Source organism: Manacus vitellinus, unplaced genomic scaffold (genome assembly GCF_001715985.3).
Source record: "Manacus vitellinus isolate BGI_N305 unplaced genomic scaffold, ASM171598v3 scaffold_6_pilon, whole genome shotgun sequence".
In the NCBI taxonomy this organism is placed as follows: Eukaryota; Metazoa; Chordata; class Aves; order Passeriformes; family Pipridae; genus Manacus; species Manacus vitellinus.
Genome location: NW_021940750.1, coordinates 26,137,514 through 26,198,461, shown reverse-complemented (window position 1 = coordinate 26,198,461; position 60,948 = coordinate 26,137,514). Strand labels below are relative to the sequence as shown.

At 37.3% G+C, this 60,948-nt stretch overlaps 1 protein-coding gene across 4 annotated transcripts; it reads right to left on the bottom strand.

The window, feature by feature from the left end:
- Window positions 1–1,060: 1,060 nt before the first annotated feature.
- TDP1 (tyrosyl-DNA phosphodiesterase 1) lies at window positions 1,061–42,160 on the bottom strand. Of its 4 annotated transcripts, none has more exons than XM_008923677.3 (16): window positions 42,144–42,160; window positions 41,249–41,799; window positions 39,689–39,732; window positions 39,005–39,060; window positions 37,606–37,702; window positions 37,019–37,053; window positions 34,874–34,966; window positions 33,036–33,206; window positions 31,645–31,723; window positions 28,323–28,508; window positions 27,585–27,633; window positions 24,778–24,844; window positions 22,018–22,125; window positions 21,173–21,275; window positions 12,497–12,611; window positions 1,061–1,540 (listed from the first exon to the last, which is right to left on the bottom strand). In XM_008923677.3, the coding sequence occupies exons 2-16, from the start codon at window positions 41,793–41,795 to the stop codon at window positions 1,467–1,469; spliced, it is 1,824 nt and encodes a 607-aa protein (XP_008921925.2). In that variant the 5' UTR covers window positions 41,796–41,799; window positions 42,144–42,160; the 3' UTR covers window positions 1,061–1,466. The 4 variants fall into 4 exon arrangements, with proteins under 4 accessions (XP_008921925.2, XP_017938438.1, XP_029820143.1 ...); XM_018082949.2 differs by lacking the exon at window positions 42,144–42,160 and adding an exon at window positions 41,972–42,092; XM_029964283.1 differs by lacking the exon at window positions 42,144–42,160 and having other exon boundaries at window positions 41,249–41,898.
- Window positions 42,161–60,948: the final 18,788 nt, after the last annotated feature.

Genomic DNA, 60,948 nt, shown 5'->3' with positions numbered 1-60,948 from the left:
CAAGTTGCCTTCCCTGATCTCTGTCTTTTCAGGTTTATCAGGGACAGAATCAAACAGTTTCTGCACGTAGCATGAACAGTAAAGAGTCTGCATACAGAAATGAAAGGTGAAAGCAAAAGCAATTTTCCTATTTGTTCCATGGACATCCCAGCAGCACTCTGATCTTAACTCACACTATTTGCAAAGTTCTCAAAACCAGATAAAGCAATAAGAATGATTACTGAGCCTCTATATTGCCAACATGAGCTAAGAAATGAGCAACCTAAATACCCACATTTCTGGTATTTGCTGTGAACAATGTGTAAAATTCCTCTCTGATATGGGCAAGCCTATTTCCCTATTTAGATCCATTTGTCCCTTGAATATGAGACTGTACAATAATTTCCCCAACAATGAGTCAAAGCCATAACCTTTCTGAGAGAACTTGAGTGTAACTAGAGAAGGTAGAAAAACAGGGAAAGGAGTTGAAAGATGGAAAAGAAGCAGTACTTGAAAGAGTTTCTCTATGGATTGGTCTGGGATGGTATAGGAACACAAAAGACAACTTTGCCTTGCTAGGCAGACGCCACGACAGTTTCCTAAACATGCACCTTTTCTGTGGTAATTTTTGAATAAATCAGGAACAGATATTAGACAAATATTAGAAAGTAGTGCTCTCCCAGTGTACTTCAAACCATCTTGGGGATGACACTGCAAAATGAATGCAGTAGCAATGGAGCAGCTACCCAGTTAGATTATTTGGGACCCAGAGTAAAACACTCTGAATTAAGTACCACACTATACTACAGGATTGCCAGGTTGCAGGATCAGTTGTTCATACATCCCACAACACTGTTTAAGACTGCTCTGCAGCTCTCAAGCCCATCCAGTGTAATTTAGTGTTTGGACAGTGTCTGAGTGACTGTAAGGCAGAAAAAAGATTAGGAAATAACTGAGAAGCCACCAAATAATGCAAGAAACCAAACCAGTGAATATTAGTGCTTGCATTACAAGTGATCACTGCAAAGCAAAATTCCAATCCAATTTAAAATGCATACACTTAGAAGATGGAACAAGGATATGTAAACAAGATTGACTTTATTTTTATTTAAATCTTACATACAATAACATTTATTCCAGGTAGTGGGGTCAACTGAACAGTCTCACAGAACAGTAATTTTTAAATTCCTTACAGCTAAAAATGCAGAGGGAATCTCTGAGAACAGTTCTAATCTTGAAAAGCATATTACGAACCACAGTAAGGAAAAAACATATAAAAAGGTATTAAAAAATGCAGGTCCCTTTACAATAATATGGTTACAGATCCTCCAAGAATCTCTCCATTATCAACATTTTAATTTTTATTTCAACTACAAATTAGCCATTATGACAAATGTTATAGCTTCCAGAACAGAAATAAACAATCTTGCAAGTAGCATGGCAGGCTCAGTGTCAGCAAGTGAAACATCACGAAGTACTAGAAACATTCATGATGGAACCCACATATTTCCATGTGTATCAGGGGCATCAGTGTAAGGAATATTCCAAATCCAGGGTTGATCTGTAAACCAAAACAAAAATATACTTATGACAAATTCATTTATTAAGTGCAAAATTTTGATCTTTGTCCCTTCCCTTTGGAGGAAGAGGAAGGTCAAAATTCCCACTGATTTTCAGATAACTTCATGTGCAATTTCAGTTTACTGGAAATTTTTGTTCAGCTATTTTTTAAAACGGTAAGATTTAAAGTTTTCAAAAGGTTTTGCTTTTCTCCCAAAATATAATTTTTAAGTATAGTTACCATAACCCAACATGCTCTTTACCAGCTGTATAAGAATTTTATTTCAGACAATATACAATTTATACAATAAACTTGGTTTGGTCCAGTGGCAGCAACTGTTGTACTGCATATCTCTTAACCCATGGGATTATAAGTAAGTGCTGTAATATATTAATATTTTTCACATGGACGGTAAGAATTCAGTACCTAAAGAATGACAGTGTCTGACCTTTGAAAAGTTCATGTTCACCCCTCACTTCTTCAAACGTTGCATCTTTAGATGAGCAACAGTTCTCAACATACAGTTCCCTCCCTCCCACTTCTCAGAATACTGAAGCTATTCCCACTCTTGGGAGGAGAAAAGGCAACACAGCAGGAGCCAACTGCTAGCTCTGCAACCTGCTCTAGGCTCTCCTTCCTACATGTTGCAGAAATGCAGCTGCTCTACAAAGCCAAGTTATTATTCTATTTCTCTCAGGCTACTCCTACTGAAATACAGAGAAAAATCCTTCAACCCTTTCAGTGAGTTTTCTCAATTAAGAAATTTTAAATCTAGCCTGCTTATTTTCTCCATCTACAAAATGAGCCCTGAAGGAAGACAGTGACATTAATCTGTACAATGCATAAATTAAACCAAATTGTACTAAAGATGATGGCAGTAGCTACTGATTATGATTATTGTTGTCCAGTTTTAAGTTGACAGGATCCAATGCCAGCTCTCAGAACACCAGAATTGAGAATTACTGTAGCAAGGAATGGAGAGTAAGGAAATGACAGAAACAGTAATGAAGGGCTGTATAAATTACACAACAGCACATTGTGACAAATATCACACCAATTAAACATGGGGCAGGGAGAACATTGCTACTAAGCACTCATTATTATTTGCTACTACAGTGTCCTTAATTCTAGTACTGTAGTTCCATATGTTGCAGCAAAACATATCCAAGCAATGCAAATGGTTTACCAAAGTGTCTGTTTACAGCAGGAAGAGGGTGATAGGGTAATTGTTTCCTTTTGGTTACAGTGGACAGGTGATTTCCAAGCATAAAAAAAAAATAAAAAAAGGCGTGAGAAACTGGAAGAAACAATAGCACTTAATTCACAGTGCATGGCCAAAAGAGCTCCCTAGGATTCTGGCTCAACTACAGGATATCTAGACTTCAAGTGATCTCTTAAAAAGATTAAAAGAAAGTAGTACCACTATTTCCCTAAGCTTCTTTTATCAGTCTCCTGCTGGAGAGCCATGTGTACCATCTGTATTTCAGGTGAATACCCTACCACATAGTAAACATTAACAGTTATAAAAAAAGGTATGCAAATGTTGGGAAAAGCACTGAGCATTTCAAATGTACATTCAGATTTGAACACTGACATCTGTCTATGACATCAGAATAAATCCAGTCCCACTCAAGCACTGGAATTTATCACTCAGAGAATATTATGTAACTTGGAACTATCGGTTTTCGCTACTGCCTGCAGTTACTCTGTTAATTCAGCAAAACATGCAGGTAAAGGAAGGCTTAGATGCACAGAAATAACTTCAGCCATCCCCTTAAAGCACTCTGAGAGGCCTCAGTACCTAATTTAGTTCTTTCTAATTGTGGCTATCTAAAAGTTTTCTCAAGGTACTTGGAACTTTGTTCCATTAGTGGAATGTTGTTGCTTTTATAAGCCACCTGATAATATTTTAATAAGTCATGTGTAGAACTATTGTTCAAATAAATTATAATTCAGTTATTTTTAAAATATCAAGTAAAATTTAAAATTATTTATCACTTTTAATAGGAACTATATCAGCAGGAGAAAGAGACAAAGATTGTGTAAAAATACTGTATGACTCTAGCAGCTTACTGTTGCACACTAAAATGATTGCCAAACTTCTCAAAGTTAATTCCTTTGATCTTCTGGGGGCAAAAAAAGAAAAAGCTCCATTAAATAAATTTTTTAAGTGTCTTCAACATATCTGCCTTCCACACATTTCAGTGTTTTTTTTGTCTCACCCACACCTCACAGCAGTGGGCCGGTACCACTTCTTCCCTCTGGCCTCAGGTATACACAGCAGAACTCCAGCACTAAAGTTAGCATCCAGTAAAATGAACCAGGCCATTCCAACCCCACTGCTACTTTCAGGTTATCTGAAAGCTCAGGTAAAGCACTATTTCAGTTGTACTCAGGCATACTTTTGAACATCCTCTCACAACTGAATAGACTATCATATTTTATTTAAAGATAGAGAGGCCCTGGAGTACAAGGCAAGTCTTTTTTTTTTGAGCAACACCTGATTAATCACTCAAAGAATCCATGCTGGCAGGCCATCTCAAAACTACATATTCTCATAAATGTGACAGATGGCAGTACAGTCGAAACCAGGAACACGCAGTTGCATAGTAAAGTACAGAACACAATTAAAGCATCTTTGTGATTCTCTTCCTACAGTGTAAAATACAGGTGTCTTTTGCACTGTGAGTGGAGACCTCAGTGAGAGAATTCTTGGTTGATTTCTAAACCCAGAGAATGGATTCTTAGATCAACTTAATTGAAAAATGTAGCTTCAAAGTCGCAAGTATTCACATATATAGAAAGGTTACTCACAAAAAACCAGAGTTCTTCAAGTCATTCTGCATATACATTCTAACACGGCAAACTCACTCCCTCCTGCATGAAGCTGGAAAGCTCCCCCTTTAGAATTTGCAGAAGGTACACACTACACTTCAGTCTCTCTTCTCCCCTCCCTTTGGACGAGCATGACATTTAAAACGGAACTAATCTTGTTCCTCTCAACGCAAAAATCATACCTGTAAGATCTCATGAAGAAGGAAAGGCAGATGGGGAATTGATGTGGAATCTATAATAATATTCACAAACAAGGCAATCATTCCTGAGGGTCAGGACAATGACCACTTGTGGGGGGAGTATAAAGCACAACCCAGTACTGAAGTTTAAACACATGATTTGTTTTGTATCTCAAAGTGTTGATGTGATGAGAAAAAAAGTCCTTTGCACTTTTCTGAGGCCTCTCCCAAGTTGTTATAAAAACACCTTGATATACTTATGTATTAAAGTTTCAAGTTGCCCCCATACCACAGATGATTTCCTCAGTCAGTAAACTGTGTAATATCTAAATAACAAATTAAATGATATTCCTTGACTACACCAAGCAGCTTGTACCTTTTTCCATGCAAAGTTACAAAGAAACCCTGGGCCTGTACTCCTTTGTGTAATGTAATCTGCTGTAAGGAACTTCTCAACAGGGTGAAACAAAAGTAAGAGGGGAATCAGCCCCCAAGCACTCTAAATGAAATGCTGTGCTTTCTTTCATGAGAGGAACAGGTCAACTTGTATTGGTAAGAAAGAACAGCAATATTACAACTGAGATAGGATGCTGGAGCTCAATGAGAAGATAATGTTATACAACAAAATTGCAGTACTCATCTGAAAGATTCTACAGGGAAATAAAGATCTGAGTACTATCAAAAGACACAAAGAAATTTTACTTATAAAGATATCTTGCCAAGTAAGATAGGTTGTTGTGTTTCCAAAAAACCAGACTGGATAATTTTCAGCTTTCCTTCCAAGGTACTCTACAATTATACTGCTAGTCTACAGGTTTCATTTATGTTAGTATCATTGACACTGCCTGAATCTGTTGGTTAACAACAGAGGCATTGAAGAGACTGTTGTATCTATACAGTTTATCTGTCGAGATAAAATTTAGTACTGTCAGCTACCAGATATTGTTAATTTTAAAAAATTCTTTAAATGTTTTGCCCTAAAGATGCATCTGCTGCCCACAAATGACCTTCTGCTGTTCAGCTGACTTTTGGAGGTGATCAATTGGGATTACTCAAAACAGCAATGTGCAAAGAGTTAATAACATACATGTTACACACAACAAATGTTATCTGCTAAAAATTAATGAGTCCTTTGTCACGTCAGAGTAAGAATGATCTTAATCTTTATTTTAAAACTGCCAGATGTAAAATAGCCATGTTATTCTCTGCAGCAATGAAAGACGCAAACTATGCATATCATGCCTAATATAATTGTTTTGTGTTGGTAATTTAAAGCAGCTGTGAAGAAATACTCAGAAGGAAAAATGCCCAAGTCCTCTGAGCAACCTTGACTCTGACCTGTCAGGATGTCATACTCTTACATCTCCTCAGACTTCACCTACAGATTTTGCACTCTACACAAGACGGCTCAAATCACATTTAAGTTCTATAACTAGACTGGGCATCATACATGCATCCTAAGAAAGAAAAACCAAACTAAGCTGCTTTTTAAAATTCTTGAATTGGCCAACTATTGAAGCAAAATATCAACCACCTGGTGAATCTGCCATCTTGTGACGGTGCTTGAAGAACGTTTTGGAACATCTCCATTAGTCAAACTCAAGCTTTGAGCTCAAAGAAATTGGTTAGTAACATATGCAAAACAGATCAGATGATCTAGTGGCTCCTTCTGGTCGTCAAGTCTGCAACCCTATCAAAATATTATATAGAAGTGGTCAAACTAAATGGTGACTAAATGGTAACTTAAGTTTCCTCTCATGCAAAGTGTTAATTTCTTCACAATCATTATAAACAGCTTCCAGGCAAACAGATATTCCCATCTACCCAAATTTTACACTTGGACTCTGGGAGGCTATCTGAGGAATTATCTGATGTCAAGCTGCCTTAAGAGAGCTTCAGTCTCAAACTGCAGATTTACCAGTCAATAATAATGCTTTTGGTTCTGCTGAGGAAGGAAATCGATGCCAACACAGACGAGACTGGTTCCAAACCCAACTCCCTGCCCCTTGTAATGAATTACAATAACAAAATGTACTTGCTGCTTGAAAAACTGAAAATTAAACTTGTAAACATACTCATATTTATGTTCACCATTGCTCTGAGTGTTAAATAAGTGAAATATTTTCTATTCAATGTATTACTATCACTAGAAACAGGACTAGCTCCTAGTTGTCATCTTCTCAGAACAAAGGGTATTCTCTTAGACTTTGTACTGTATTAAGCATACAGGATGCTACTAGTCTAGTTCTTTCAAACTCCAGGAAGTACACAGGTTTCATGTAGCTATGTGATATTAACTAGAAAAAGGAGGTTATTGAAAAATATGAATGACTTCCCCAGAAGTCTTCTTTCTTAATGTCTTAAAAAAATATTTGAATTACTAAACAGAGAAAGTGACGAATTCTAGAACTTTGGACAAGAAACAAAAGGTGGGAAAAAGGTAGAGACCACATACAGTGACGTTTTCCCAGAACTTATTTGACCTCCTGAGGATACACCAGGTCCTTGTGAGGGAGCTCAGAGTAATGAAGAATTCCTCTAACTTAGCTGGACAAAACACCCATCTCTTCTTTTAAGCACTGTGTTATTAGGACAAGGTAGGATAAATGAAAATCATACCAACTCTTAAATAACAGGATAAACATAAATACCTAAACCTACCAGAGCTGGAGGCAAATATGCCACTAATTTCTTTTCTTTTTACCCAGCACAACAGTTTCTATGTGACAAATGAGATGCAGTGTTACTAGTTCACTGAAATCACTATAAATATTTACCGACTGTAATTTGCCATACTCCCAGTTTCCACTCATTGAAAACTAGACAAAATTTCAAACACTGAATATCTCAAGTTACAAGGAAAAGGTCAATTTGCTCTTCCACGTAAGCGTGGCTATGGAACGTTGAACAGTGAGCAGGGCCCTTCATAAGGGAGAGAGCTGTTCCTGTGTGACATGTTACAGATCCTTTTGTGCATCCTTAAGAACATGAAATCATGGCTGTCAGAGGTTGAAAACTTCAGCTAGAGAACTAATTAATTGTTAAGTGGGCTGTTAATTTCTCCTCAATGCTTCAACTTGCATTAAAGCTAATTTCCATCTCATTTCCCCCCCATTCTTCCAGCCTCTCATAGCATGAGATTTTACTCATGTTTTAGTCCCTAGTTACCAAGGGTAAAATAGATTTTCCACTGGAAAATAATGAAATACATTTTAGTACATTTTTACAAGTTGTTAGAATCATTCAGGAAAAATCTTCACCACAGAGCAAAATAACCAAAGGCTAATGTAATTCATATAACTGGCATGTAGAGAGACTAATATGTAGCTTCACTCTAACTTCAGATTAATCTTGACTGAGTTGGAACATGTCTTATTTTATTGTATACACATGTTTTCTCTATACTATTAATCAACTAAACAATCTATTTCTTTCCTTGATTTAAATACATACACTTAAGAGAAAATTAAATGAGAAATAACTTATCAGAATGCACTTACCCCCCTCTTTTATAGGATTCTCCTCCAGAGGGTTTAAGAAGTTCCAGAGCATTTTGAACTAGGAGCTCAGAAAAAGCTTATATAAATTCCTACCTTGTAACCCAGTTAACTCAATAGTTTTTGCTGATAGATCTATTTTTAGTTCATCCCCTTTTCAGCAGTGGTGTAAAGAGAGTTCTGCAACAAGTACATGAGATAAATAAACCTAAAATCTGGCAGAATGACATCACAGAGAAATGTTTCAGAAATGTATCACCTGCTGAGGTTTCCCTTAAAGAGCAGAAAACAGTCAATTAAGCAGAAATCTAATCAAAGGTAACTAGAAAGCTAAGTGCAACTCAATAGGAAAAAAGCCCAGATGAAGTAGCCCAAAATACTGAAGGTTAATAAAACAACAATATGTTCAGTGACTCATTGAGCTAATTAATCACATAATCATTATTTTCTGACAGTTTTTTGATTCACAAATATTTTTTTCAAAGCACTTTAGTGTTTGCTAATAGCTTTGATGGGTCGGTTTGTTTGGTTTTTCGGGTTTTATTTAATCATCATATATAGTTACAATGAGCTACCTGACATGAAAATATTTCTGGTATGATTCCTCTCACAGAAAAAAATGTTAGCAACTCCTCATCTCAACTTGAAGTGACAATGCTGCTACCAGCTATGGTTTGAGACTCAGTTAAATTCTATTCTTTGTTCCCTTCAGGAAGGTCAAATGACTCGGGTTGGTAGCAGCAGGTAGAGTTTACCTGTCCACATATTGTCTAACATGTCTCTGTGCAAGTCTGAAATACAGCTGAAAACTTTAATGAAAGAAATGAGAAAATTTTAACTACGTTATGTGTCACAGAGATAATATATCATAATTTCTCTACCGGTGACATCTTAAAGCACATCAATACATCCTTCTCTGGTTACAGCTTAGCCTATGATTACATTTCAGTGATGGATAATCCATCTCTCTGGGAGAGAAAAACAGGCAAAACCAAGAAATTATGTCTCACAATGATCTCAATTTATATTCTAAAAATCTTTGGGAGAAGCAGAGGAAGAAAATCTTCAAGATTGTTTCTCCAAGAGATCCTATTTTCCTGTTTTGCCTAAAATTGATTTTTAGAATGAAACCTAAATGAGGCAAACCAGGTAAAGGTGGGCAAGACTTCTGTATCTTTTTCCTCCTACTATATGGGTGAGAGAAAAGTAGGACAAGGACCAAATTATTTCATTATTATTGAACTTAATGGACGTTAAAAGGTCATAGATCAACCTCATGAATTATTATGGCTGAATCTAGGCAGATTATTTACATAATTTACTGATAAGTTTATTAGTGTATGTACTGAGATCTATTTTATTGCTTCTCAAGATGCATTAACTTCACTGTAACAGTTTTCATGCTCAAGTCCTGTCCAATATGATAAACACCAATTAGTATGACAGAAAGCCTTTGTGACAGAATGACAAAATCTCTGCAATTAAATTAGTTCCACAAAATATGAAACTGCTTTTCTTTCCCTTTGTTACATTATATAATAGAATTCTCCAAGTATATTTGATCCATGACTAGAATCTGTACAGGAAAAAACAATGTACTTTGGAATACCTATATTCTACTTAGAACTTTACATAGCAAATACACAGCCTTCTTCCTGACCATCTCTTCATTATTTCACCCGCTTCTCCTCCCTCCTGCTCCTAATAAGAATTTTCTGATTATATGAAAGTGATGTGTATTTTGTTTTCCCATGGTTAGAGAATCTGAGTTAATGGAAAATCCCCCAGAGTCTTTTCTCCTTCAATTACAGGGATCAGTCAATATGGTTTCTTTAGGGAAAGGATAATTACTCGCATTTCTGCTTCTCAAGACTTTATTAAAATAAATCTATTTATATCACTCTCCAGAGAGTTTGAGAGTTGACAACTGTATTGTTAAGGGCAGATTATTTTATGAGTCCATCCCACAACATGGGAATTCTTTAAACATCTTTTCCACAATGAGGCCAAGGAACTGAAATAGAATATTCAGGAAAGAGATGTGAAAGGGCACAGGCAGCTGACTTTACTTCCACTGCCAAAGCCTAGACAACCTGAATTCTGACATCTGTTCATATCACCGGAGAAAGCTGGAACACAAAACCTGAACTAGTCAAATGAGTCCTCTACAGAAGTAAGTTTTCCATGCAGAATGTGAAAAAAGTTAATGTGAAATTTTTTTTTTGCAATGAAGTTGAAATACGCATAAAGCTCACTGACACAGTAGGTTAAATGCTAGAACTAAACCAAGAATAATATTAACTATACAAGTACGTTTTTGCACAAGGAAGACAGTACATGAAACACATTTAAGAATACACACAAATTCTAATTGTTAATCTTTGTTTTAAAATTTAAAAAAACCTAAGTATGACCTTTTAGAAAAACCTTCCAAAACCGTGAGTTTGAGCATCAGTTAACAAGCAGACAGTGCATACATATCCTAGGGCACAATTGCTAGTTGTAGTATGTTCTTGCTCTGTAGTTGGCTTGTAACCCAGGCACAACCCCTGCCACTGCTCCCCAACACATTAACAGTACTAAAATGGATAGAGTTGGTTTATACTAAATAAAACAGCATAAAAAGCTTTTATTATCATTTCTACATTGAGCCAGTATTTTTTCTCTGGGAAAACTGAAATACCACTTAGGACTTCTTCTAGGTAAGTAGTGAGCTCTTGAGAGCAGAACAATCATTTTTTCCAGGCTACAGAACATACATCATATTGAAGAGGTGAATGCCAGGCTGTGTAGCTGCTGCCATACTTAAGGTTTTGACTTCTATGATCATGGACCTACTGATGAGAAGTCAGGTTTGCTGGAAGCTGAAGGGATTCACCTGACCAAGTGGGGCAAGAGCCTCTTTGTCAACAAGCTGGCCAGAACTGTAAGCAGGGCTTTATTCTAGACTCAGTGGTAAAAGAGGATGGAGATTTGAACAACACAGAAGAGCCAGAGGCTGCTGCTGCATTAGGAAACAACAGGGAAACACCTGTGAAATACTGCAAAGGAATTGGGGCTTGTTCCTCTAAAAAGGTGACATGATCAGCAGCCCAGCTGAAGTGCCTGTACACCAACGCACACAGCCTGGATGATACACAGGAGTTGTAAGCCACTATGCAGCTAGAAAGCTGTGATCTAATTGATATCACTGAAACTTGGGGGCACAAATCACATACCTGGAGCACTGCAATCAATGGCTATCAGCTGTTCAGGAGGGACAGGCAAGGAAGAGAGACAGGGATTTCCTCTATATATAAAAAAGTGGATTGACTGCACAGAGCTGTGCTTGAAAAGCTGCAATGTGAGTGAGAGCTTGTGGGTCAAAAAACTGGAGGTCAAGCCAACAAAGGAAACTTCATGATTGGTGTTTACTACAGGTCACCTGATGAAGAGTATGCTGGTGAAACCTTCTTACTTCAACCACAGCAAGAAGCATCATGCTCACAGGCTCTGATCCTGCTGCAGGACTCCCATCACCCTGAAACCCTTTTATTTACTATATAAGACTCCACTGAAGTCTACTGACTTCTTAGCGTTTAAACATTGTTTCTCCCCACATCATTTATTAGTTCAAAAATGTACAGAAAGATGTGAGTTTCTATAAACACTTACTGTTATTTCAAGCTCTGCTATAGAGGATGTCTTTTTTAGATTAAGGTTTCTCAAAAGAGAAGTTACAATCTTTTGACATTATCTTTAAGAACAAAAATACAGAAATTGACTCTTACCAAGTATTTCAGGTTGTGCATCAACACTATTATCCTCAATATATTTTTAGATTTTTGTGCCGTCATCACCACATAGCTGCACTTCCTTATCACTTTCCCGATTTGTATATTCCAGAGATAGTCTCGGAAACTGAGAAAGTTGAGATTTTGTAAACCTCTTTAAGTGTTATGAAATATAGCCTATGAAGTATAGAATGGATCAAAAGCAACTCTTCTTCTGATTTGCAGCAATTCTTTCACATTTGCTCTATAGTATTTTCTTAGTACTCCACTTCCAGAGGATTGTTTTTAACTCATGCCTGCTCGCTTCCAAACATTCCCCTTTCAACACTCCTTCCTCCATTATTTCTGCAGAAAAACATTTTGATTACATAAAGCATATCTACTTTCCTAATGCACATAAGAACCCTAGAGGAGGAATGAAAAATAGTGTTGAAGTTGTTAATCTAAAACTTAAACAACAATAAAGAAAAAAATTAAAACTAAAGAACTTTATAGTTGCTTTCTTTGAAGTCACTAGCAGAACATGGACTGATGCCATATCAAATACAGTCATGCCACAAAAATGTTAAAATAAAGCTTTAGAACACAGCAGTATTCAGTTGACTCAGAATTACTCAAATTAGTTTGCTTCATGTATAATACACCCACTTTTCTTCTGAAGACACATCTTACCTTTGCTTCCATACTGCTCTGGTGGCAGGTCATAAGGTACAGGAAAATATGTTGCTGAATCTTTCTTTTCTGGAAGCTTTCTTCCTCCTACATGAAAGTATCCTTTGTCCAGTCCCTGTGAAAGTAGGGAAACATATAGAAGAAAGACTTATTAGTTTATGGGGAAAAGACAAACCTAATCGAGAATAGATGCTTTCTCAATAAATTATTTTAATAAACAAAATGTTTTGCCTCCATTACTGAGATTAGATACTTCCTGAAGCACCTTCCTGTCTTCAGGTTCCCTTACTTCTACTATTTCAGGCTCTTCTCTAGTACATTCACTGGCTTGGCCTCACACATGGATATACTCTGTCTTCTCCGACCATTACACATATATCGATTTCCATATTCACTAGGTGAGTACCTTTGGTGTTTAATATTTAACTAAAGTGAAAAGCTTTAAAAATTCTCTTTGCTGCTTAGTTTCACCATGAGCACAGTAGTTAGTTAATCAGTGTTTCATGAACTGCACTAGAATTCACTCTTTGTTATAGAAACAAGTCTTCAAATCTGTGCTTTTCAGATATCTTGGGTAACATCATCCCTGGACCCTAAAAAATTTAATGAAGGTTTGAAACCGCTTGCATAAAAGCTCCAAAGAATACACTCAGAATGACAGCATTACTGTCAAACAAGTTTAAGGACTATAAAAAGAAAAAAAAGCTATAATACAATACAAGGGAAAAGAGATTTAAAGTGATTCAAATAACTTGGGCAGACATTATTGCTTAGCCACTTCTGCAGAAAAGTTGGATCCCATTCATCAACTGTAGTGAGTTATACAAATGCAATTTTGAGATTTCAAATAGCCTATTGTTAATCAAGTACAAATTGATTAGAACAGAAGTTTAAAGGCTATCAAGTTTTTATTATTTATTTTTAAGATATAACTAACAGCTATATTTTTCTGTCTAAAATCATAGAATAGTTTGGAATGGGAAGTTCAAAGGTCATCTGAGTCCATCCCTCTGCACTGAGCAAGGCATCTTTCACTAGATCAGCTTGTTCAGAGCGCAATCCAACCTGACTTTGAACATTCCCTGGGATGGGGCATCTACCACCTCTCGGGGGAACCTATGCCAGTGTTTTATCATGCTCACAGTAAAAAATTTCTTCTTTGTATCTCATCTAAATCTACCCTCTTTTAGTTTAAAACCCTTGTCCTGTCCCTACAGGTCCTACTAAAAGTCTGTCTCCACCTTTCCTACAAGCCCTCTTCAGCTACTAAAGGCTGCAATAAGATTTCCTTTGAGCCTTCTCTTCTCCAGGTTGAACAATCTCAGCTCTCCCAGCCTTTTCTCAGAGGAGAGGTGCTCCACCTCTCTGACCACTTCTGTGGCCCTCCTCTGGATCCGCTCCAACAGGTCTTTCCTGTGCTGAGGGTCCCAGATCTGGTTGCAGTACTTCAGGTGGGATCCTCAAGAGCAGAGTAGAAGGGCAGAATCCTCTCCCTTGACCTGCTGTCCATGCTGCTTTTGATGCAGCCCAGGATAGAGTTGGCTTTCTGGGCTGCGAGTAGGTCATGTCCAAATATGAACTTACACTTCACCCAATCTCCATGGTCCATCAGTCCAAGTTTTACTGCATTACTGTTTTGTGATAGCACAAGGAAGCATCTTAATTACCACTAAAAAATCCCATTGTATTCAAACATAAATGCTGGCTGAATTTAGATTCCTGTCTACATACAATACCACAAGTTTTTCTTCACTGAAGTATTACATCATCAAATGTTATCATTTTAAGTTGGAGAAACCAACATTTACAAGATGACAAAAAGCATGGGAATCAATGCAGCTTTATAATTTTTTCTTTAATTTTCAAGAAGCATAGTAACAAAGAAAAAGGAGAGCTGCCAATGTCAAGCTGTATTACAGCAGTTCTAGCAAGTCAGTTCAAGAATCTGCTTTAGAATACAGATGTTTCTTTTGTCTCATGACACAAAGTAAGAGCAAACCACCAGTTATTATGTAAGAAACATTACGTATTATTTCAAAGACTAGGCAAAAGCCACTGACTTTTAAGCAAAAGAAACAAACACACGATCCATGCTAAAGGACTGTGCAAACGAAAATCCATTTTGAACTTCTCCTTCTTTTACCATTAGAGTCAGGTGAATTTTCATAAAAATTCATTAAAACCAGGACACAGCATTTTGTGGATCTTAGTCTATAAGTAACAAGCAATAGGTTCAAAACAAACCAATGTAAATATAAGAAGATTACTTTTAAAAGCTCACAAACATCTAAGGGTTTGAAATTGACTGCGAAAAATCATAATTATTTATAAAAAAATACAACAATCAAGTTGTGTAGCTTTACTTGCAATGAACTGGAATCATTCAGAGGTTGGCAGAAATTCCATGTAAAATGAAAATAACCATACTTCTGTCTGTAGTGGAAAGAACATGAAATACGGCAGCGATTCTATAGCTCACAAACTACAGGAACTGTGTAAGTGGTGGTGGTGCCAAGAGCTTTTTTCAGAACTCACAGTAGTCAGGTTTCAGTTGGTGGAGGGTCTGGGTAGTGTGCAGTCCTAGATACCCCTCACAAGATGACATTGAAATCGTCAGCTAAAATGGCATGTATGAGGTTTGACTGCCCCAAGAGCCTGTGAGCTTCTCTCTGTCTTCTACATGCAGCTATGGGATAAGTGTGGAATGGCAGAGAAGGTTTCTCTGCTATACTGTGAGATGGTTCTTATTCTACAATGAACTTCATACTCCTGCCTGATCAAGAGCACCAAAATTACAAAGCTGCTGCCTGGCACCATCCGAGTTTGAAACTTGCGTAACCTTGTGATCAAAGCACAGAGTGCAGGACAACACCTATTTCAGCCTCTACGTACAAAGTAACGGCAGTTTAATTCAAGTATCACAAACTATGTTGCATGTATTCACTCTAAAGTTCATAGAAGTGTTTTCACTCAACATGAACGGAAAAAAAGCACTAATTGTAGGACATTTTTCATTTTTTTTACCCCTGTTATACATCCTTTTTTTCAATCTAGTAATAATTTTTGTTTCTGCTTAGTTTCTTCTACACTCCATGCCTTGTTATTACTTCAGCATCTTTCTTTTCAAGCATTTTATTTCCTTCTCTTGTTCCACACTTTGCTTTCCTCTGCCTGTTCTTCCTCAGTAGTCAGCAGTTATATTTTCCTCTCCTCTGAAAGCCTTATTTCTTCTCTGATGTTATCCTCCAAAGCTGCTTCACTTCATCAGTTTATCTCTAAATTGTTTTATTCATGTCAGAATTTAAACTATAGAGACCTTCCATTAAGGAAATACTAATCTAAGAAAAGATATTTAGTTTTCCTCAAAACACCCTGGAGTAAGAGTCTAGTTTATGGAATACATTCTTTACCAAGGCTCTCTGAGGAGATTCACATGCTTTTAAAAATAACTCATGTGTCTATCTTCACACAGAAATTGAACTAATTCACACACTTTGTCTGTTTTGAGCATTTCCCGAATGTTGACAGCTCTCACTGCTGTTTCCAAAAAACAAGCAGCAGGATCTTGCCTAAAATAATTCTGCCTGCCTTGTAAGTTTTCCTCAGCCATATTCTATTCTTTCAGAATTTTTCCCTCCACAGTTTTATTTTGCTTTGCAACTGCTGCTCAAAGAATATATTTTGAAACGTTAATATTTCCCACCATTTCGTGGTTGGGAAACTAGAGAAATCCAAGAAAGGGGTACTACATTACCTTGGAAGCTAATGTTACAGTCAAAGAGCTTAACCTACTTAATTTTGGTTGAGCTATGATGGAAGGTGCCTGGTTCAGTTATGTGAACTCCGCAAAAATTTAAGCAGTTCAGTTCTGATGATCTCACTGACCATGCCTGGCTGCTCTCTAATCCAGACTCAGTTCATATGCCCAGCCCCACAGTCAATTATAATGATCACAGTCAACTCATTAACAGTGAGTACTTACCATCAAATACAGCATTTCAGAATCTGAAATACTGTTGTTAGTTGTCTGGGATTGATTATCTAAATGTAATTGTAGCATTTGATAGCCCTAGGTAGGCAATTATGGGTAAGTTTTCAGTTTAATAGCAACTGTTTTGTTTTTGTGAGCTTATATTTCCAAAAGCTGAGTGGTTAGTACCATATTCAACAAATCTTTAAAAAGATTTAAGTATTCCACCAACTTTTATATTCAAGCTCAGTTTACCTTACAATCTTATCAGACACAGAAGGTATGAGGAGGAACTATTTACTTAAAAAGCTTTCCATTAGTCACTTTCAAGATTTTTCAAACAAAGTAGTTACTGGAACATGCTTCCCAGAACTCTATGCTTTTAGATGATGGAATTCTCTCAACATGTTTTACCTGTCAAAGATGTACTTTATTTCAGCCTCTGGAAAGGAATCCCCCAGCAGCTGAAACAGCAAGTTGAAAAAGAGAGGGAGTGTAGATGTAGGAAGTACAAAATAGAAATTGAGACAGAAAGGAAAATGTAGTTCAAACACAGGACATGAATTCTATAAACAGTTTGGATCACAAGCTTCTATTGATCAAAATGTCAGCATCAGCTGATTTTTCCCTAAACACTAGAATTGTAAATGATAACAGCTGTTGCTATGTTAAGAACAACCATTTGGCATATTTCTGAGAGTCTGTATTAGCACACCAGGCCAAGACCCAACCTCAAAGCATAATTTTGGAAGCATCTTAAAAAAAAAAAAAAAAAGACAAAAACTGGCAATCAACTGATAGCAGGTGAGGAATGATCCACTTCCAAATTTGTATTCAGCAGAAAATAGAAGGCACAAGCCACAATGCTAGAGGAGTTCTTAAGATGAGTAACATTAAGTGTGTGCTACACAAGTACACCAGGGTAGCCATGGCCAAACATGCCAAGGTGCAGGATTAAGGCTCCACTCTATTCTGGGACACAGGTTCAATTACCATCACTGCCAGGGATATTTTAATGGTTGGACTGTATGATCTTAAAGGACTTTTTCCAATCTAAGTGATTGTGTGATGCTATGATGCTAAGTCTGAACTTCTACCAGAATAAGTGTCATTAGCTTTAAGATAAAACAACTTGAAGAAACAGAACTACCAGAAATTGGCAGTGTTAAATCAGCATTCCAATAGCTAGAGCATGGTGAGTCTCTCAAGGCCTAGGAATGCTCACTTATTATTCAAAGCACTTCATCTAGTTTGTATTTTGTATAACTTTAGTTGCAAACAAACTTTTCTGTTTCTAAAAATTTTAGTCTATTCCTAGTTCTCTGTTATCTTCACCTAAGACTACTCTGCCACACAGCATGCTAAAACCACAGTGAACCAGTGTGACAACCAGACCAAGTCATCGAAGAAGCACTTTTTATGCAGAGCTAACTGCGGGACATATACAGAGGACAGATTTGCAAGCTAAGCAGTGCAACTTGAATATCAGATAGCTGCATGTACATCAGCCAAGCATTTGTATTTTTCTTTCTGACTACTTCCTTGCGTGTCTCTGCAGGTACTTCTCAACGAAGAAAGGAAATCAGCTGCAGTTTCCCTCCCTGCTTTGCTCCCAAATGCACCATACAATGTGACTACTGACAGGTGAATATGTAGGAAACTGGGATGAAAAGAATTAACTATTCTCTTCCAAAATATGTACTGTTATTCTGAGGTCTGAGATTCAAACATAAGACTATTTCACTACAGTTACCTGCATAGGAGTTTTCTATAATTCACAAAAACAAAAATTGTGAGGGCTGTACAGAGAAACCATTATACTTCCACAATGCATCTTTACATTGCATACATTTTAATTAATTTATTTGACAACAAATTAAACCTTTTCATGATGTGTGATATATCCGAATGATGTCACGCTTCTGTCAATTCTACATGAACAACTCTCTCGTTCACTTGCTGAAAAACCATCAGAAGCTAACTAATTCCACATCACTTTGCAAAAAATACAGCAGGCCAACAGACCCAGTGAAGAGAACCTTGAGAACAGATTTATACCTGCATCTGTTTCTCCATAATTATATTTCCATCTTAAGTGCAACCTTTGTCCCTCCACTCAGTACCCTTCCAACCCAAGTGATACAGAGGAAAAAAAATAGAGAAAAGCAGCAAAAATGATCAAATCATCTCCACCCTAAGAACAGGTGAGCAGGCTAACAACCTTTTAGTCTAGAAACAGATAAAGGTCTATGGAAAGAGAGGCATGGAAAAGGTGATTAGGGATCACAGAGTTATTTTCTCTTTCAATGCAGGAAAAGAAAACCATCAAATGAGTAATTTTCAGAACACTGTTTCGTGACATTGTCAAGTTGTGGAACTCAGCCAGAATAGACTGTCAATGCTAAAAGCTACAGACTTCTAAGAGAAGATGAAAGATGTTCACAGAACAGAAATCAAGAAATCTTCAGGGATAAACTACTACATACATGTCCGACCATTATACTTTTCCATAAGCAGTATCTGCTTTTGATCACAATGTTTTGAGATGTTCCTTTGATATAATAAAAAAAAAAAAAATCCTTCTTCTACCCCAACAATGGCTATTTTAAAGTAACCAGTGTGACAAAAAGGGAGAGATCTGGGGGCTTGGCTTCACCATTTATAGAGCACAATACATCCTCATCCAAATCCTAGCCATTTATGCATATTTTCCACCCAAAACTTCACTGATCAGCTTTCTCCCTAGGCATGGTTCCAAAACCAGGCCAAATGAAGGCTATCTCAATATGATCTCATGCTCACCTTCCTGCACTCTGCCCCCTTGAACTTGCCTTTCCTACTTCTTCCTTGCATTAGCACTCATCTGATCATGTTCAGCTGGTTCACGGAAACTTGTGCAATTTGGTTTTGGCCAGTCTGAGCTGGTTTAAAGCACAAGGTGTCCACTAAGCACTGATGCCAGTACAATTAAGAGAGTAGAGACAGCCATGGACAGGCTACTCTCGTGGTAGGGTCAAATGATGTAGTTTCACATGTTAAGGTAATCTATTGCTTTGACATGTTTGAGATGCCAGATTCCAACCTATCTTATCGGGCAGTTAATTATCTAATACACTTATCTGCTGAGTCAGAGAAGTAGAGCAACTTACTTGTCACCAAAACATGATCTTGAGTTGCAGCAAAGCTTCACCATATATTATTCTCTCCAGGCTGAGAGCCTAAGCCTGTAGCAGTTGTAGGTTTTAGGAAGAGAGGCCTTGAACAAACAAAAATGATTATCACAACCGCAAGAGTGTCAGCATCCTTTCTGCAAATCTGAACTCACCCTACAACTACTCGGTGAGATCAAGATCTTGGCCAGGTTTGTGTAAATAACTTTTATTGTTGTTCTGATCCACTGTATGTATAGAAATTGGATTAATTATATTAACTTAATAATAAGTAACTAACTGCTTCAATGTTTTATTTTTCTGTTATTACTAGTTGTTTATGCAAGTGATGTCTGCTTTTTTTAGAGCTCAGAGATATAAAACCCAATGCCTCCTACTATAAGAAGTTATAGGATTTTTCTTGTTTCACTCTGATAAACACATTTTCTCTAAAAGTTGTCTTCCACATAAACCATGCTGGAAAATAATGTCTCTAAGGTTCACAATATCAGAAACCTCAGTACTATGCAAACTCATCATAAATGTCAAGAGTGAGATAAAGGAGTTCTTTAGCTGCAGTCAGAAACTATCAATCTTAATATTGCAATCTTAGGAGATTACAATTATCCAGTTATGGTAAGCAAACATTTTTACAATGTCATAACATTAGTAAATATTCATTTGGGAGTACACTACTAATCAGCAGAAATGACAGAACATTACGTGATCATCCGCAAACATTATCTAGGAAAGATACATTCTTCATCAGAAAAATATTTCTAAGAACTTTCAGCAAACAAATGCTGTTTCAGAGAAACTTGCAATCTTTTCTCTGGGAAAGAAATTTCACACAGGAAGGAGTTTGAGTGGTTTCTGATCACAGACTATCTGTCGATGATAACATGTTGTTACTAACAGGTTCACCAGAGAGAAGGAGGAATCAGCCACAGGAAGCAAAATCTCACATCTCACTATCAGGTAGTGGATCTAAGCAAGACAAAACTCAACCTAAGCATAAAAGGGAAGCTTTTTATCTTAAATATAATGTACAACTAACTCACAAGACTCATTACCACAGGATTCTGTGGAGGGCTAAAAACCAGCAAGTATAGTTCAATAAGGAACCTGATGTTTTAAGAGACAGTCATATGACTTTGCAAATGTATTTCAGGAACAAGCAAGAACAGCAATCAGTGTAACATTAGGAATTGTTTTTCAAGTCACGACCTCACTTCAGTGTGAATATGCACGTACAGCCTATTTTAAAAAAGTATGAAAAAGGTTTGATCATCCTTTCCAGCAACATTTAGGGTATATGTTACAATTTATAAACATTATTGCTTTTCAGTATCATGACAGAAGTCACAGCAACACCAAATCCATATCTGCTGTGTAGAAAAACAGACTATAAGTGCCCCATATAAACTCCATTTCCTATTAGCTCTCTAACCTAGAAACACAGAACCCACTGATTAGATTACTCAGTCACGCTTGTATTCATAAATATTTGCAGATTTCTGTCATATTCCAGGATTTGTACTTGAACTATGAACTTACAAATGCTGAAGGCAAGAAAAGAACTCCAAGTTCATAAGAACGGATCATCAGTTGGCTGCCATTTTTCTCCAGAGCTCCCCAAGCTGCTTTAGATAGATTGGCACTATGAAGAGAAACAAAGCATATCAGTGAAGCAGAAAATGTTTAAATAATATCTGTAGCAACGCTCTTCTAGCAGAACTTAAATTCCATCAGAATAGTCTTTTCACAAAAAGTGACTTGGGTGTTATTCCTTATTGCTATTTTTACAGCACAGTGGGAGCAGCAGAGACAATATGCAAAAGAGCATTCATACAACACATGTGAATAATTATACAAGCCTATTTGTGTCATACAGATCTACAAGACAAATTCAGCTTTTTGAATCTTCTCTGCACATTTCAGAAAGGAATTTCGTATTTGTAAATAGCTTCAATTTGAACCTTTAATCGGGAAGATTAAAGGTTAGCTCAGTTATTACTAGTTACACTTAGTACAGTGTGGCTTTGCATTTTACATTCTAGTACAGAGTGTTAAACAGTATCTTTTGCTCCTGGCATTTTGTTCTTTGATATACTTATGAAAACAAGTATTTATCAAAGAAGTATTTTTGTTTCAATTTGTTATTCAGCACTATGCTGTAGTTAATCCTTCATTAGTATCTGCTATGAAGTAGATCAAGTTGAGAGCCAAAAAATACACGCAATTCTGTTGTCATTAAAAAACTCTATTAAATATGGACAAAAATTCATATCACTATTTGAAGTATTATGAGATTATGGCAGTTAACTCACCTGGGCTTGCAGTTGACAAAAAAAGTCATATATAAAGTTCTTAAGTGAGAGATGTATTGATTAGTTGTTTACCTTGTTACTAAGAACCATGCAATCTTCTGGAAGTCAGGAGAGAGTCTCATGTATGTCTTAATGTGAGGTATAGCACGAGTTCGACCTGAGACTTCTGCTGACCATTTGCTAGAAAAACAATAAGAATTCTTTTCATGTATGGTTTTATTTTAAGGTTTAAAAAATACCATACTACAGTGTCATGTTTCCAGTAACACTACCTATATTTCTCACATTCAATACTTATTCCCCCAGACAAAAAGTTGAAAATACCTTATTTAACAGAATTCTTAATCCTGAATTCCAATTTTACTAGTAGTCAGAAGGGTAGGATTTTTTTTTCCCTTACAACCAATTCAGACAGATATTCTCCTCAGTGTGCCAGATTCTCCTAACAAGTTTTTCCATTCCTCCATTCCAGCTCGCACTTAAGAAAGTAAGTCCAAACTTCTGGCCAATATTTCTTCTCTGAAGGCTATCAATGGTTATAACTTTGAGCACACAAGTTTGGCACCAAACTAAACCTCATAAAATTCTCCAAGTTTATTACAATTTATTATCCATGACATAGAGGCAGGGAGCAACTGATAGACAGATGACACTACTCTTCCTCTTCCCTCTTCTGTACCCCTAAGCTGCTGAGAAATTTGAAAGCTTAAGAAAGTAGAGATCATATCTACATGTATATATAAAAACTAGTTTAAAACAACAAGCTGGATTAATTCAGCATCAGTATTACAGAACTAAACTGTAAACAAGCAGTAAATAAATGTATATAACTGAAGGTATGTAATCACAGCATTTAGAAGCACTTTCCACTAACAGCTGTTAGTCCTCACTCAAATTCAGGAAGAAGGCTTCTAATACACCATCTTCCACCCAGAGACTTTTCTTTCCTCAGTTTAGAATATAATAGTCTCTAGTTTTGGTTAACACAATCCTCTTTGCCTAACTTATCATTCTCTTCTAAAATGGAAATCGAAAAGAATTAATCAGCTCTGAAAAACCTCTTAAGTGCACTGTGTTCATCTAAAAGCCTGAGAAGATTAACTTGGAAGGGCTGGAATTATTTACCTAAGTTGACTTTCAGGACTAACATTTACAGTTAGTGAAGTTAAACTCAAGAGGTTTTATAGTTCATGGGTCAAGACCATGGGTCAAGACCATGAACTTTAACAACCCCATCTCCCCTGATGAAAGAGAGAAAGCCCTTTCTAAGAACTGGTCCTGTATTCCTAAAGGGCAAGAACTGACACACTCCACACATTTGACACTAACTAGAAATCTTTATATTTTGATGCAACCTACACTGAAGTCTATTTCTGAAGAACAAACTAAGATATGACATATGATACAGAACCAGCTAACTAAACTTCTCTTCCCCTATGGAACTCCACACTTTTCCAACTCCATTAATCTCTCCCTCCTTGTAAAGCAGAGCTATTTCTTCCCCTAACCTGAGAATGAAAGTATTTTTTTCCTTTCTGCTCTGTTAGAATCCCTAGTTTCCTGTTGGTTTTGTACTATTTTCCAGTGAAGTAAAGAGAAATTTCTCTAATCCCTTTACTGCTCAAAGTTTTATACTATGGCAAGTCTTTAAAACATCTTATCTTCTATTTAATACTATTGAAAATAGTATTAAATAAGAGACTAATCAAAAAAAGGTTACATCTTTCTTCCAGTAAGATTCTCATGAGGTATATGACTACAGAAACTAAATTAAGACTGCACAAACACCTCCAGACTTATGATTTCCTCACCTTTTGAATCATGACTGAACAAGTTTGAAAATTTGAAGGTGATTGTAACTTTCTTCCTTTGCTGCTGTGAGCTTTGCTGGTTAATGTCCAAGGAATGGAACTCGGACAAAAAGCATGTGAGGCTTTGTCTCCTGCTTTTAAAGTGTTCTCTCTGAGCACATTCAGCAATCACATTCACTCCAGAATTAGGGATGCCTTCTGCAACCAGCAATTCTGTTTCAGTCCCCTGAATATATTGCATCTTAGCATACTCTTTTTTAGTAAATTATCTTACCAGAGCAACTTCCACCTGGAAGAGTTAAAAGTTTCTGATGAAAGGAATGGGATGTTGTGGTCTTGTAAGAGGTTACAGGATGTATTAATAATTTTTTGATCTTTGCAAAACAACTTTTCCCCATTGTTCTCAAAACATGTTTAAGTTATTAAAGATTCAGGCTGAGGGAGACATCCGGCATGGAATGTCAGACTGTTAGAATTTGGCAAAACTAGCAGCACATGGAAAGAAGTTCTTAATAGAAAATGTCAGGCACCTTTAACAAAAGATATTACCAGAAGGTAATGAGAATTTTTGCAGCAGAACTGCTGTACACAGAAGATAAAAAACACCCAATAACAACAAAAAAAGTGCCTTCCTAACCCTGCTGTGGCTCAGCTGAAATCCTATTAATACAGAGGCACAAGTGGGGAAAGTGAAATACAACTGTAAATTAAAAAATAAAAGAGAGAAGTATTTTATTCCAGTTCAAAGAAGAAAAACTTAAATAAAAGTTTACAAAATCCTAAATGCATTAGCAACAGTATTCTGTATATTTTTTTATAGGTAAATAGCATGTTTTCTACTATGTTTTGGAGATAAGACCCAGCAGATAAGGAACTAAAGGCTTTTATTTCAAGGAATTTAAAAATATCATGTTTGTAACCACTTCCACTTAATTTGCTTTTAACACTCAAACATTACAGCATTGTCAGTTTAAACACAGTCTTAAAAAAAAAAAACAACAAAGAATTGAGTTCTACTTACTGAAAATAGGAATGCAACCACAGCTGTTTCTGTGCTGTCTGTATACTGTATGGAAGTGAGCCACCAGCTTAAGGAACAAAACAGAACATGTACATTTATTTTTTGAAAGACATTCTAAAAGCAGCAAGCTATCAGTACTACCCTCATGAGTTACTTTCAGAAGTCCTTAAATGCTCCATTAGTATAAAATGGTATATATTTTGGTTTGGTTTTTTTTCCATTCTCATAATTTAGCACCTTCCTAAACACTACACAGCACATTTACACTAAGAAAAAGAGAAAATGCATAGAGGCTATGGAATTACAGGTAGTTTTCTGTTAGGGTAGGACTTGATATCAACAGATTAGAATCATACAAACTAGAAGGAATAAAACGAGCAGCTTTCAGAAGAAAAAAGAACCTACCAACACCCAAACAACATTATTTTAAAAAGCAAGAACTTCTCTGATGAAATTGTATTTGTATTGATTTGGCCTTTGGCTAATGCCTGTTGTGATTTCTTGAAACAAGTTTAATAAAGAAGAATCATCAAGGCATACTGAGTTATATTAGTGCTGTGTATTTTAAAAGCATGATACAAAGCCTACTGCATTCAACATGTCCTAGAACACACCATAATGACCCATCACAAAATCTTCAGTACTCTCAGGAATGCACTAACTGCAGAAGCCCACAGAGCTGTTTAACTGCACAAACATAGAGTTGTGCAATTCACCAAGTTATTTCATAATATGAAAGAAATTACAGTAAGAAGTCACTGAGCTGTAGACAACCAGATGTATTTCAAGACACCCTAACCTACCTGTAGGAGTCAGATACCTACAAATTCTCTGGCTGCAGTTTCTATATATGTCCAAACTTTCCTCTTTTCAGAGGAAAGAAAAAGAGCTGAAACAACTCCTGCTTCCCCCAGGTTCAAAATACATCAGCTGTTAGAAGAATTCAACAGCTACTCTACTTCATACTTCACAGGAACTTCCGAGCATCCAGCTTGGAACTGGAACATGCATTTAACAATTCAACAATGCCAAAAATCACCGAATCATTGAAGGTGGAAGCACCCTCTAGAGATCATCTAGAATAACTCCCTGCTCAAAGTAGTGTTGAACAGAGCACATTGTTCAGTACAGTGTCCTGTCAAGTTTTGAGTATCTTCAAAAACAGAGACTCTACAGCCTCTACAAGCAACCTGTTTCATTTAAACATCAGAAAACATTTCTGCTGTAAGGATGAATTGAGATACAGGAGATTTCTGTCTATGTCCACTGCTTTTTGTTCTTTCCCTAGTCACCATGCAAAGAGTCTGCCTCAACTTTGCATCCTCCTATCAGGTATTTATACATGTTGATAAGACCTCCCAGGAAAGTTCTCTTCTCCAGCATGAAGAATCATCCAGCTCTCTCAGTCTCCCCTTGTATGATTGATGTTTCAATCTCTTATTCATCTTTTTGCTGTACTTGGTTCAGTATGTCTGTGTCTGTATTGTATTGAGAAGTCAACAACTGGACACAGCACTCCAGATTTGGTCTCACCAGTGTTAAATAGAGAGGAAAAGTCACTTCCTGGCAATGCACTTCCTAACACAGCTCAGGATGCTATCGCTCTTCTTGCTACAAGGGTACACCTTCAGCTTAGTGACCATCCCTGGTCTTTTTCTGCAAAACTGCTTTCCCCAGGTCAACCCCCAGTGTGCACTGGTGCCTGGGGTTACTCTTGCCCCAGCATAGTACTTTGCATTGCCCTCTGTTGAAATGCATAAGGTTTCTGTCTGCCCATTTCTCCAGCCTGCACAGCCCCTCTGAATGGCTGCACAATCATCCGATACATCAACCACTCCTGAGTTTGCATCATTTGCAAGCTCACCAAGGGTGTACTCTGCCCCACCATCCAGGTCATTAATGAAGATATTAATGCACGACCCCAATATCAGTCCTTGGCACATTCCACCACTAGTGGCTGAACCCCTGCTGGCCTTTGTGCCATTGATCACAGTCAGCGAGGCCTGGCAGTTCAGCCAGTTCCAATCTGCCCCATGTTCCACTCACCCAGCCTGTACTTAATCACGTTGTTGTAATGATGTTAGCAGACAGTGATGAAGAAGTTAAGATAAACAACATCTAGTGCACTCCTCATTCATCAAGCCACTCATCCCTTTATAAAAGGACATCAGGTTAATTAAGCATAATTTATCCTTTCAAAAATGCATGCTGACTATTCCAGATCACCTTCTTGGTCCATCATATGTTTGGAAATATTTTCCAGTATTCTTTGCTCCATCACCTTTCCCCAGGATCAAAGTGAGGCTGGCAAACCTATAGGTCCCCAGACTTCATGAATATTAACATCGAAAGACTGAACAGAACAGCTGTATATTACAATATTAAAAAAATGACCAATGAGTAGCAAAACATCTTAGCCTCTGTTGTATTTGATGTGCAGAACGACACTGCAAGCAAAACAGAAGAAACTGGCACACTCAAACCTGAATTTTCTGCCAAAATGAAAGTATGATTGGAGTAAGAACAGTGGGCAAGAGCTGTTGTTTTAATACACAGTGATGTATGAACATGGCTAGACAGACTTAAACATTACCTGCCAATGCCCATAAAGCCTCTTCTATTCAATCACAATAGGAGAGCTGGAGCTAGAACTCCAGTAAAAGAAATTTAAAGGATTGTACTGCCACCTATTCTACCATGTTCTCAGCAAGATGACAACTTCGTGTTCATTCAACATCAACCACTAAAGTGATTTTGCAGGACATTACCACCACAAAAAGTTAATAAATGGAGATTCATCTGCTTACCAGGATACCCTTCCAGACTCTGCCTCACATTGTTCACAGTAGGATAAACCTTCATGGAAAAAAAAAGTAACTTTAATAACAGCTCTAAATATGCAAGCTGCCAATTTTCAAACAAAGGACACTTCAAAGAAAACCTGAGGAAAAAACACATTAAAAGCTTCACTTGTCAAAACGAATAAAATTACACTGCAGCTTAAAACTACACGCATGCGAGTAACAAAGTCTAATATTTTTACTGCTCTTACAGAGCTAACAAGACTCAACACTGCTTCAACCACTGTTAAGTGGTCAAAGCTAGCCTTAACGTTATTTTATGAGATTTTAGTCTCATATCTCAAATATGAGCACGCAGGAGCAACTAGCACATGGTAAAGGCCACAAACTTCTTTCTGCTCCTCCATTTAACTGTGCTAATAACCAAAGGTATTAATGCCTAAGGGTTCAGTTACATCTCAGTGGCAGAAATAGCTGCATCTACAAAACCTAACAGAAGACAAGTTATAGAGTAAGAAGACAGTTTTGATTAGATTATATATACTCTAGTGTCATGCAGATGGAAGTCATAGTACATTTCTATAGTATACCATACACAATTAAGTATCAGCAAGTGGTACGCTTAGGATTTCAGGATGAAAACCCCATTACTGTCTTTCAAAAGTTAAAAAACCCCCAATGACTAAGATTTCAAAAACAAATAATAAGTGTTAAATAAAGGTCACCAGCATCTAAAGGACATACCAAATGAATTGGGACATCACATTTAAGGAAAGGTGTCACACCACTGCCTGCAGCCACCAGGCTCTCCTGGAACTCAGAGCACAGCCATTTGGACCCATCAGCTCCCATTGAACCAATGCTTGAGAACTGTCCAACGAGAGGCCAGGATTCCTGTGCTGGTATTGACAAAGCATGCTCCTTCAAAAGCTAGTGAGGGGAATTGAAACACTGTTAGACTTCAACAGGAAAAGAATACCTTTACTGGTTTGATATCACTTCTGATATAATAAATCCTCTATAATTCACTTCTGATAATGAAAGAGATTAACATTCATACTACATATTTAACTTTGCAATAAAAAAAATTATCAAGCTTTCCAAATAACCCACTTCAAGAAAAGATTAAACATCACAAGTTTTATCCAAAAGCACCAAAGCCAACCATTAAATAACAGGTGAAAAGAACATTAGAAACTCTTTCTAGAAACATGAAACATTAGCTTCAGAAGTCACAACAACTTAACTAAATATTTTTTATATTTGGTGGTTGTTGGCCATAAAATTCCTCTCATACTGTAGCCCCAGCTACAATAGAAGCCTACAATAAGAAGAGAAAAAAGAACAACTGAAGACAAAATTGAAATAATCCTTTTAGTAGAGTTCTTTAGCTGAGAATGGAATTTAAAGTCACATTAAAACCAGATGGATATAGGCACATATTAAATTGTATGTAATGGCTACCTTGACCCCTCTAGAGAGAACACAAAACTAAATGGCTTCAGCCATGAGTGTAGTATCATCAGGTCTGTCTGCATTGGTACTTAAAATATCAACCTTTTTAAAATCACAGAAACATTTGCCACAAGACCACCTTTACAGGCTTTATCTGGTTTATTTTGTTCTCATTTTGGTTTTAACTAGGCAAAAAAAATGGAAGACAATACATGTATTAGAAAGGACAAGCTCTTAACAAGCAATGGGAAGTCTAAAAGAGTAACTTAGTGTCAAAAGCCATGTGATACATAAACATTTTATATGTCACAGAAGTTTGCCATGGACAGGATTAGAGCTCCATGTAAAAGTCATGACAGTATTCGAAATAGTGCCACTTTAGCAGGAGGTGCAGGTTAAAAACTCTCCAATTATCAGAGGCCTTTAACAGATGACGTGAAATACATAATCTAATTTTAAAACACAAAAACAACCAAAAAACCACAACAATAAAGAAAATCAAACCACAACAAACAAGATATGCAATCTTGTACGAAGATTTACCATTATGGATTATCTAAATAATCACAGAATTATTTAGGTTGGTACAGACCTCTAAGATAGTAAAGTCCAACCATTAACACAACACTGTCAAGTCTATCACTAAACCATATCCCTGAGTGCCACATCAACATGTCTGTTAAATACCTCCAAGGGGTGACACCACCACTTCCCTAGGCAGCCTGTTCCAATGCCAGCCCTTTTGGTGAAAAAATTTTTCCAAATATCCAATCTAAACCTCACCTGGTGCAACTTGAGGCTATTTCCTCTTGTCCTATTGCTTGTTATATGGGATAAGATACGACCTCCACCATGCTACAACCTCCTTCCAAGTAGTTGTGGAGAGCAGTAAGGTCTTCCCTGAGCTTCCTTTTCTCAAGGCTAAATGTCCCCAGCTGCTCCTCATTAGAACCGTGCTCCAGACCTTTCACCAGCTCCATTGCCCTTCTCTGGACACACTGCAGCATCTCAATGACCCCTCTTGTAGTGAGGGGCCCAGAACTGAACACAGGATTTGAGGTGTGACTTCAGTGCCAAGCACAGAGGGACTGTCACTACCCTGGTTGCACTGACCACACTGTTTCTGGTAGAGGCCAGGGTGCCACTGGCCTTCTTGGCCACCTGGGCACACTGCTGGCTCACGTTCAGCTGGCTGTTGACCAGCAACCCCAGGTCCTTTTCCACCAGGCAGCTTTCCAGCCCCTGCTCCAAGCCTGTAGCACTGCATGGGGTTGTTGTGACTCAAGTGCAGGACCTTGGCCTTGTTGAACCTCTAGACAATCAAAACTCTAACATACAGGGCTACCTGTGATGACCCAATGACCTCTCCTTCCTTGCCTACCCTTTCTGAAGGGTTTATAGCCATCCATTGCAGCACTCCAACTGTGTGAGCCATCCCACCATGCTTCTGTGATGGCAACTATGTCATAGTTTTCCTGCTGCACAATGGCTTCCTTTCCCTCCTGTTTGTTGCCCATGCTGTGTGCATTGGTGCAGATGCACTTCAGTTGGGCTATTGATCCTGCCACCTTTTTGGAGAGAGAAGCCCTAATTCCTACATGACCATTCTCAGGCACTTTCATGATTTCTGACACACTAATAAGTCTTGTGTCTTTGCTGCTAAATGAATGTCCATCCCCTACCTCCACTGAGACAGCAGACTGAAGGACCTTGTTAGCACAGTGTCCCTCAAACACTGGTGTGCTGCTCCAGGTTTATTTTTAGTGAGCCTGGTTTTATCCTTTCACCCATTCAAATCTAGGTTAAAGCTCTTTCAGTGAGCCCTGCTAAGTCCTGAGCATAGGTCCTTTTTACCTTTTGAGACAAGTATATCCACCCTGTCTGTTGCCAACAGGCTTGATGTCACATATACTGACATTACCAAAAAACCCCCAAAAAACCCCAAATCCAGCAAAAAACCAAAATAGGGGACAGAGTGGACATAAAAAAAAGTCCACGTTTCTAATTATTTAGTTGATATAAAAAATGCAATAGAAAAAAAAAAAATCAAGATCCTAGCAATGTATTGGAACATAACTAAAATCTTGACTGAACTGATGACATTCACTATGTATAAACTGGTTTTTTATGTGATTGGTTTATTGCCAGCTCATTAGAGAAAAAGAAACTGCAATAAACCTTAACGTTCAAGTAATAAAACATGCCTACTCCCTATGTGCAGACAAGTCTCTATGTCAACAAATCTTTCCTCAGTTAGTGCTTTTGAAAAAGGCTACATTTGGATCTCAGTCACAGAAGACCGGATTTTGACAGTGTCACTTTTGCTAGAAACACTAACAGCTGACAGGAATTCATTTGAGTTACACTGACTCCTCCGGTATCTGTAAGCACATGACAAGACCACAAGTTGACCAGGAAATAACTCCCAGGAACACAATGTGCAAAGTCTACATTGTCATAAGTTGCAAGCTTATGTACGTTATTGCTAACTTAAACTGTAACAATGTATTAAAAGACTGAAGATGACAGCTGGAAAAGAACTCAAGCGTGCTCTCCAAAATTCTATTTACATTTTAAAGGATATTAACAGAAAAGGTTACAGTTTTGGTACCTTTCTGAGCCTAAGATGACCCCATTTCTCTTTATCACTGCCTTGATACCGTCCAGGGGTAGAACCAAGAAGATACACTCTACAGAAAGAAACAAAAAATCCTGAAGTTATTTGTAGATCTGGAGAGTTTTGGTTTGGTGAAGTAGCAAGGTATTAAAGTAAAACCTATAAGCAAGATTGAACATAGAAGTGCAACCAGAAATATTTAATCTTTCTCACAGAATTTACAATACAAAGAAAAGTATATTTTCAGCTGTAAAATTAATGGTTTAGTAACCTGTTTGACTTTACCCTGAAAATAGAGAAGAGATCTGCCCAAAGTCACAACAAACATAGGCTTTAAGAAGCTGTTCCCTACTGCATCTCATGCCTAGCTTTATCCATGAATGAACGTCCCCTACATATTTCATAGGGCAAGGAGTCGATCCTTACTCTAACAAGTGACTCCTTCCTAGAGCGTGCATAGGGCTCAGCTCATCTGGCCAAGCTCATGGAGATGATCAATTTAATCAGAGCAGCAGCTCAGGCTGTTAGCTCTCCTGATTATAAAGTACATACTTTTTTCTTCACCCCCCTTCAATCTTGTATGACTCCATGTAAAGAAAAAAGCAATTTTTCATGTATGAACTAGACAAGGTTTCAGTCTCTATTTTCACTGCAGTTTATGACCATTTTCAGCTTTACTTTTCAACAATTTTTATCTGCTTATGAAACTGCAATTAAGTCATCAAGACACACTTTCTGAACTAAGGACCCATATTTCAGTGGAACTGCAAGATATATCTATTAGAAGTAAATTTGAGCAACCTGAATTATTTTATGTAGTATCAGCAATGTGATATGAGAGAAGACTATTTCAAGACCAAGTAGACACAACATTGCACACCAGACCCAACTCATGCCTGTTACAGGCAAAATTCTCTATATATGTATGTGGATTGAACTTTGCCTTACAATTCAGAAGCCTCTTTTTACTCTCCCCATTACAGTAACCTTTACATATATTATTGTTTTTACATGATGAACCAAATACCACACAGTGTTTTCCACTGGTAATTTCATTGGAGTAAATATTTAAGCCAGACTGTCTTAAATGAAACCAAATCCTTATTACTTTACAGCTACCTTCTGTAAAGTTACTGCTGGTGCACCTTTCTTTCTTTCTTCCTTTAAAATTCATGCTTATAAAACTAGAAGTTGGTCAATTTGACATAATCTGTACAACACATATTTAAAAAACTGTGTGAAGTTAGAGTCATATTTGAACACTGAAGTCTGAAACAAGGTAAGCTTACAAAACAAACTCAAGGTCTAATAGATCCTAACAGAGATATTCAATTTTTAGGAAAAAAACCCCCACACATGCAAGTTACTAAGAACACAATATATACCTTGTCTCTGATAAGTCATGTTCTTGAATCAGATCTATCCATTCCTTGAGTATAGGAGAATTGTAAGCCATCAAGTAACTTATAAGGTCAGATTTAAAATTAGTTTCAGATTCACCAGAAGAACCTGTTGCTCCCTTAGGCAGTCTTGGATATAAAGGGCTTAGCCATATTCTAAAAAAAAAAAAAAAAAATAAAAAACACAAACAAACAAACAAAACATAAACAAGAACACCACACATTAACATATGGTTTTAGTAAGTGATTAAAGTACATCTGAAGGTCCTAAACAAATATTAGAGAGATTTACTGTGATATTAACTATAGATGACTTGCCTTTACAGCTACAGAATCACCATCTGATACTCAAAACCAGAAAACTAATACTTTCAAATGAAAACAACCATCCCAACATTTATCCACACTTTTCACCTCTGCTAAACAGGCCAGGATCAGACTTAGCAACCAACAGTCCTTTTATCAACATTTTCTGTAGGAATAGCACACTTCAATGCATTGTGCTAAACTCTTGGTTCGTGCAATTATAAAGAAAATCACCAATTAAAGCATGTGAAAGTTTTGCATAGTTTGAAGAGCAGCCCACAACCATAAGCTGGTTCCCCAGAACTTCCATCAGAATAAAATAAGATGGGCACTACACAGGGAAAACATTTAGCATTTCTTTCCAGTCACACACTATTGGAGCCATGGAAACCAAAGGTTCTGCATTATCAACTTTACAATGTGTTGACATTATCCTTTGAAATTCAGAAATCGATAAAACAGAGAAGGCAGTGAGCCACCATATATAGGTGATACTGCACAACACTGCAGTATGCAAAAGCTAAAAAGAAAAATATTTTTCATGTTTGACAAGTAGGGGAACTTGTTAAGTATCCCAAGCAGGTATTTTCATGCTTTCTTAGCTTTCTAAGAAGCTAACTGCCACAAGATACTAAAGCTGCCTCTAAGATTTAAAGGTAAAAAAAAAAAATCAGTGGCTATTTTTGCCACTCAAGACCTCCATCAGAGCTTGCCTCAGACAAGCAAAAAGCCTCAAACCCCCTGCCATATTTAATGGCAGCAAAATGGATGCCAAAGCGATGGTAACTTCTGAAAAGCCATTTTCAATTAGTTTGAAGAAATTTTATACCCTGATTTACTGAGGTGATCTAACTAAAAAAGTGCTCCCACAAAACCAGTCAAAAAAACAAGAGGTTGAGGAGGCTGAGGAGCTTTATATTACTATATTTATTTATATTTATTTATTAGTCCTTTTTGTAGTGCTCTTAACAAAACTTTGTCCCAGGCTGGTCAGTAAGTTTAAAAACTTCCGGAAAGAAAATAAAACAGGAAGAAAATTCCTTCCAAGGAAAGAATATTGGGTAGATACTAGGTTATCTACTGTATTATGGAATCAGTAGTGCCTAACATTTACAAGGTTACATTCTGCAGAACATCTGCACATTCATAGAATTCTTGAAGTATTAAGATAATTTTTAAATAGCTGCTTCAGATCTATATAAAGAGTACTTTACAGCTAAGACGTTTTTTTCATGAAAAAACAGCATGGTATAATAAAATTTTATATCAGTCAGACCAGGTTTAAGCTAACAGCCAACTGGGTATGTAATTTTGTTTACAACAGGAAGCAAGTAGAGTTCAGGTTCAGACAGCTACCAGCATTCTAGGTTCAATTTTTTATTTTTTTCTTTAGAACAGCTCTGTCTTAGGAGTGTAAGACTTTAGCACTAGATCATCTGACCTAGTATCCCATCTTCAGCTGTAGCAAATATCTACAGAAAGTAGTAAATATACACCTGCTAGAGATTGTTGCTTACCCCTGAGTTTTCTGGTGCCAATCTTCAGCAATAAGATTGGATGTATGAATCACAACTCGAAGACCTTCTTCATATAACAACAACATCATTTTCCTTTAAAAAAAGATACAGAACTCTTCATCTATTTTAAGTACACAGAATAGGAGATAAATTAATAACTCACTAAAAAGCTTCAAGGTAATGTTTTTTGAAAAATTTGTTCTGCACCATGCAAGCACTCAGATTTCAATCCATGCACAGGCCAAGCTCACATGGCAGTCATTAGAACATCCTGATATATTTTATTCTAGAATACAGCTTAACATTTCATGCAACACCCACAGCAAAATCAATACTTGCAGAACACTTCCTATATTTGCAAAGTTCTCCTGACAAACTTATCCCTTTGCAGATAGTTAGAAAGAGAATTTAGGAACACTAAAAGACCTTTACTTATAGCTGAATTAACTGAAACCTAGTTCCTTACTCTTAAACTAAGAACTTTTATTTTAAAAGAAGGTGCATAGGTAGCTAATCACTGGGATGTCAAAAAAAGCTATTTATCTACCATAACTCTAAACTCAAGCTACTGCATAAAGAAGTTTTAAAGCTAGTAACTGAGTTTAAAATAAACATCTGTATTTTTTGGTAACGTAAGCGCTCAAATTTTCATATACAAGTTTTCAATAGTTGTGTAGACACCATATCCATATGGTCCCAAGGGATGAAATGGTTTCCACAGAAACCCATGCTCAAGAATAGAAGCCATAAGGAAAAACATTCTTATTCTCATTGGTGCCCCATGACAAGATGCAAATTGTATCAGGTTTGAACTTAGGCAAGTATTTATTCAGTAAATTCTGCTTTTAATGTTACCTGCACACACTTTCCTATGCTTATGGCAGTCTGCACAATATGCAAGACCCTGTAATCATAAAATAGTTCCCCACATCTGTCTTATGCCTTGATCTAAGCACAGTTGGAGTTGACAGTAAAATAAGTATTTTACAGCAAAATAAAGCGCAAGATTAAGGTATATAAAAGTGATAACTGACTGAAACACCACTAATCTCAAAAAAAGTCCCTGAAACGTAATATAAGTTTAATATCATACAACCAGAATTACATGAATTTAACTCTTTATATTTGATGGGGTGAAATCTGTTAAGTGCCTCCCTTAAAAAAGCTGTTTTATTACCCAATTTACTACTCTGTTAATCACTTCTTTTCCACCTGCAGCGGAACATACATTCAGAAACACACTACCCAGAATAACCCTTTAAAATACAGGGTTAAAGAACTGCAGCATTTAGTATCCATATCACTTATTTATGCCAAAGTGTAATTGAAAACAAAAATCTAAAGTTGAACACACAAAGAATGAGAGTTGCTGTTTATACTGCTTAAATGAAAATAAGCTAAAGTTTTAAAAATTATCTATTTGAAAGACAACTTCAATTCATTCTATGTCCCCCACCAAACCTGAGAGAAACAAGACTCCTTTTTAGAAAGCTAATTTCTTCCCTTTATCTGCATGTTTTTCTCCAAACAGGCAATGAGTTTGTCAGTATGCTTTCTGTCAGAAACACTGGCATTTCAGATCAATGTTTTAATGTAATGTCATGTTTCATAAAACAAGTTATGCAAAAGGTTAACTGATTAAAAAATACTGCAGTATTTTTTACTGAAAACCAAACTGAAACCAAAATATCTTTGCTGAGATGTAAGACTGAAAGCTACAGATAATAACAGATTTTATCTATAAAATTCCCTTTGTGACACTTCTACAATATTAAATTCAAGTTTCATCTTTGAGAAGACCCTCCAAATTCACTAATTTCCAGATCCTTCACCTATCAACACAAATCAGTGTTGTGCCTGCCCTGCCAAGAGGTAAAACTGACTGATCAAGTCTGCATTACAATTTTGGCATTAAGGTGCAAGGCAAGAGCCAGGACCTGCAGTTCACCTGTCTTAGACCTGTTAGACTTCAACTGCTTAACCTGCACATCTCATATCTACCCAACAGCTGAACTGTTTCCTTAAACTAGAAGAATCCTGCCATCTCTAAACATAAAATGGTTATGGAAATTTTTCTTTAAGACTCAACAGTTTCTATGAAACCCAGCTTTGTGGCAGACCTTTCTGCTTCATAGTGTTACTTACGTGTGGTGAGTTCCAAATGCAATATCCAATTTAGCCTACAAAATAAAAAAGTTGATCATTAAGAATTCCTATTGTGCACTGTTTTCTAATTTTATTTCATTTCACTGCTCTCTAGTGGACAGATCACAAAACACATTATTTCCCCCCTCAGTAGTTCTAAATGCAGTCTCCACTTTATACAAGCTAGACTTTAAATGGCAATCAACTTTTGTTGGAACTGCTCCAGCAAAATTTCTGCATCTCTTACCAGCAGCATTTTCAGAAACAGTCAGCAGAAAAGGACCCAAGGTTCCTGCTAGACATCCAGATGAACAGGAGAAAGAGAGCAGCTCTTCTGTAAACCCTGTGACATTTTTGTGGGCAGCTGTTCTATGCACACTTTCGTGGGCAATAGCCTACCATAAGGACATACGTAAGTCAGGGATCATTGTTACCATGTTCCTATAGTCCTGGTAAGTACATTCCTTAAAAATTAAAAAAAAACTCTTGACTTCCCACATAAGGTGTGTCTCTCTTCATTCATAACAAGATTTTGAGTGCAGCAGATGGTTTAACTTCAACCAAAGGATGATACAGATGTTAATTACCTGACAAAAGCTAATGTTCTCATAAGGTCGTGCTTGTGCAAGCAGTTCAGCTTTGGATTCTCTCTTTTCACCATGAACTATCAGCAATGGCTTCTTCCTTAAACACAAGGAGATTACCATTGAAACATCAAGTGAATTAGCAATCAGCCTAAACCATTTCTTCACATAGCTCTGACTTCTGGCCCCTACGTTGGATAAGGCAGCAGAAAGATGGCACTGAAATTTATATGCCTCCTTAACAAACTCAAAATAGCAGTAACTACAATTGAACCTCTAAGAAAAAGACACTAGAAAATTTTAATGGAAAAAAAAAAGGGAAACGGGAAGCATGGAATAAAGCAGATGCCAAAACAGAAACTATTAATACAAGATCTTGAAAGGAATTCTTATCCCTATAGCTGGAAACAGACAAATTATATTTCTCAAAAGCACTGATATACACAGTGGGGATCTAAGACAATTTAGAAACTGTCCTCTTAGAGAGAAGATGGGAAGAATGATAGGGAAAAGGAGAGGGCTAGGTCTATTCTGGCAGTAGTTTGGTGTTCACTCCCTAGAACTCAACTTCTGATCCTGCCAGTTGGATCCAATCCATAGGAAGGGAGTGTTGCCTACCTGGGGCCCAGTTAAGACACATCACCAGGAAATTTCCCAGCCTGGTATGGCCCACTGATTATCACCCACTACTGGTTTTCCAGCTGCATACTGATGACAATTTTCTGACATAGGTAACTGAGGATCCCAGAAGGAAGAGGGTGCTGCTCGACCCACTGTGGTCCCTTCCAAACTTACCTGTTCTGTGAACTCTGGTTCTACTGCATTTCCAGTAAAATGAAGAAAAAAAGTATAGAAAAATGCACATTATATACTCACTTCATCTGCAGGACCTTGCAACTACCAGAAAGGAATTTCAAGCAAACAAGAACTGCTTTCAGGACAATATCCATCAACTCACTATGTCATAACCACACCATCATCCTGATACTTTTCATGTCATTTTCTTCTGCCCTTCCTACAGTCTCTCCTTCCTCTTGCACTATCTGGCTCTTGACTCAGTAAACTGTAAGGGCAAAAAGCTTCTAACTCCATCTTTAGAGGTCATCTACTGCACTGTCACTGTGGCCCACAATGGAACCTCCCAAATGTTAACTCATAAAAATCAAAAACCAGCTATACTGAACTCTGACCATTTAACAGTCTTGAAAAAAAAGCCAAGAAATCAATAGAGAACTACAACTGTGGAATAAGAGTAGAAAGAAAACCAAGAGACTATGCATATACAATTGGTAACAATAATTTGCAACTGCAAACAAGTGCTCATCATTCACTTATAACAGGAACCTGTAAGAACCGAATCATCTGGGAACTGCATCATTTCATCTTCATAAAATAAACATACCTGAATTCCTGTGGATACTGTCTTACAAGCCATCCCACATCTATACAGTAGTTAAACTTGCACATAAGAAAAAGAAAACAGACTCATTAAAAAGAAAAAGCAGTTTGTTAAAACAGTGAACTACAGTAAAAAACCTTCTTACGTAAAGTCATCACACAATTCTGTTTGCATCACATACAGCATGTTCTAAAACCAAGTGTATTTTTTACTTTCACATGCTTCTTTTATTTCTCTTGACAATTTAAGAATGAACTTGAGTTTATCAAAAGCATGTGTTAGTGGTCATAATATTTAACATGCAGGAAAAAAGCAATCTATGCACATAATGTGAAAGCTTTGGTTCAAGGATCATCTATTTGCCATGTGCTTATGCCATGAAAGATAGCAAAAGCTTCTAGACAATAACAAAAAAAATCATTTCTAGATTGCAAGGCAGTTTTTTTTCTTCCTCAAAAACAGGAAAGAGAAAGTAGTCCTATAATTGCCTAAATTCTAAAGCAGAACATGGGATGATTTTTATGTTTCAAGAAACTGTTGAACAGTCGAAAACATTTAGAATTCCCTCTGTACTTTAACAAAGTTCCCTGCTAATGTCAGCTGCATGACACAAGCATAGATTATCAAGTTTAAGATTAATTAAGTGAAACAAGCAAGTCAAATCAGTTTGGCAACCAGGAAACTCACCTGGGCAGAAGATATGAGAGTCCCAAAAAGAGGAGACAAAATATCTATTAAAAAATATTAAAGTATAATTAAATTTAAAAAAAAAAAAGGTTAAAGTAAACATTTTGCATCTTGAACAGCTTGATAAGTACCATAGCACAAGAGCCAGATTGTTCAAAGACTCGGTGTAACAGAGGCATTCACAAGTGAGATTACTTATCTGAGTATTCAAGTCACTGATTCTCCACTGAATCGCTTCGGGTCATATGCTTATAAAAAGCATTAATACTTTTAAAGCAGAAAACAAGTTTTAAAAATTGATTAGGAGAAAGTCCAGGATCATACTGAGAAAGGAACAAACTATTCTCTCCCCTACAGAATGGGCTTAAAGAACTGTGGCAAGGTAGCAGCAATAATGGCATAGTTAATGCTTATTTGTCTGTTGCAGACTGATTATAGGATATGTGTATCCACTGTTCATTCATGGTAACACAGGAAACTAATCCAACTGAGGATTCATAACCCCAGCAACTGAAGCACAGCACCAACTTGAAAACACACCCTATGAATACTTTCTAGAATGGGTAAAATATTTCATGTCCTAGCTCTACAGAAATCTGGTTTTGCAGGTTAAACAAAAAATACTGCCTACCACCTCAACTAATCACCTAGCAGAACTCCTAAGAGAGGACTAGCCAAAAGCCCCAATACATTCATAAAGCACATAAAAATATACAGCAGTAAAGCAACTTTGGTCTCTGATACCAGCTTGCATCAATAATCAGTGCTCATAGGGAGCACATGAGATTGAGGAAAAGTTACAACCTAATTTTACAGGTCTTTGGTGATTTCTTCTCCTTCAAAGAATTACAATTTTTTTTCTGCCCCATTTTATTGTTGTTCTGTGCATAACTCTCTTATTAATGCCTGCTTCTGATTCTGTCTTGTGATAGATGAGATTTTATTTCTGAATAAGGGGATCCTTACAGGTGTACAAGGCTCTTCCCCCCTAAATCAAACTACAACTACAGAGCAATCCTGAAGCATCAGTATTGTAACACCAAACACCTTGCTCCATCTTGACTTATGTTCACTTCCAACTGAATTCAAATGGACCCATAAATCCCAGACACGGATGTTCAGAAGTACTGCATCAAGTAATAGCAAATTACTAGATCCAAATCCCTCAGCAGCACGAAGGCAAGTGCAAACAACTACTCAGGGAGTTAGGCATCCTAGAGAAGCATCCCTATAACTGCCACGAAGACAAGTGGTTTTCCCCATATTAACTCATAGGGAAAGCAGCAATAAAGCACATTTGAATTACCTTGGCTAAATACACATTAGATTTGTGCAGCATAACTCAGAAGTTACAACCACATGTAAGCAAGTAATGCTTTGTTATACTTCTAGAAGATAAAAGTCCAGATAAGAGAACCAATTCCTATAAATCTGCATATTTAGAATACGAAACTTCAGCTACATCAAGAAATACACGCATTTAAAAATACCCACAAACTAAAATTAAGCATGCTCTTGCTTTCTCCCAAAAGCCCACTTCTGTACAAGCCACTTGTTCACCTTTTATGTGCAGGGCTCCAGAATTATAACTCCGTTCAATTCCACTGACTTTAGTGAGAAAAAACCTGAAGGGATTCCCTCCATTTAACAAATCCCAGGTATCTTGAGCTTCACTGGGTGTTTCATTATATTCCTCTGCTTTCAAATTCTCTGAGAGTTTGTCATCTTTGCAAAGATTCAGAGGCTGCTCTTTGGGTGCATCATATTTTTCTTCTTTCACTGTTTCTTTGGGGGCATGCTTTTGCTGATCTTCAGGCTCTTCATCACTACTAGAAAGACACCAGCCTAAGCCTTCTTGGCTAGTTCTCTGTTTTGCTGCTGGAGGTATTTCTGGAGAAAGACTTTCATCAGTGAGCTTCAGGGGAGAAGCTTTTCTCTTGTGAGCAGCTTTCCTAGCTTCAGAGCATGGATATTGCGGCTCACTTGTTCTACCACGTGCAGCATCCGACAGTGTAGATGTAGATGGTTTTTCACTATCGGAATCTTCCTCTGCACTTTCATCACTGCTGGATACTGTCCATTTACCATGTGCACCTTCCTGAAGCATGTTTCTATGGATTAGAAAACGAAACACTAAACAAAAACAGTGCATTTTTGCTAAGCTCAAATCCGTTTCCCTTCCTGGCTCCCATTTGTTTATTATTAAGGAAGCGTGCTCCTGTATTTAGCAGAAACCCCGTGCAACTTCTGACTCGGGAAAATTTCATAGTGTACAAGGCTTACTTGTTTCTGTTCCCAGGAAACAAAGAAGCACGTGCAATGGGAGCAACCACGAAATGGGACGCAGCTAACGTGAAGAGTCTGCACACGGAAGGCGGGCTAGCATAGGGCAACCTATGGGAAAGCACTCCATAAGTCAGAGCAGTGATCTGCACGATGCAGGCATTTCTCATACCAAACCTAAGGCTGAGCCATCCCGCCCGCTCTGCTGGGAGGACACGGGGCCGGGCCGGGGCCGCCCTTTCCGGCTGCCTCCGCGGGAAAACATTTCGGGACTGGAGCCCGGGACAGCGGCCTCCCTCCGCCACACCACACCCGTGCCCGGCCGCAGGCCCCACCCGGCCCCACCGCCCCCACCGCGCGGGCCGCGGCTCCCGCCGCCCTCCCCGGGCCCGGCGCGCGCCCGCCGGCCTCGAGGGGACGCGCGGACACGGGCGGCCAAAGGGCCCCCCCGGCCCTTACTGGCTTCCGCCCCCGCCTGCCCCGCCGCGCTCCGCCGGCGCCGCCACTGCACCCGCCGCCCGGCCGCCCGCACGCCGCCCGCAGCCCGCGATGGGAGCCGACGAGCAGGCCCCCGGCCCGCCTCCCCCGCCCAGCCCCGCCGCGCGGGCCGGCGGCGCACGCGACCTGGGGGCGGTCGGGCCGCGCGAAGAGGCTACAGCGGCAGAACGAGCGCGTCTCAGTGACCTGAACTAACCTAATGAGACTTTATTTGGCTTAAATATTAGCTCAGGGCAGGTGCGGTATTTGCATACTGGTTCATTCAGCGCGGTGTTAATCAGCGTGTCTGAAGTGCCCCGCTAACGAGACAAGTGCGTGAGGAGTTCGGGAGGCAGCGGGAGGGAGCAGGTGTGACATTGATCAGGGGAGCGCGGCCTGCATCAAAGCGCGCTCTGGCTGCCCGAGCGAGCTGTGGGAGCGTTTGGTTCGCGTTACTCTAATTTATTGTAAGCTTGTGACTGCAGTTAACGAATTATGTAAGTGCCAGCAGTAAAATCGGCAAGCTACACTGAAAAAAGCGTTCAATGAATTTTCAACTGCTCTGTGTAATTTTCTTGGTGCTTTTCTGCAGAGTTGTATGTAATGCTTCTTCCTGAAACCCTCTGAGGATGTACTCTTCACTACTGTAAGGTTAAATTCTGTATTATGAACCCTTGCTGAAGGTCTTCTGTGGGAAAATCTCTTAGGAGAGTTGCATGTTTTTGTATGTAATGGGCATAGTCTCTAAATATAGACTCTGGAAACTGTATTTGTTTTCTAGAAGTACTTAAAAAAGTTGAATGGCTTCTGACTCTGCTGGCACTCGACTCTCTCTTTGTAGTTCCTGTCGACATAGTGCTGAGAATTAAAGCTGCCTGGAATTTTTTAAGAAACAGTTTAAGAGCTTCCAGAGACAAATTTAATGTAATTTCTTTTCTAGGAGTCTGTACTATGCATTCTAAGTTTGCAAAAAGCCTTTTTATTATAAGCATGTAAAACATAGAAGTAGGATAAACTTTATTTTAACTTTAAAATTGAATGGACTTGGTCCATTTTCAGCTACTGGAACAGAGTAGATAAATAGAGTTCTGGCAGAGATGTGACTAATCTTCAATAGTTTATAGCATAATTTATTCAGCAGGTGGGTATTTTATTTTTCCTATAACAGCTACGCAAAGTAAAAAAATATTAGTTTGCTTTTATTGTTTTTAAAGCAAATCACTTTCTTTTTTTAGCTTTTTAAAGCATGTGAGGAAGACAGCAAAGACTGTTTAAGCAGAGAAGATATTAAAGTTGCTCTAGTAATGTTTTTTTGTTAGAAATCCTCAAAGGTATATACTTTTCCATCTATGTTCTGAAGATCCAGATGTCTCACAGAATACCTACAGATTCTAAAGTAATTTTCTTATCTGCAGATATTTATTTCAGAAGAAAATAGTCAAACCCCTCCTTCTCCTGCTGCAGAGGATGATGAGGAGAAGGATGTACTCTATTTCATATGTGTACAAGACATGAAATAAATGACTCACTGAGCTTGTTATTGATCGACTTTTGGTTTTTAATAGTGGTACACTCAATTTCTTTACTCAGTTAAGCTGACACATGTTCTAATAATTATGTATTCTCAATAATATATCTGGTTTAAGTTTCAAGTAACAGTTGGGCATTTTTTGCCTTGCCTTCTCAAATGTAAACCTACGGCTCTACAAAAATGTTAACAAGAGAAAGGTTAATTGAGAGAAATAGTGTGTTCACATACAGGAAAATACTGGGTAAATTATATGGCTTGATGTAGTTTTGGAAGTTATGTTTCTACTCAAGTGAATTGAAAAAGAGTGCGAAGAACACACAAGATTTCAGAATAAATACATTATGATTGTGAGTTTATCTTTCTGATGGCATGTCAATACAAACTATATTATAAAGTATGTATAAAGTAGAAATGATCATTCATCTTTCTTTTCCAGCTTGAGAATCTTCTTCATCAAGGACCACTTGGGACTAATTATTTTTTTTTTTTACTTAAATACATATTTTACAAAAATTGTCTTAACAAGGCCATAAACAAAATTACATCTGTGATAACTTAAAGTAAAACCCACAGAAATGTTTTAATGAACTTTAATGAACTCGATACATTTCAGCTGTGGGTAAACATTTTCTCAATGAATTATGGCCAGATCTAAAAATGATAAAGACTTCTAACATGAGTCTTAACTGCTGAATTATGAATCTGAAAATACTCAGCTTCCCATTATCTCTCTTCTCCTACTTATTTTTACCTTCATCTAAAAATTAGCTGTTCTGTCAAATTCCCTGGATGTTTCTTCTAGCAGGAGTGCTCAAAACATGCTTAAGGCATTTAAACAGGAGCAGGTTCTGTGCATAAGTCATTTATGGCACCTCTTTGGAAAGAGAATAGAAGTAGAGGACTCCTGGGAGAAGAGGATTTGCAGGTTTAGTTATTTCTTCCCGAAAAAGTGCCAAGTCACACCTGCTGTGTCTCTAGGCACTGCTGTGACCACCTGGCTGTTAGACCATTTTGTCTATGCAGCTGCACAAAAATTAATTAAACGTTTGTCCTAGGACTGATTCTGTCATCTCATGGTTTTGCTGGCTCCTTATGTGGGCCCAATTCCAGCAACTGTTGCTCTTTACCCAATGACTGCTCATTGTGAAGATCCCTAAAAGATCCCTGGAGAGGCAGATACTTTTTTGTGTGGCTATGGTTTATGGCACAGCCACAGGTTTTGCTTTTACTGGAGATTAGGCCCTGTATGTATTCCTTTCAACATCTGTGTGGTTTTTAATCTAGTTCTGAGAAACACAACCCTCTATGCAGCAGAGAGGAACCAAATACAGATTTTGCAATCCTGAAAGTTGATTGTTAGGATCCAGTTCTTGAGCATGTTATTGTGCATATTACTACGTTGTCAAAATTATTAAAATCCTGGATTATATTAACAGCCCTTGTATTTTTTTTGGAAGCTACTAAGAACAGCCCTGGAAAGAAGGGTCCTTTCAATTGCTTTTGCAAGAAATAGAGAATAGTGTGCACACATTACTTCTTAAGGTGGAACTCTTTCCTCAGCTATACTCCATACTAACATAAATCTTTCAGTAGAAACAGCAGTAACTTAGCATCAACTGCAATAAAGCCACTGAACTGTTAGTAAATTGTTGCTACATATTTTTTTTTGGTCGTATTTGTATTTATTCTGTAAACTAAAAGTAATACTGACTTTACCCACTAGATGTCATGAACGAACTCTTTACTGGAAAACGTGGGCCCTAAGAATTTGAATCACATTCCTACTCCACTTCATTTTTCAAAATAACTTTGTTAAAACAATTCTGTATGATTTATAAAATATTATTTTAGTGTGGTTATTCATAGAGATTTTGAACTTTACTGAACTTTACTGTTTAAAATTAAGGCTTCTGAAGCAAATAACTGGAAAAGAATGAAAACAGAGATTAACCTGATTGTTGGACTGATACTGTATGTATATTTGATGTATTTGTTAGCATATAATTACCATTTCTGGAACTATCAACGTTATGGGAATCAAGTCTGTGGAACTTTTTTTTCCCTCTGACAGTTTGGTTCAGTGATCCTCTTTTCCCCCAAATTATTTGAAATGATCTAAAATACTCTCATGTTTCAGCAACCATTCAGCTAACTAACTGTACATTCAGGTGTAAAGTGTTTCAAATGAAACAGGGACTGCAGGAACAGTCGTCATGAAAATATGTCATTTCCCCAGCTGAAGTTTCATTTCCCATACTGTTACATTTAGATCTAACTAAAAGCATTCTTTACCCTGTGCCTAGGAGGTCAGGCCCCTGGTGGCCAGTGTTTTTCTTGACCCAACTCTGTACCTTCACATGAGGTGCAGAGGTACAATAGGAGGTACATGAGTAGGTCGGCACCCGCTGATGAAGAAAGTGCCAACAGAAGTGCACCTTGACATACAGAGTACAGAGGGCAGTCTGAACTCAAGGCTGCCTACAACTTCCAGCTGCTTTCCTGGCACATCTTACCAAAGCTTTCTAAACAGGGCTCCCCAGTCTGTTTATACACCTGACACCGTCATGGGAAAAGTGTTGCAGGCCAAGTGGAACGTGTAGCCTTAGGTTAACTGGTCACGGCGTGTTTGGCTTGTGCATTCTCCAGGGTGGGGTATGCTTAGGTTGCACTAGAAGCTGCTCACATGTGGCCTCCTCTCATGCGAGTTGTCCCAGTTCTGCAACTGTGTGCACTCCTGTATTCTGATAATGCAAGTGCAAGAGTTTGGACTCATGAGCACTCAGTCATGTCAAAAAAACTATGTAAATATCGCTCAAAGTGGACCTCTGTGCTTTCTTGGCTATGCACTCCTTTTCTGTCCCTTACAGTTTAAAGATGTTTTACAGGGATCTCTTGGTCACCACCTAATTCAGTTCTGAAAAGTCATTCTTTTAAAAAATTTGTTCTCATTGTGTAATTTAGCTTATTGCATTTCTACTATTAATCTTGGTAACACAGTAATATTAGTATTAATAAATCTTGGAAATGCGCTAATCAACATGTAAGTGTCACTCCAGGTATGCTTATGAGGTAAAGTTGTGAGGTAAGAACCTATTGAAAGATTGTAAAGGAAATACAGAGGACGTAGGATGAAATTTGTTTCAGAATAGCTGTAGAAGCATAAATGATGCACATGTTTTTTTAATTTCTTTCTCATTTTTTATTTTCTATCTTTTTGTTGAAGTTTTTATTTTAGACAGATTTACCAAATTAATTTTGATCCAACATGGCTTCAGTAAAAAGCTGGCCTCCAATCTGAATACTGAAACAGAAATTTCTTTCATTGTTTAAAGGAAATAACAAATTTGGGGGCTAATGCTCCAAAAGTTAGATTTGAATATTACAGTTCCTTTGTATATAGGGAACTCCAATCTGTCTAAAGTTAAGTGTGTTTGTTTAAGCATACTGAATTTAAGATTTGGGTATTGATTTGGACTCTATTAGGACTACATATATACTTAATTTACTGAATTAAATAGGGATGGTTTTATTTTAATTAGAATAAAGTATTTTATTACTTAAATGCCATAGATACTACCGTTGTGTAATATATATGAATCATGAAACTGGTGTGTAGGGTCTGGAGAATAAGTCCTATGAGGAGTGGCTGAAGGGACTGGGGTGTTTACTCAACAACTACCTGGAAGGAGTTTGTAATGAGGTGGGGGTCAGTCTCTTCTCCCAAATAACAAATGATAAACCAAGAGGAAATGGCCTCAAGTTGTGCCAGGGGATTTTCAGATTGGATATTCGGAAAAATTTCTTCACCGAAAGGGCTGTCAAGCATTGGAACAGGCTGCCCATGGAAGTGGTGGAGTCAGCATCCCTGGAGGCACTTAACAGACCTGTAGATGTGGTACTTAGGAACATGGTTTAGTGGTGCACATGGCAGTGCTGGGTTAATGGTTGGACTAAATGGTCTTAAGGATCTTTTCCAACTTAAATGATACTGTGATTCTATAAGTGAGCTGACCATGGCTATGAAATAGATTTCATTTAGGTTGGTAGTATCTTTAGTGCTTCTGTGTTACATTTAGCTTGAACTTATTCTTGCCACTCAAAGTGGCATTTCTTAAAAGCAAGATTATATTGATTAATGAGAGAGAAAAGTAGTTAGTAATTTTTAGTGTTCAACTTGATAGGTGATGAAAGTTTCTATCAGTTTTTTTATACTGATCCACTATTACCTTGAAAAAATACTGCAGTCTTACACCACAGTTCAATAAATATCTCTTTCTGAAACAAGCTTCCCATTTATATAATTCTGCTTGGTTTTTGTTGTCCTTGCCCCTGAACTTCTGTATGTGGGGTCATGTGGCAAGTATTACTGGAGAAATGATTCATATAAAAAGTGAAGTGGCAAAAAACTGTTTCTGTTTTTATCAATAAGTTTCCTCTTCCCTTTTGCCACATGGCTCTACAAGTATTTGTATCAATATATCGGAAAGGCATTGTGGAGGCTGGTTCTGTTTATTCTAGCGTTGATGCCAAAACCCGTGCTCATTAAACCACACCCTTACTTGTAAATCTTTAATTTAGGCAACAAATACAAAATAAAGATTTTACTCAGGGTTTTTTTTTTCAACAGAAATACCACATGAAAGCGGTATTTGGTGTGAACCAAAAATAGTGAACTACGATATAAAGATAGATTAATACCTAATTGGCTTTAACAGTTTTTAAGATGACATTTTGTTTGTTGACATAACTTTACCTCCTGTTCTAGCTGCACATGAATTGCCAACTCTCAAGATCAATGAATAGGCGGGACTCTATTATAGGAGTCATTCTATAGAAGGAAAATTGTATACTATAATTTTCTGTGCTCTTATGTTGCTCTGAAAGAGGAGAAATAAAAGGATAGAAAGCTTATAGTGCTTTTTATCATTTCACTTCCGTCGTTATCCAATTGAATGGAAAGCTGTTCATGCAGATAAGTTCAGTGTGTTTGGGCAACCTCTGTTATTATAGAAATGGTGCATGTACAGAACCCAGCAGTTGAAAGCAGCAAGACTGTGTAATCCTGGAAACTGAGACCGTAATGGTTCTTAATATATGATTTTCCAAGAAGAAATAAGCAAAGAAGCAGTGGAAATCTGTACACTTGGAGTTTAAGATTTGAATTGAGACAGCAGGTGGAGCTGAAGGAGTTGTGCTTTTGAACCACTGCAGAAAGAATAGGATATGAATGAATCAAAAGAAAGAGAAGTGCAGAGCTTTTGTTATGTTATTAGATAAAGGAAAAATTCCTGCAGGATGCAGTCATGTTGCCTTCTCAGGAAAACAAATTTGTTTAGCACGATCATAAGGCATATATTAGAAAGTTACAAGAAAAGAGTATTCATCTGTGTTTAAATATTGAGCTGAAGTGGGAATTTTTTCCCAAGAAACCATGTGTCTGTAGAATTTTTATTTCAAGATTCTTGCGTATTTTATGGAAAGGCCTGAGCTTTTGAGGGTCAGATTTTTGTTTCTTAATTTTTATGTTTTACTTTGATTTTAGAATAAAAGGTCAATTAAGAGCTTACAAACCAGATTTGCATTTCAATTTCTTTAATTTTCAGTTCATTAGAAAGATAAGATAAATGTACAAGTAAAGACTTTCATATAGTATACAGGAGGAATAACCAATCCAGTTTTACATTCAATTTTATTATGAATTTTGTAGGAATCTATAGCTGAGGTTATACATTGTTTCAGAGTTCACTTCTGGGAATGATGCCAGATAGATTGTTTATGCAGCATGTATATTTATCCATAGCATGCAAATGCTATTGACTTAAAAAAGTCCATGTTTCTCTCCAGTGCAAAGAAACATGAGATGGCAGGTAACAAGAAGGAGAAAGTAGAAGTAAACAGAAGCATTATACTCAAGTGTAGAAAATATGTGAGAAAAATTAAACTATATTGAAATGTTTGCATGATCATGATCTAATTTTGAAGGCTATTATTTCAGTTTTAATTTTTATTTATATAATTAAAATAATTCATAATTAGTAGACCATATTTTTAAGGTGGAAAAATGAAACTAGCTGGTTTTGGAGGGAAATTTATTTCTGTTTTACATTTTTCTAGGTCCATTATTTGAGAAGTTTTTTAAATCTCATGAGTGCAATGAAGACTGCACAGTTATACAGTAATGAAACAAGTCAAATGTTTACAGCTCTTGCTGTCGCTATATGCAACATAAGGTTTCTTCTCCTAAATATTTGGAATATTATTTTAATTCAGAAACAATTAAGCAAAATAGAACACCTGAAGGAAATAAAAAGATGATGTCCTGGATGCTGCAAACTTAAGGGAAACAGTACTAGACTAACACATGTGGTGATGATATTATTATAAATAAAGTCAGGGTCAGTGGCTGCAGTGTTCTAGACTGTAGCTCTGCCTGTTGTAGTAGGAGCTTCTCCAGCTGTTAAAGGAAATCTCTAGCCATTCACCCTACCTATGAGCTGTTACTGCCTCTCATTATGTCTCTGACTCATATTTGTCCACTCATTTATGTCACAGGTTTTACCAATTTCTGTCCTTGGTTTTGGCCATAGATAATTTTTATTTCTCTTGATAGACCAAAGAAGGGAAACCAAAGCAACAAGGATTTTTTCTTGTTCATGTTGGGAGGTAGATGTGGTGATACTTTCCTATTAAACAGCAGAGGATTTCCCATCAGAAACCTCTGAGATGATGGACTTTCACATGATCCTTAGCCTTTTTCTTCCCGGTCTCAAAAAGGACTGTGGTCCTTGAAAAGAAGGAAAGTGCAACATATGGCAGGTCAGGTGTTGGGAATCTGATAAGTATGCATTCAGCTTTTTGCTGTGAACTAAAAGTAGCTTTTGAAGTGTTATTTTTAGTAAGTTACTTCAAAGGACTTAACTGTTTCAAGCACTATGCTTTTGTTTGTTTTGCTGTCTGCTGCACACAGTTTGTGATAGCCCTGTTTGAGATGCTTTATTTTCCAGTTGGATCTGGAAGTTAATTCATAACCTAAGTGACTGATCAGTGGATATGCTCTGATATGATGCATTCAGCAGGATAAAACTGAAGGAGAAATTTTTTTATGAAAAAACATTTTGAAACACAATGCTAGAAGTAACTAAGTTGGCGATGGAAAGGGTAGATTTGAAATGTAATTTTGCATATTTTAGAGTATTTTCAAAGTTTTACAAAATCGAAATTTTCAAATCAAAGTGTCTGCTTTTAAAATTGAAACTTAAATAAGAGAGTTTTAGAAGTTGTAGGCATATTACTTTTGAACAGGGTTCACATTGGCTAAAAAGATCTGGTTTATACTGTTCATCCGTCTGTTGTAGCCTTTCTAAAATATTTTGCTAATGCAGTAACTTAAAGAGTGTATAATTATTTGAGAACTAGGAATTGATCAGCTTACATGCAAACATAATTGTATTAAGTAGATTAAAAAAAAAATCCTTAATTTATATTTTTTTTCCATTCCTAATCTTGATTTAAAAGATAGGGGATTTTTGACTTTCGGAGACATCAAGAGAGCCTTCAATTCTGTTTCTCCTAAGTTATCAGAAAAAAAATCATAGTTGAAACCTTCAGGTAAGATTAACAAATTGATCCTTATTCCTGGATAGCAGTCTTTTTGCTCTATATTTTTCAATTAATTGAAAATTCTGTAATGCAGCTGAAGATGTGAGCTTCAGCACCATTGCTGTTTCAGTGCCTTTATTAATAAAGATTATAAACACAATTAATAGGTGTTAATAATATAATAATTAACATAAGCTGTATAGATGGTATTTATAAAAATAATTACTGTAAATAATAAATATCACTAGATACAGAAAGTAACTTTTTACCTGTACTGTGTCTTAAGCTTCTTAAAGCTTTTTACTTTTACATTTTTGTCCTGTAATCAGGAAATCTGCATTCAAGAGCTATCTCTTGAGAAAATTCAGTTAGTATTGCAAAGCAGTAGTGGTGAGATCTCTTGCAAGGTGAGACTGGCTCAGAAGTGTGGATGTTGAACTTTTTGTAGGGAGACACAGGTAAGAATTTTGTCCTAAATTGAGCTGTGCAACTGGATTAAAACTGTATAAAAACAAAGCCAGAGGAAATGTTTTGGACATAGATATTTGTCAGAAGCTTCATGTATTTGTGACACAAAACCTGTATTACAATAGATTGCTGAAATAAACAGAGCATATATAATTTCATATTTGTAGATGTGTTACTTGTTCTTCCCTCTTTTTAGCACAGAGATCAAAACTAAATTTTGGGACTGAACATAATTTTAAAATATTTCTTTTATGTTAAGTAAAATAATTTACAGTACATATGCAGATAAGATGTTTAGTATTTTTAGATGCAATGACTGATAAAATGTGAGTTTTAAAACTATGTCTGCATTAACAATTAATGAGCCCATTAATTGTGCTTTTGTAGAGCAAGAAGTTTATGCTGGGGACCCAGTATCTGTATTCATTGAGAGGATTACTTGGACTAATCTAGTCTGGTCAATAGACTGAATGATCACTAGAAGTTGGAGTCCTTTGGGTGCATGCCTAGCACACATCCTTCAGTTTAATTTTACTGGAAGAAATGCAGTTTGCCTGCTGTGATCACTGTTCCCCGTAGTACAGTCAGTGGCAAAGACTGGGAGACTCAGCTCAAGAGAGCATTCCAAATCCAAAAGTAAAACATAATGACATTTTGAGACAAGGGGAGAAAAAGCCTTATTTGTATATTTCAGAGCTCCGTGATACTGTTGTATGAAAAGGGCTTTTTATGTTTATTTATAAAATTTTGACTTCGGTGGAAATGCTGTCTCCAAACCATGTCAGGTACTCATTGCTTTAATTTGGAATGCTTTACTGCATGCATTATTGTCTTATACTTTAAATTTTAAAGTAAAATGTAACAGAATAAACTAAGTCTGTGGTTAGTGTCACAAAGGCTTAAAGGAAAGGAAGGAAAGGGAAGTAGGTAAAAAAGTTAAAGGCACATACATAATACTTAGCTTCTCTGCTTACCATACAGACCAGGGAATTGTTTGGGTTTTTTTTTTGCTCAACATATTCTTAGACATAACATTGAAAACAAGTGTATTCAAGCTAGCAGAACACAGAGAAGGAATAATACCAGTAATTGCTTTATATGAAGAATGAAGGGCCCCACCAGAGTCATTTAGCTTTTGGATAAAGTAGACTTTATTTGTGGGCATGCAAAGTGCTCATAATGAGGCATTACATGTTGAACTGATTTTAACAAATTTGAGGCTCGAAAATGGAATTCTTGTATTTCTCATTATTAATATCAAAATAATGTTAAAATGTTTAATATAATGTAACAGGAACCTAAAGAATAATGGATTATATGCTTACAAAGGAGACCCACCTTGTACCTAAAGCCAATATTTGTTTTAACTGTATACTAAAATCAAAGCACCAAGATCAGTGTTTACAGAGCCATTGTGCTGTCTACTCTCTTATACGGTTCCGAATCATGGGTCATCTACCGCCACCACCTGCGTCTCCTAGAACGCTTCCATCAACGCTGCCTCCGTACAATCCTAAACATCCACTGGTCAGATTATGTGACCAATACATCTGTTCCAGAACAAGCAGCAGTCACAAGTATTGAGGCCATGTTGCTGAGAACACAGCTGTGCTGGGCAGGACACGTCTCAAGGATGAAGGACCACCGCCTCCCTAAGACCTTGCCTGAACAGTAGAGTAACGTTTATTGTTTCTGAGCTAATATTGCAGTCACATTGAACAAAATGATCAAGGGCTTATCATGCACTTCGTGTGCACCTGATTAAAATGCCATTGTACTCTAAAAACTCAACACTCTTGACACAGGAGTAGCAGAAGTGTCTGCTAAGGTCAATGGTGTGGTGGTATGTTCTTTCATGATGGGGTTCTCTGTAAGGGGTAGCACACACAAGAATTTCTTTATACTAATGCTGCTGATCTGCATGTGGCTACATGGATATGAAGCGTGTCAAGTCCTTTGCAACAAGAATTTGTGATAAATGGCTGTCTATAAATGAACAGATATAGAACAGATATATCTTTTAAAGTTGGATTCAAATTCTTAAAAAAAAAATTTTCAAGTACTGTTTTCCTTTTTTGTTGTGAGTATGAATGTCATATTGAAAGTATACAATATTATTAATTACAGATACTGAGAAAATATATGTCTCAGCTATAACATTTTCTTGAAAAATAATTTATTTGTATGCTAAAACCTCAGAGCATGATAATGCAAACAGTGACAGAAGTAAGCTGAAAATCAATCACGTGTGAATGTGAGTGAACATATAGATGATGAAAAATGTCTTACAAACCAAAAGTGGACAGAAAAGTCTCATTCAGTTTTTAAAGCTAGCAAGTGTAAATCAGATCATAAGGAAGAAAAGAAGGCTTTCAAGATCTGCTTTTTATGCTACTGGGCCTTTAGATTGATAGAATCACACACTAGAGGTATATTAGTACTTTTGTATGTATTGGTACTTTCCATAGAAAAAATTACCTAATTGTCTCATATTTCTTTCATGTAATTATCTAGTAATGAGAAAATAACCTGTTTTTCAGAGCCACCCCATGGAAGAAATCTTATACTCTTTTATGCAAGTTTGATTTATAGACATGTACTGCAGAGCACAGTGAATATGAGACATTCATCTTCCTATGTCTAGTTGCTATGGAAACATAGTACACAGTACAATGTCATTCCAGCTCTGGTGATGCCTGCAGTAGTTTATTCCTTTGTTGTGCTTGTTTCTTAAGCAACTGTCTTGCAGCCTTTCATATTATCGCACTTCATCACTTATACAAGTCTTTTTCCTTATCTCTTGAGAACCATGTCCAATAGAAAAGATGCATTTTTTTGTCTACCCATGCATATCAGTGTATGTACTTTTTTTATTTGTTTGTTTTCAGTCATGGGTTAAAAGCTTGTCCCATGCACACAAATAATATACCACTGCTCTAGAGTTGGTAAAAGACGATTGCAAACCAGACTGAACATTATTGTAAAGGACCTGACTCAGCATCTTTATTTAGGAAGAAAAAGGTGATCTTTATAATTAATTAAAAAAAATACTAGGGGTGTTGAGGGGAGCAAGAGTCAAATTGACTGGGTTTTATGTTGAGAAGCTGTATCCTAACACAAGTTCTTTCTCAAGGCAGTACCTTTTTCATGATTCATTACACAGGGAAATGACACATAATGATGGATGTATGTGTCCCAGGTTCTGCCTAAGTGGGGTGATACTTTGCAAGAAAACATGAGTTAATTCCTCAAGATAGATGTGTCTTTTGGCTAGTATTAATAATGAGTTTTGTTTTGCTTTTCCTATCTATAACTATTACCAATTTTGTAATCAAATTACTTAACAACATACTTTGCTATTTGTGGGGGTTGACTGTGGCCAGTGACTCACTGACTGTCCCCACAACGGGGTGGGAGAGAGAATCAGAAGAGCAAGAGCAAGAAGGCTAATGGGTTGATATAAGGGCATTTTAATGAGTGAGGGCAAAGCTACACTTGCAAGCAAAGCAGAATATGGACTTTATTCACTACTTCTCATCAGCAGGCAGATATGTAGCCGCTTCCTGAAAAGCAGCACACCTAATGGTTACTTGAGATGATAGACACCATAACCACAAACATCCCCTCCTTCCTTGTCCTTTCCCCAAGGTTTTATTGCTAAGCATGATGTCAAAGAACAGTTGGGGTTGGAAGGGACCTTTAAAGATCGTCTGGTCCTACCCCCCTGCCACAGTCAGGGACACCTTCCACTAGACCAAGTTGATCAGAGCCTTGAACATTTCCAGGGAAGGGACATCCAAAAGTTCTCTGGGCAACCTGTTCCAGTGTCTCACAACCCTCACTGTAAAAATTCTTCCTTAGAACCCAACTAAATCTTTTTTTTTGAAAGTATTGCCCCTGTCACTACAGGCCTTGGTGAAAATGTCTCTCTTTCTTATAAGCCCCATTTATATATTGCAAGGCTGCAAAACGCTCTCCCTGGAGCCTTCTCTTCTGCAGGCTAAATGGCCCCAACTCTCTCACCCTGTCTTTTATTGCAATAATAGGTGATAGTATAAGTCACTTCACAGCATGAGCAACAAATTTCATACGGTAGGGAACATCCCTTTGGTCAGTTTGAGTAAGCTGTCCCAGCTCTGTCCCTTCCAAACTTGTTACCCACCTCTAGCCTACTCACTTGGGGAACAGAGTGGAAAAAATTAAAACTTGGAGGATGTGCAAGCACTGCTCAGCAGTAAAAACACTGGTGTGTTATAAATACTGTTCTAGTCACAGATCCAAAGCACAGAACCATTCATGGTACTGTGAAGAAAATAAATCCATCTCAGCCAGGCCAGTACACTACTGTAAATTCAAATTATTCATTCATTCTAATACTTGTCTAGTAAAAAACATCACTAGCTTAATCCTGCAGGACCTGGGCATACTGTTCCTATGAAGCAGCAAGCTATTATACATCTATGTCGTATCCAGTGAAAGCATAGATCTTTCACTATAAATAAATCTGACAGCAAATCATCCTAACAAAAATTTTAAATGGAGTTTCTAGCAGATGTGACCCAAGTCTATCTGTTTTCCCAATCCTACAGAAAATTCATTAAAAAATCTGAACTTTTTGCATATCACTTTTTCTGAAGAGAAAGAGACTCATAAAAAATTTGACATAAGCAGAGATATGAATTGTCACAGGTTTGAAAGCCAAACCTATCACACGAGTGTTATACAATATGCCGCACACACATTTCTTCCTTCTAAATAGTTGAAAGTATATTTTTCTAGTTTGTGAAAAATTACTACATGAAATAAAAATTTAAATATTTTAAGTCATTAATTTAAATTTATATTTAAATTAAATAATTGTGCTTTTTCTATTTTTGAGAATATGTCCAAACAAGTATTTACAATTATGTTAGAAAATTTAAGTAAGTCACTGATTCCGACCTCCTGGTTACCACTCCTGCCTTCTGTCACTGCTCTTCACCTTGAGGTGAAGAGCAAATTGTTTTAACATAGACAATTCTTATTTCACACGAATCCTTTTTATTTTCCATTGCCGTGGAATAGGGATATGCATGTGGTCAGTTGCCATAATGCATTCCTGGTGATACAATTAGAATGTGGCAGCTATAAAATAGACATCAAAGATTATTTTTTTTTATTAATAACATCTGTGGTAATAGCAGTGCACCTGCCAACATGCCTCAAATATGAATCAGTTCTTTTAGCAATATCTTATATTTATTCAGTTTGGTGATCTCTTTACAGGGACTACCTACACAGATGCTGATTATTTTTTAATTGCATTGGATGATAGAGATTGGAGAAAAGACTGACCCAACCAAACTCATTTCAAATAACCTATTAAACAGCCATTAGATGACAACAATTCTTGTTCTTTTTTATCCAAAGCTGAACCTCTACCCTGAAGAGAAAATTGTTCCCTAAGCTCTTTCAGAGCATATATATTATTAAAAGTAGATTTTTGTCCAGAGTTAAGAACAGAAGATTTTTTTGTAAAATATACTACATCTTCTATTTGAAGTGTAATCTGTGACATATGCTGATAGAATGAAAACCTGGTGTTTTACTTTTATCAGTAGCATAGAATATTTCAGTTGGAAGGGACTTACATCGTTCATCTACTCCAAATGCCTGACCAGTTCAGGGCTGACCAAAAGGTAAAGCATATTGTTAAGAGCTTTGGCCAGATGCTTCTCAAGTCCCCAACTGACGGGCTTGAGGCATTGGTCAACTCTCTAGGAAGCCTGTTGCAGGGTTTGATCACCCCCTTGGTAAAGAATTCGTAATGCCCAGTCTAAACCTCTCCGATGGAGCTTCAAATGATTCCCATGTCCTGTCACTGGATCACAGGGAGAAGAGGTCAGCACCTCCCTCTCCACTTCTCCTCCTCAGGAAGCTGTAGAGACCAACGAGGTCATCCCTCAGCCGCCTTTTCTCCAAACTAGACATTCTTTCCAGCTTTTTTGACCTCTTCTGGACACATTCAAGGACCTCCATATCCTTCTGAACTGTGGGGCTTAGAACTGCACACAATACTCAAGGTGAGGCCACACCAAAACTGTATACAGTGGGATAATCACCTGTTCTGACTGGCTGGTTATACTGTGTTTGATGCACCCCAGGATGTGGTACACCCTCCTGGCTGCCCGGGCACACGGCTGACTCACACTGAGCTGCTGCCAACCAGCATTCTCAGATCCCTTTCTGCAGGGCTGCTTTACAACCACTCCTTTCCCAATCTGTACTTGTGCCTGGCATTACTCTATCCTAGTGCAGAACTTGTCATTTTGACCTGTTAAATTTCATCCCATTAGTCATTGTCCAAAGCTCCAATATAGGTCCCCCTGCAATGTCTCCTGTTCCTCAAGAGAACCAACAGCACCTCGCAGTTTGGTGTCATCAGCAAACCTGCTAATGGTGTGCTCCTGCATCCAGATCATTGATAAATATATTGAACAGAACTGACCCCAGAATTGAACCCTGAGGCACAGCACTGGCGACCAGTCACCAGCCAGATGTAGCCTCATTCACTACAACCCTTTGAGCTCTGCCCTTCAGCCTCTTCTTCACCCAGTACACCATGAAACTGCTCATCCCACAGTTGGACAACTCGTTTAGAAGGAAACTGTGAGGGACAATATCAAAAGCCTTACCAAAATCCAGTAAAACTACATCCACTGCCTCCCTGTCATCCACTAGGCAGGTGACCTTATCATAGAGGGATATCAAACTGGTTAAACAGGACTTTCCCTTTGTGAACTCACATTGACTGTGTCTGATGATTGCATTATTCTTTAAATGTCTTTCAGTATCACCTAGTATGATGATCTCCATATTTTTCCAGGAACTGAAATTAGACCAACAGGTCTGTAGTTTCCTGCATCTTTCCTCATATCCTTTTTGTAGATGGGAATAACACTGGCTAGCATTCAGTCAGCAGAGACCTCCCCAGACTCCCAAGACCTGTGGCAAATGATAGAGAGGGATCCTGCCATAACATCTGCCAGTTTCTTCAGAACTCTGGGATGAATCCCATCAGTCATGGACTTGTGAACATTCGGCTGATACAGCTGGTCCCTTACAATTTCAGTGTCCACAAATGGAAAGTCACCATTCCCACACTCATGGTTGTCTGACTCAAGGGCTCAAGCAGTCCAAGGTTTATCAGTATAATTAAAGACTGAGGTAAACCCCTGCATTGAATATAGCAGGATAATATAATATGGATAGTATGAATAATAAAAATAGCAATAATTCTTTTGCAGTAGCAAAGAAATGTTTGCAAAGTCTAGGGTCCCTTTTTAGTAGGAAAAAAACATGACAAAAATAAAAATGAACCAGTCTATGCAATAATAAAAGAACAGTCTTTTGTCAAATTGTTAACCAGTTTTCTTTGGATTTAGATTTTATTCTCTTTTCTTACAATCTCTGCTGCATTTTGAGAAAATGAATCAGCATCAGAAATGCAACACAATTGAAAAGGGGATATTGTACTATTACATCCTAACAAAACCTAACAGCTAATGTAAAAAAATACATGATGACAGTGCTTGTTTTTAACATGAAAACCTGAGTTATTATTTGATTTAATAAATTTAAGTGAAGTGGCAGCACGTACTCTCTATAACATAGCTGCACAGTGTCCCTTCATCTTCAGTATTCTGTTTAAATTAAAGATATTAATAGAATTGAAATGATGCATGTGCTCTTAGCAATCCTTATATTCCTAAGTTGGACAAAGTTTATAAAAATGTTCATATTTCAGCTTTACAAGAATTTCTGTGGGATTTTTAATTGACTTCTTTTAAAGCTTGTAGGATAATGGGTGTCCGCTCATGGATACCTTTGGAGCTTACAGGCTGGTTTCAGTGAACTGTACGAAGAGCTGAGATCAAAGAAATAATTGGATTTCTGCAAGTTTCATAAAAATAGGTGAACAAAGAAGAGAGAGATGCTATAAGTGCCCCCAACAGAGGAAAGGAATGTTATATGACTTAATGAATCTTAACAGGCATCACAGAGTCTACATGGAAGCCACAACTTAAAAAGATCCAGCTGTGGAGAAGACAAAGATTCCATCCCAGACTCTAAAGTCAATCAATCATAACATGCAAATCTATAAGAAATCAGGCATTATTAGTTCAGCTGTTCACAGAATTATTTGTTTAATATGATTTATAACTTTGTATTCATTTCTTGTAATATCTCCTTCAGAAGTTTGAAAAGCAAAATGCCATAAATCCTGAAAGTTTAAGATGATTTCTGAGTTTTTAAAATGTATCCACTGATTTTTTTCCCTCCAAATCTCTTGTAACTTGTGCAAATTATCTTAAAAAAATCTATTATGTAAAGAAGATTCCCTTTTAACCATGGAATCCTAGAAAAAATAAGATTACAGATACACTTCAGCATATGTTGCATCTTCTGTTTTGGTACAGTAATGATACTACAGAAGAGGAGTCTTCAGTACACAAGGATGTACCATTACAGGAGGCACATTGTATTGGGGAAATTTCTGTGTGAATATGGGAAAAAGTCTTCATTGTTGAGGAGAATTGCCCCACTGTAGATTTCAGTCTCTCAGATGTAACCAGAAATTGTGTCTTCAGATTTCTTCACTGTGTTCGTGTACTGTAGTAGTTGTAGGAGAGGTAGTTGATTCATACTAAATTCTCCTTTCCTTTGGAAAAAAGATCTTTCATGGCAATTTCTCACCCTATTGATATTTGGTTTCTAGCCCCTAAAGTCCTATAATATTTTATTTCTTCATCCTATCTCACACCCTCCCTATGAATTCACAGCTATTTTTTTTCCATATTTACTTCTTTGTTCATGTCCTATTAACTAGGAACAGGAAAAAACTTGTTAGATAGTAAAGTGT

Bases quoted from the DNA above. Each gene is read 5' to 3' on its own strand.
- TDP1 (XM_029964283.1), bottom strand. From the start codon at position 41,840: ATGCACTGTTTTTGTTTAGTGTTTCGTTTTCTAATCCATAGAAACATG. The intron at 37,703-39,004 runs GTATGTTTATTT...CTTGTGTTTAAG, and splicing joins CAGTATCCACAGGAATTCAG to GAAGAAGCCATTGCTGATAG. The intron at 37,054-37,605 runs GTAATTAACATC...TTTATTTTGTAG, and splicing joins AGAACATTAGCTTTTGTCAG to GCTAAATTGGATATTGCATT.